We start from the raw sequence: 60948 nt of genomic DNA on the forward strand, positions 1-60948 counted from the left end.
TTAAGTCCTGATTGTTAGTGGTTAGTGGGTTTTATTTTTAATAATGTCATTAATATCTATAAAACTTTTGTTTCATAACATAAACTCTTACACATACAAATTAGCTAATTAAATAAATTAATATCGCCTTCAGAAATTACATAACCTAATAACGTTACATTACAAAAACTATTATACCCAAAATATCCAACCCTTTCACAGTGTAAGGGATAACAGCACACTTAACTTTACCGTCAAATATTACTAGTTAGGCTAACTACAAATGGGAACAGTAAAGTAGGTAACCGGGGGTAATTATTATTATCTGCAGGCGTTATCTCTTAAATGGGGGTATTAGGGGGCATTAGAGGGGAGACGTGTTGGTTTGTGCAAAGATTACAAAAGACAATGTTGTTGTACAACGCCGTGTCTTGCGTGGGCGACGGTCGCGCGACCGTCGCCGTCGCGTCTCATACTTCCATATCGATAAGGTTTGATTTCGTATGCGTCGCATCGCCGTCGCGCGACCGTCGCCCACGCAAGCCACGGCGTAAGTGACAATGCTACGACTACAATGACTCTATGCCCCAAGTCACATCTCGGACACTGGCGATCAAATACATGAAAGAGGCGCGTTCCTAGCACACATTCTAAGGTCGTGTAGGTGAACGCGTACCATGCTTGTATGAGTGAGATATGACAGGTGGACTGTTCGAGTTTTTGACAGGCGGTAACTGTGAGGTAACCGAGAGGGGGTGGGCGGCACTATCAGCGGGGAGCGGGAGTGGCCATACTGTACGACAGCACTTTTTATGCCCATGCTGACCTTTTTTTGACGGACGGGGAATTACGCACGATGTGTGGACGCACGATGTGTTGGATTTGCCGATCCTTTTCCCTCTCCTAGCTTTTGGGGTAGGGGGAGGGGAGGGACATGGCACTGCCCACGAAACCCACTTCGGCTTTTCTCCCTCTTTGCCGTTTTTGGGGGCGCATTGGTATCGGGATCACTTGACGCTCTTCGCTCTAACTTGCGCTCGCTGCTAAGTGCAATTGATTTCTATGCCAATCAGGTATTTTGCGGTTGTAAGTTGCGTATCTACTACAGTATGTGATCTGCGGACCAAATTTCATTTCGGTGCAAAATGGTCATGCAAAATTATGGAAAAGGTTGTTTACCAACGTTTCTGAACGCGGCAGTTATAAAGGACGCCATACGGACATTTAAGCGGTTTCATTGCTATTTATCTAAGCAATGAAAAGGTGTTTGGAATTCTGTAAGTAATAAGGGGATGCTAAAGTGTGACATCAGCGACACCATTAAAAGGAAATAGATGACTGCGCCTCTTTATATATTAATATTAATTTTTCCGTAATAATAGTAATTGAATAATATCAATTGGTGACAATTTTTTAGATTGAATTGGCTTTCTTTTATTTTTTTACTCACTTGCGTAAAAACATATTTACTTATATCTTAATATTAAAATAATCAAAAATTGTAAAAGTTTCTGAAGTGAATTAATGCGACTAACAACTGACAGGTTTTTTACGTTTAACGCTCAGTGTTGCCAACTCGAATTTTGAAATACCCCTTCTTATTTTCATTTCCACATTACGAAGTTTCACTTCTTCCGCTCGGTGGGAGTCCAAGCGCTATTATTTTATATTTTTGAAACACCTACTGTAGTTTATCTCCTTTATAGAATCCTTAAGTCAATGGAGTTTGATTAAGGGCTGGCAACTTATAATTGAAACATTATAAGCTTTTGTGCTTCGACAAGACGGGCTACAGTATCAATAGAACCGTTACTATTGATTAGGCTTGTGATGCCAAGGGTCTTTCATGGTATGATACTAAGATACGGTTAGCTTTGTTTCCAATTAGTGCCCATGTTACACATTGTGAACTATTTAGGCTTTGTTAAGACTTGGTAATAAGATAGGATCATGATTTTTATTATTATTTAAACTTTATTGCACAAACTTACAAAAAAAAGAGTACAAATGGCGGACTTAACGCCTTGAGGCATTCTCTACCAGTCAACCATCGGGCTAAACAGAAACAGAATAATAATTTTGTACCTAGTGTGAGACACAACATAGATACTTAGTCACGAATGTTTTCAAATAAATGCTTACGCAACTTGGTTTTTAAAAATAAGTTTGTTCTGAGATTGTCTGATAGGCAAGGGGATTTATGTTATATTTTTGCATTTCTTTCGAGAATTTTTCTGCTTTAATCGGCACAATCAAATCAAATCCACAATAATGGCCTTATTCCTTTAAAATAGGAGTACATTCTTTATATACATGAACATTTTTACATAATTATATAAGAAACTAAGACTAAACTTAAAAGCTAGCTAACGTCTAAAATAGGCCTTTGGGGCATTCTACCAAGGATACTGGCGACATTTCCTAGCTGTATCGCAATGCTGATACGTTGTGCGATGAAGTCGCCAGCTCTTCGGTCACCTGCAGTTACCTCAACTAGACGCTTCGCGATTTCTGTGAACAACTTGTTCGCGTTGGGACCCCATGGACCTAGAGTTTCTACGCCAAAAGGTACAAAAAGGTATTCTTTGCCAAGACTAATAATAATTAATAACCTTCTTCTTCCCCTTTGCACATTATCCCAGCACTCGCCACGGTTCAAGAAAGCCAGGTGCCGTAGCCGAATGGCATTTCTGCGACGCGAAATGAAAACAAAATGCCGCGAAAGGTAGTCTGGCTCTGTCACGCCAATACGCACGAGCGATAGAGATAGATATCTACGAGCGTTTCGTTTCGTGAGCGTTTCGTGAGCGTTTGTGCCATTCGGCTACGTACTGGAGTCTGCTTTAAAAACGAATCGCAAAATTTGGCATGGGCACTAGTTTTTAAGAAAGCGACTGTGACTTCCAACCGAAGGGTAACTAGGCCTTATTGCAATTAGTCCGATTTCTTCACGATATTTTCCTTCACCTACCAGCGCTTACATCCATGATATTACTGCTAGACGTGTACTTAATTTACTTAGACTTGAACTTAATTTGAAATTACCAAATACCAATTTATTTCCAGACATTAAAATTAAAACATTTCATATTTCACACCAAATATGAGTATACCTACCGCGTTCCAAACAGTCTAAATTAGCATTCCGCCGTCATTTGTCTCGAGTAAAGTTGTAATTATGCGAGCTAAGCCGTTTAGCGCGAGTGATAATCGGCTGTGTCTCAAAGTTATATAATCGGCCGTCAGCGGCACATGTCACTGGAGTTGTCACGTAGCCGAGAACAGATGGCCGCCGAACGACTTGTGCCGCGTGCCCGTTGTTGGACGAGACGGGATTTTACAATACTAAATTTGGATATACGTAGGTATAAACCAGCATAGGATATGTGATTATGTGACTCTCACTGTTTATTACTTAACTTGTGCCTTTCAGCGACTATGTATATGTACCGCTTGTTATATGCGCAATATAAGAGTAGATAAAGATGCCAAGATAAATAATGACAGTGGTAGCGCTTTCCTTCAGAACCATGTGTGTTTATTGCTAGATACTTTTAAAGAATTGCAAAGGTCTAATAATAATTTTATTTTTCATTGATTATGCGAGCTAAGCCGTTTAGCGCGATTGATAATCTTTAATTTGGATAAACGTAGGTATAAACTACAATAATATACATCGATGACCGTAGTGAGTTATGAATGCAGTTATACTCAGATTTTTTTATCTAAACACACGTGCCATATTTTTTATTTTTTTATTTCAAATACGTTACACAGTGTGACAGTAATAACCAAAGCACTGTGTAACTAAAATACATAAATGCATAATAAATAAACACATCAAAGTGAGAAAAAATCAACACATCACAAATTATCTAGATTTGGGTGACAACGTAACGTCGCGGCTTCGTTGCGTCGTCTGTCCGGGCGTAGAATTCGGCAGGTTGCCCCGGAACCGTCGAAAGACTACACCCTTCGGCCAGAAGTCTGCACTCGCGATGGTGTCCTGCAGCGGCCGCGGCACGCGCACAACAAACGAGGTGCACATAGTAACGCGACTGCAGCTGTTGCACCCTCAGCGTGAAGACAGTCTTCTGGCGAACGTACTTCACCACTTCGTCGGCCACGGCGGAGTAATGCAGGCGAGACACGTAGAGCGGCTTACTTGGTCTGGCGACCCGAAGACCAGAATTAACCGGATCCGCAGTGCCACTCAGTCTTACGCCGTGTCTTGCGTGGGCGACCGTCGCCGTCGCGTCTCATACTTCCATATCGATAAGGTTTGATTTCGCATGCGTCGCATCGCCGTCGCGTGACCATCACGCGACCGTCGCCCACGCAAGCCACGGCGTTACGAGGCGCCCTACGCGCCTTGCTTTTCCTTTCCACTACTACTGTGAACTATGACTACTACTGTGGACATATATGGTACTCGGGTTTATGGTTTAAAACGTGGAAAATAATACAATTTTACTACCCCTTATTAAATTAAAAGTTACTCTAAATAATTTATTCTAAAATTTATATCATTTAACCCTTAAATCCATAGTGGTGTATATAATTATGGATCGTGCATCTTTGACTCTATTAACAGCAGGTCAAAATTAAAATTTGAATAAATCTTTGTCAAAGTCATGCATTTAAGGGTTAAGCACTTTGTATTAATTGTATGATTATTGATTATACTTACTTTTGTATATAGGTACTTACTTGGCTAAGTGCTTTAGTATCAAAACACCCATATCCACATGCCTAATGATCTTTAGAAATAAAATGGTACAATGCAAACGCGCCCACTTTGTACGTGTGTTGTGAATATTATTTGCTATAGCGATGGCGCGCGTAAAAATGGCTAGTTTGCTTCAGAAATATTTGGGCTGCGGACGTGATGAAATAAGTCTTCGGGTAAAGTGGCCTCAGGTAAATAATATTCGGGTAAATAATGATGCTCATGTTTATATCTCATTCTTTGTCTATAGGTAAGGGGCAAATCCCGAATGCAACTGATCCATTTTTTCCATTATTACACTATTAAGTTGAGCTCCACATGTATCTGGAATGAATTCCACATAAACTGTGAAATGAATTGTCGCCTGCGGTATTTCCGGACCGATACGACCTTCAAATCTTCAAGAAAAGAGCGTACACCAACTCCAACACCTCTGGTGTTTCGGGTGTCCATGGGCGGCGGTGATCGCTTACCATCAGGCGACACCTGTCTGCTCGTTTGCCTCCTATCCCATAAAAAAAATCCTAATATGATATTTGCCAGTCGCTTTTCGGTGAAGGAAAACATCGTGAGGAAACCGGACTAATTCCAGTAAGGCCTAGTTACCCTTCGGGTTGGAAGGTAGAATGGCAGTCGCTTTCGTAAAAACTAGTGCCTACGCCAAATCTTGGGATTAGTTGTCAAAGCGGACCCCAGGCCCCCATGAGCCGTGGCAAATGCCGGGATAACGCAAGGAGGATGATGATACAAAACTCCTTGCCCATTTCTGCGGTATTGCTGCGTAGTGTTCATAAAAACAGAAAGCGGTAAATAGCAAGTGCAATCTTCGGAACGGATATTTGCTACGAAGTGTAAACGCTACGCTGCTACTACGCCGTAGGGGCAGCTTACTCGTAGCAATACGTAGACTGTGTGCGTAGCCGAATGCAGAGAAGCTCACGAAACGCTCACGATAATATCAATCAATCAATCAAATTTTTATTTGCAGATAAATATAATACAATGCATGCCAGACATATCTCATCCGTAGCTATCTATCTCTATCGCTCTTGCGTATTGGCGCGACAGAGCCATACTACATTTCTGCGGCGTGTCGGTGGCGTGGCATTCGGCTACGCCCCCTGTAGTACTTCTTGCGGAGAGAAAATTCATTATATGAAATAGTTTTATATGCTTTATCGATATGGGTGATTTTTTTCGTTAATCAAAAAAACGCATTCTGATTATCAGAACTAGTAACTTCTGCAATAGGTCTAATTTGGCAAGCAATCCTAGTCAGGTAAAAAATACGCTATTTTAATACAAATAAATCAAGCAGCGTCCGCATAAACGCACTATTTATAACATATGCCCATACGATTAGTTGCTGTCAATCAGGGGACATGTCCGGACATTAGGCTAAGCGCATGCGGTGACGCTATTAAAGCACAAAATGCGTCCACGTAATGAAGTTTATATTCAGCAAATACCCAAATATGGATGTGTGTCACACCGAAATGGCGTCAAACTACTGAATCTTATACACTTCCTAGTATATTGTAATGTGTAAGACGCATTAGGTACTTAAATAACATTTCAACATTTGCATTTAACTTACATGACCCAAAAATGTTACATTAGGTATTCATATAATTTTAAACAGTGAACATTTCATGAGAATCTTGCGACTTATGTTCTTTGTTGCGTAAAACATACAAGATTGTGAGATGAGGAGTAAAACACAATTTATAAAAATCCTTTAATATTATTATGCGAATTTGCAATTTGTGGCGATTTAAATTTAAAACACTCACTTTGGTCGTTTTTTCACGTATTGACAAACTTTAAAAATTCCCACTTTTTGCTCTTGTATCGTGATGTAATAATGAGTTATTTGGACGTACATTTATTTTTTATGTCGGGAAAAAATATTTTCCTCAGAGGTACGCACTCTTTCTAAATTCGGTATACTAAAACATATCCAAAACTTGAGTAGTTCATGTGCCCTGCCTACCCCTTTATGGGATACAGACGTAATTATATGTGAATGTATGAATGTAGCATTTCCAAAAGTAAAAAAAAATGCGAAAGGTTTTTTAATAAATTTTTGAGTAATTCCCGAAAAGTTTGTACATTTGGATCACGTCTCCGATTTTGATAAAAATTGGTAGGCTGACAGAGTCTATGATGCTGAACAAGATCCACAAGGTTTTCCAAAATGTCCTAGGTAGTTGTATGAAACCTTCCCTTTCTTCCTTCTATACATTTTCGATAACAAAAAAAGAAAGTTTCATACAAACTATCTAGGACATTTTGGGAAACCTAGTAGATCTTGCTCAGCATCATGGACTCTATCAGCCTACCAATTTTTATCAAAATCGGGACGTGATCCAAGCCATTTTTCAGGAATTGCTGTATTCTCGAAGTCGGTCTGACAGACGCCCGCCTAAATGCGGGTCACGCATCGACCGCGATGTGCCGCGGAGAATGTTCTCGCTCTCGGAAATTCCTTCTCATGAGAATTTCCGCACTTTCTCGGGAATGTTCTCCTAGACGAGAAAGTGCGAGAAAGTTCAATTTTTTTGTTAACATTAAAAAAAAATACTCATAGCCTACTTTCTCATGAAATAAACAGGTACCATTATTATTTAAGTGCATGGAGAACACTTTTTCTTAAACAAATACCTATTTAAAGTTACAGTCTAGGTATTTTTGATTGTATTGATGCAACGTGCAACTCGTTCAAGATATTTACCATGTTTTCAACAACACTTAAGACAGTAATTAACATTCTTATCTTATCTTGCACGTGCAAAGCTACCTGCACCATCGGGGTGTTTTAGAAATTTTTATAACAATGTAACCCTTTGACCACACGTGTGTTTTTGCGGAATAGATAAGGATAACCACCCACTCCAGCAATTTCCCCACTCTATTTATCTCATAAAAATTGGTTTACTAATTGTTTACTCAGTGTCGTCAAAGCTAATACACCGAGTAGTTGAAGTTTCGCGACAGTGATGTTACAATAATAGTTTTGAATGATTCACGGTTATTTTCATTAGACTTATATTGACCGGGATCTATATCCCGGTCAATATAAGTCTAATGAAAATAACCGTGAATCACCTTTACCGTGATTACCTTTTTGATTTTTGTCGAGCTCCCGATATTTCGACGCAGTTGCATGCATCATGATCACGGAAAACTGACGAAGGCGGGTGTTCTTACATAGGGCAGACCAAGGCTGCAGTCAAAAAGAACGATACTCGCAAGTCTGCTATTGCTCAACATCTCATTGAGTCGGGTGCAAATCATTGGATCGCGCTGCATAGTCCTAAGGTAATTTCGACGGAACGCCACTACATACCGAGATTGGTAAGAGAAGCCATTGAGATTCACAAATATAAAAATTTCAATCGTGAGGATGGCTTCAAACTATCTAATGTATGGAATCCAGTGATTTGTTTGTGTAAAAAACCGGTGAAGTCAGAATTGAACAAACGTAGTGACACTGTGAGTGTAGTGTGTTTGGACAGACCATCGAGTGTGAATGCGACCAGTGGTAACGCTGAAAGTGAACGCAGCCGACGCGCACGAAGGAGGGTAGATCGCGCGCTGTCTATGCAACTTTAACATCCACCCGCCTTCGTCAGTTTTCCGTGATCATGATGCATGCAACTGCGTCGAAATATCGGGAGCTCGACAAAAATCAAAAAGGTAATCACGGTCTATATCCCCGTCAATATAAGTCTAGTGATGTTACATATTCAAAATGAAGAAAAGTAAAGTTTTTGAATATTTCAGAACTATAACGGACGATGGCCGTGTTAAATTTGTGTGTTTGTTTTGCGATGCAATGTATACTTGCAAAAATGCGACGAGATTCGTGCGAACTGTAGCAAATGTCCAGTCGATGTTAAACGAGATTTTGAAAAAAAAAGGAAGATAAAGAAACGTACCAAAACAACCACCCAGGATTCTCAGGAGGTCCCAAAAAATGTATAGAAGAGAACTGTGTTAACAATGACAGTGCTGAAACTATACTTCGTGCTAAAATTATTGTAGTACTATTTATTTGAACTGTTGATTTTGTTAAATATATATGACATTACGTCTACTTACCTACATTATTCCAGATTCTTGTTCCTATAGTTGATTTTTATGTTATATAATTGTATTTTCCTGTGTTTATTCACTTTTTATTTTATTGTTGATTTTTTGAATACTAACTTTGATTGTTTTGTATACCTTCTGTACTTTTTGATGATTAAATTATTAAAAAATATGTATATTGAAAGTTATTTTATTAGTATAAAACACCTTCCCCCACCTTGTTATCGTATAGTATAGTTATAAAAAGTAGGGGAGAATGTTCCCGGGAATATTCTTGTGGACAAGCGGAATTTGATATGGTAACGCTCAGAATTACTTCAAGACAAAGTTACTTTACCGCAACCAATAATACTATATATAGGCGACAATCATTTATGCAAGAAAAGTCACAAAATGTACTTAGTCAATGTGCATTCTAAATAAAACGGATGAAAGAATATGCGAGCAAGTTCTCGAGAACCTTCTCGTGAGAACGTTCGCAAGAACATGCTTGGAAATTTCCCAAGATAGTAGAGAATTTTACCCTTAGAATATGTTGTTCCCTTTTAAATGTGTGTCAATGTATTTTAAAGCCGTATAAGAAGAAATACAAATAAACAAATATCAAAATATGTGCAGAATGTATGTACTTTCTCGGATATTCTCGTTGCGGAGAAAGTTCCCGAGAATGTTCTCGCTATATTCTCCTGTTCGCGAATGTTCTCGAGAACGGCCCATCTCTACGCATCTATCAAGCGCCGCGCGCGTTGTTTCCTTTATTATGGCCATTCATTCGCGTTCACTTTGTCCTTTTATTGAATATCCGTTGCGATAATGTATGGTCGGCCTTTCAAAACAATGGGGTTTGTTGTCGGACAAGGGGATTTGCCGCATTAATCTAACATGAATTAGCCGCTAACACAGGCTTTTTAGAATGAACAAAGAATGAGAGTACTTACTTCCACTCTGAACTACTTACTGAACCGTGATGATCTGAATGGGATCTTGGCTTTCGAACCCACAGATCACCACGCTTTTCTGTCATAAGCAGATTCTATTCAGTTGACAGCGCTAAGTTCGTTAAGACTTACATCACGACGTCTTTTTAGAGGAGCATAATATGATGTCCATCCATACCTTAGATCAAATAATAACAAAATACATAGAAAATAAATACCCCCTATATATAGCCTTTATAGACTACTCGAAAGCCTTCAATAGCATCACACATAGCTCTATCTGGCGAGCTCTGAAAACATGTAAAATCAACAAAACATACATAAACATCCTAATAAAGATCTATAGCCAAAGTGTAAGCCGAGTGAAGATGGAAAGAAAAAGAGAGGAGATATCTATAGGCAAAGGTGTCCGACAAGGAGATCCACTCTCACCGAAACTGTTCATAGCAGTACTAGAGGAAGTTTTCAAGAATATACAGTGGAAGAATAAAGGAATCGCTATACTTGAAAAACGGCTGACCCATCTACGCTTTGCAGATGATATAATCATCTTTGCGGAATCTGCAACCCAACTAGAAGACATGATGAATACTCTTGACAAGGAGAGCAAGAAAGTAGGACTACACATGAACACATCTAAGACAAAAGCCATGACCAACAGTCGAAGAAGATTAATTAATGTGGCAGGGACTGAAATCGATTATGTTAAGGAATACATATACTTGGGAAAACAGATATCCTTTAGCCCATCTAATAACAGACGCATAAACATAGCCTGGAAAAAGTTTTGATCCCAGAAGGAAATCTTGAAAGGCGAATACAGTATTGCCCATAAGAAAATCGTAATGGATACCTGTATCCTACCTAGTCTAACTTACGGAAGTCAAACTTGGACATACACAGATAAAATACGAAAATCTATACGGCCTGTCAACGATCTATGGAGAGGAGTATATTGAATATTAGGAAAATACAGAAAATTAGAAGCGAAATAATACGTCAAAAAACCAAACTTACAGATGCTCTCCAACAATGTCTTCATCTAAAATGGCACTGGGCAGGTCATGTATCCAGATATGGGGACAAAAGATGGACCCTAGAAGCAACAAAATGGACCGGACCCGTAGGACGGAGACGCCCAGGAAAACCACAAAAAAAGCGGATAGACGATATCTCCGCTGTTGCAGGAAAAGATTGGCTCCGGAAAGCCCAAGACAGGGACAAGTGGAGGAAAAACGAGGAGGCTTTTACCCAACAGATGGGATCTACAGTCAGTCTAAAAAGAAAGGAAAAATAACACACAACCAGGCCCCAATTTCATATAGGTGACAGGTGCGACAATTGTCACAAAATATTACATATGTAGAATTATTGGTTTCACCACGCTGACAGGTGCGACAATTGTAGAATACAATTGTCACGACTAACCATAGGGATAAATGTATCAAATTTTTAATAGTAGTTGACTCAAATAGCAATAAGTAAATTTATTTAATGGATATTTTCATGTTTATTGGCTGACTATAAATATAAATGCCTTTGTTAACTTCGATAAAACTTATTTAAAACTATTCATTACCTAAATCCTCTCCCACCATTATATAATTTTCTTCGGTAAAATTATTTATGTGTATCAAGTAGGCATTGGTTGTGTTAGTATTTTGTTTCAAAAACAATATTGCAGTATGGATATAATAAGAAAGATGACTATCTTAAAATTGATTTCCGACCGCAAATTCGTGTTATTTGATAAATTTGATAACAAATTAACATCCGCAATGAAAGTTAATACTTAAATATAAAGGAATAGCTCAACGTTTGATTGAAACGGGTGTATGGCAAAGAAATACAAATATCTAAGATATATACCTAACTTGGCACTATACTAAGTATTTAAAAAAGTTTGAATTATTAATTATTAAGATATATAAAATTTATTTCTTATAAACGTGAATAAAAGAAGAAAAAGTAAAAACATTGACCATTACTGCAATAAAAATATACAAATAACAAATAAAACAAATTAAAGCTATTCTAAACTAATTTAGTTAAAATGCTTAACTAAACTAAAAATTATAAATTTAAATAGATATCATACACGAAAGAAAAAACGACAAGGCCCACTGGTGGCCGAGCCGGGAATCGAACCCGGGTCTTCAGCTTACGCGGCTAACCGCGGCGGCTGAAGACCGGGTTCGATTCCCGGCTCGGCCACCAGTGGGCCTTGTCGTTTTTTCTTTCGTGTATGATATCTATTTAAATTTATAATTTATATATAGTAGTGTGACTACTTGAAAAAAGAACAAATCAAAAAATATTCAATAAAATAATTTGATTTGTTCCCTAGTTGTAAACTAAAAATATTTGAATTTGGAATTCGGTGTACCTAAATACGAAGGTAACTCGTTCATTTAAAAACGCTCAATTTGAGGGTATTTGTATAAAATAATATTAATGATAGCTATTTAGGTACATAGTATGTAGTATTTTTAGGGTTCCGTAGTCAACTAGGAACCCTTATAGTTTCGCCATGTCTGTCTGTCCGTCCGTCCGTCCGTCCGTCCGTCCGTCCGTCCGTCCGTCCGTCCGTCCGTCCGTCCGCGGATAATCTCAGTAACCGTCAGCACTAGAAAGCTGAAATTTGGTACCAATATGTATATCAATCACGCCAACAAAGTGCAAAAATAAAAAATGGAAAAAAATGTTTTATTAGGGTACCCCCTACATGTAAAGTGGGGGCTGATATTTTTTTCATTCCAACCCCAACGTGTGATATATTGTTGGATAGGTATTTAAAAATGAATAAGGGTTTACTAAGATTGTTTTTTGATAATATTAATATTTTCGGAAATAATCGCTCCTAAAGGAAAAAAAAGTGCGTCCCCCCCCTCTAACTTTTGAACCATATGTTTAAAAAATATGAAAAAAATCACAAAAGTAGAACTTTATAAAGACTTTCTAGGAAAATTGTTTTGAACTTGATAGGTTCAGTAGTTTTTGAGAAAAATACGGAAAACTACGGAACCCTACACTGAGCGTGGCCCGACACGCTCTTGGCCGGTTTTTATGATACATAAGTTTAAAAACACAATTTAGTATAATAATACATATAACGTAGAGAAATCTTAAAAATATACCTAAGTAGGTACTAATAATGTCACGAAGGGGCCAATAGCGTTTACTAACAGCAACACTCTTAACTAATAATCGGTAGGCTTTATGCCCTTGTAATAAGGTACTAACATTGCTGCCGATGGTACAATGATAAAAATAAATTGAGATATCCGTGGTTTGCTACAAATTTAATTTCATATTTACGTAGCATTATTGAAACTTATATCGACGGCGAAGTAACAGGAACTCCTAACGAAGTACGAAAACCTAAGTAGGAATTACTGTCACTATCACTAATAGTGTTACTATACTACTCGCAAGGGCAGCCATTTTGAACAACGCGTATGTCAACCACAAATTACTACAATTGTCACACAATTCGACACATCTTAATCCTCCTGTCGAGATTCACCGACAATTCTACAAATATGTCGCCTAGAAATAATAATTATTGTTTCACAACATAATTGTAATACATACAATTGTAGCAAAATGCCTGTCATGTTTGTAAGCAATTCTATAGAAAATATTTTATAAAATTGTAATTTGTCACCTGTCATCGACAATTGTCGCTCGACATATGTCACTGACAATTGTAGCCTTTTTGAAACAGGGGCCAGACTGTAGAAGAAACGAAGCTCAAATAAATAAATATAAATAAATAAATATGATGTCCGGACCGTCTTTGGTAGTTTGTTCCAAAATGCGTCTTTGTCTGAACTTCGAACTACGTGCCAAAACCAGGTATTTTGTAGTATTTGACATAAAAAACTATATTTATAGATTTTGGGTATAAAAAGTGTATTTTGACTACGTATTTTCGATTAAAAATTTGTGTAATTTTTTATTTATTTTGGCCACCGAAAACGATGAAGTGACGTCATCGAATTCGAACCTTATTACTGCATGTCAAAACAATCACTGACAAATTGAACTTTATGTCTTCATACTTAAAAAGTCAGAAAATGTTGTTTTTAAATAGAATGACCTGATGCACAGTTAATCTGTAGATTAATATGACTGTGTTGTTTTCGCCTGATTATGTAAAAGTATACTTTAAAAATATTTTTTTGCTGTTATAGTCATAATAAAATATGGTAAAATATGATAATATTTTATTTCGGTGAATTGGACAGTGCTTAATCGTATAAGACAGACTTCAAAAAAGGGTCAAGTAGCTTATTGAGAATAGACTAAATCAACAGGGCATTAAAACAAAACTTAACTATGAGCTAAACAACAGTGAACCTACTAAGTAAATTATCAAAATATAAAAGTGAACCTATTTTGCTAATCCGCGAATGATATTCTTAACGTGCTAGTCAATCAGTGCTAACCCGTTATACTTATTTTCGTATTTAATACATGCATTAAGTTCTACGCCACGACAACAAAAAAAGCCATAAAAAGACTCCTAATACTTGATTTTGCCCTCCAACTTCACACTTCACAAATAACCCGTGCAACGGCACCGATTCCAAATGCATCCTCATTAATGGGCTCGTCTGCGGGTGACGTTCTAATTTACGCGACATCGCCTCGATCCCGGAGGAATTGGCTGAATTCATTCCACATTTTCGATTAGTTTTAATAAGTCTTATTTTTTTACAACGTATAGGTGTCTACTACTGTTAGTCCGAGATTATTCTGAAATAGATAATAGATTTTATTGCATTTAAACATTCTTATTTAGTTAAGAAACTTTTTTTTAAAAGTTTAAATAGGTAGTCGTTGGACCACGATCACACCTGTAGGGACGTCAGTCTTCCGCGACCACGGCCAGTGCAACCTGGCTGAAACGTTGGGAAAAAAGGTAAAAATAATGTTAATTAATCGCGTTCGACCTGTATGTGACTTTAAATATTGGTTTATACCCGTTCTCACAACTATAACCCTCTTTGTCTGTGTACTTATGCAAATATATTGCCAGCGAAGATTAGATGCGTGCAATTTTTCCATGCTTTCCTTCAATGCCCTATCACATGGTGCCTTAGTATCCTTGCTTGGTTAGAGTATAGAAACATCTACCTGTAAGATTTGATCCTAACTCATTTTGAGTCCTGTCGTCGGTGTATTTTGTTCTTTCAATTTAAAGTAACGTTTAGTTGATTTGTAACTAAAACTAAAGGTGCTTTAAATCAACCAAAAATATATAGAGACTGAAACTAAAGGTGTTCAGATCAACCAAACGTTTCAGCTCGCAGCACTGCATATATCTGTAGAAGCGAACACATATTTGGTGGCGGTGGCGGAGCAATGTTTACCGCAAACGTTATAAATGAGTACACGTAACGGTCACCACAAATACGTGCAAATCAAATTTCACACATTCGATGAATACTGTGCGCTAATACACATTAGTTATTCTGTGGTTTTAGGCAAATTTGAGCAAATAGCACACAAACGTATAGTATGAAACAGTCTGTATAGTATTGGGTTGGTAAGAAAGTAATGAGCGAATCATAACCAATATTGTAATTTTTATTTAATTTATTATTTTAATCATTTATCAAAAATATAACGGCCTTCGTTATCTACTACTTGTCTCCATCGTTCTGGTAAAGAATGAATAGCATCGGCGAAGAAGTTCTTAGGTTTAGATTCAAAAAACTCAGCTATGTACTGTCGTAGATGGGCTTGATCATCGAACTTTTTTTCATTCAAGGCATTGCTTAGCGATCTGAACAATGCGTAATCCGTAGGTGCCAAGTCTGGAGAGTACGGTGGATGAGGTATCACTTTCCAACCTAGCTCCAATAGCTTTAGCCGAGTCACTTTTGCAATGTGTGGGCGAGCATTGTCGTGTAAGAAAAAAACTTTAGCATGCTGTGGACGATTCTGACAGATTTTTTGGTTTAAATTTTCAAGCTGATTATAGTATACTGATGCGGTAACAGTCATTCTACTTGGTAGGAGTTCCCAGTGAATAATACCATGAATATCCCACCAAACGGACAGCATAACTTTTTTCGGGTGAGGCTCTGTTTTTGGTGCCTCTATTCCGATTTCGTTTGGAGCTAGCCACTGACGTTTGCGTGTGTGATTTATATATAAGACCCATTTTTCATCTCCAGTGATAAGATGGTCCAACCAGTTGAATGTGCGGCGAAAAGACAGAAGTTGTATGCAGATATCGGCACGGCGGTTTAGTTGATCTCTATCAAGTTCGTGCGGTACCCAAACACTGTATTTGTACCTTTTTCCCAACTCGTGTAAATGTGTTTCTATGGTGACATGAGAGCAGCCTAACTCGGTAGGAAGAGTACGACTCGTTAGCCTCGGATCTCCTTCAATTAAGGTTTTTGGCGACATCAATCTTCACCGGTCGACCAGACTTAGGTTGATCTGATAATGAAAAGTCGCCACTACGAAACCGCTGGAACCATCGTTTCGCCGTGGCCTCAGACACAACTTCAGGAGCAACACGCTGACATATATTACGCACTGCTTCGGCGGCTGAATGGCCAGACTGAAATTCATATAGTAAGCAATGCCTTACATGCACTTTTAATTCGTCCATTTTCTTCCTTATATTAGCTCGGCGACAGCTAGTGAATGACTGACGAGAAACTGTGCGACTCGCCCTTTATATACTTTCGACCATAGAAGATTCTAGAACTCTCTCAAAAATTTTATGTGGAATTCAATCGATCGCACATTACTTTCTTACCAACCCAATATTATAGTATTTCTTACCTCGTCGTCGCACGTCAAAGTAAGAGAAACTTTTACGAATATAAAAATCGATGTAGGGAACACCACACCCTTCCCCTACATCGATAGATGGCAGCACCATCTCTCTCGCTATATCATAATCCTGCAAAAGGATTCATATAGGAGGTGCAAGCACAAATTGCTCGCCCTTAGAGTAAAGTTGGTCAAAGGCGTCTAGCCTTCAGAGATAACATACACTAGAGAAATTTCGACGGGTACCTCGGCAGGCGGTGTAGCGGTTTATCACGTCAGCCGTGTTAGCTGGAGAACCCGGTGATTCCCGGCTTCGCCACGAGTGGGCTTGATCGCTTATTCTTTAGTGTACGGTATCTATTTCAGTTTAGAATATAAAAATGTTGATAAAATAAAAATGCATCTGTGGCATCATAGCTCCCGAACGGGTGAACCGATTTCGATTAAGTTTTTTTTTGATAGCTGGGTCAGTCGGGAGTGATCTTAGCCATGTTTCATAAAAATCGGTCCACTATGTCGCTGTCGAAGTTTTTATCAAAATTTTAATTTTGTGGTTAGGTTACTATTTATAGGGTTTTATTTTACATGTTTTGTTGTTTTTCTGTTAATATGTATTATAAATACGTAAAATAAACTTCTCAACTATTTACTGCATAGTATACGTAAAAGATTAACATACCTAAAGGTAGGTAAATGTACCTTGCAATCAAAAGTAATTTATCACGGCAACCGAAGACAATATACCTGTATGTTAGAGTTAGACTGTATCCCAGACGTCTGTACCTATTAATATACAATTAAGTATTTCGAAGTAAGCAAGGACTCGAACATATGCAGCCGAATCCGCACGTGCATGGTTAATTCAGAATTGATAGCGCAGACGACGGGAAACTTCGCAAATAAGGCGAGAGCCTGACCGGTGGCGGCAGAGGCGAGTTGCTCAAAACGAGCCAACTGATATAGTATTTTATTATCATTAGCAACTGGCGTTTAAGTGAGGTCAAAAAATAAGTAACAATTTGAGGTCAAGTAACAATTTGAGGCAAAGCCGAAAATTGTTAATAAAGACGCCACGAGTATTTTTTGACTCAGTTAAACACCGTTGTACCTATACAATACTTTTTTTACGACCATGCACTTAGTTTTTAATAGTTCTTTAGGATAACTTTCGTGAAATTCACACCGTTTCCTCCTGTATTTTGACACAAACGTTTGCACTGTCAGCGCAACTGTCCAAAGCCATCCCGCGCATGCGCGCAGTATCGTTTTAACAATGCGTTGCCATGGTTACAGAGCCAAACAATGCGTTTTCAGTTTTTTCGTTACTGCGCGCATGCGCGGAAAGCTGTCGGACGCTGGCTTTGGTCAATAGACTTTTATGTAGGTTAAAAATCTATTCACTACCCTGTAAATGGCGAATAACAGTTCGGGAGTAGAAAAATTACTTTTTCTACTACCATGCACTTACTTTTGAATAGTTTTCTAGAATAACTTTCGTGAAATTCGCACTGTGTCCTGTATTTTGACGCATCGGCCTCCCCTCTGTTCCTGCACTCACCCTGTCGCACTGTTATATGCAGCGCCAGCAATTAGAATTTAAGTAGGTAACACGCGTGAACTACTTACGCCGCACAGATTACGTCATTGCATTATTTTATAAAAGCATGTATCTAAGAAAATTAGTCTAGTCTAGTGAGTAACGTCTAGCTGTTTAATTAGCTCTTAAAATCTTTGTAATATTTAGTGGTGTTGTACGGTATAATAAATAAGTGGTGTAAATTGAATTTTGAGTTTTGTTTGGAAGAGACTCCCCCGGAAGCTGCCCTATAACAAATTGGTGGCAGCGGTGGGATAACGCAAAGAGACAACTCGTAGAGTCGCGTCGCGTTATTCCGAATCCAAGGCCAGCTTCCAGATCGACGGTTAGTCTCAGCCTCTCGCTGAGCCCGCATCATAACGAGATCGACGGTCAGCCTTAGCATCTCCGCCAAGCCCGCATCTCAGCCCCGGATCGACGGTCAGCCTCAGCATCCTTGCTGAGCCCGCATTCGGAACACCCCCGTTCAGCCCACACCAGGTCGACGATCAGCCTCGTACACAGACGAGCCCGCACCACACCTAACGCAACGCTTCACGGCAAAACCTCAAAGCATCCAGTTACTGACATCGCCAAGGATGTTCCTGCGCCTAATCATCTTCCTGTGAGTCAATTTCATTATTATCAGTGAAAGTACTTAAGTTTCAAAAGAAAACCAAGTTCAAGTGAATAAGTGCTCAACGTATACTCGCCGTTAAACTTAATTTTACATAATTTAATTAGTACTTACCTATATCTATAATTTAAGACTACACCTGTTGTCCTGTACGCATAACTAACTTTAATGTCATTAGTGAAAGAAGAACAATCTGAGGACAAATTCAAGTCTGAAAAATCGAGTTCGTTTTCCACAGATAGTTCATCTGACACCGAAAACGAAATTAAACAAGTTCCAGAAATTTCCAAAATCAAAATGAGTGACAAAGTAACTCTATCTGTTTTGACCAAATTCATCAAACCCTATAACGGGGATCGCGAATCACTTCCGGCGTTTTTAACAAATTGCGAAAACGCCATAAGCCTAGCCAGTACAGAACAACAGAATGTATTATGTAAATATATTGTGTCACAATTAGAAGGCAAAGCTCAACTAGCGTGTTGCCTAAAAACCTTCACATCATGGGCCGAAATAAAATCCTTTCTTAAAACTACATTTGGTGAAAAGAAACATTCCATACATTTACTTTTAGAACTTCAAAAATGTAAGCAACTTATTACTGAATCAGTCACAGATTATTCGCTGCGCGTCGAGTCATGTTTAACTAGAATTTTAGCCGATATTCAATACTCTTGTCAAGATGCAAAACAACTGCCGGGTCGCATAGCCGCCATGGAAGATCTTGCCCTTAATACCTTCCTTCTCGGTCTAAACCCCGATTTCTCACACATTGTCCGAAGTCAAAACCCTTCTACCCTTAATGAAGGAATCAGTTACGCGATTGAGGAAGAAAAGATATTTAATCTTAACCGTAGCACTCTTAAAACACCTAAAACATGCAACGTCTGTCGCAAACCGGGCCATACCTCATCTGAATGTTTCCATTCTAAAAAGGAACGTTATTCCTACTACATAAAACCTCGTCAGCATCCCGATTCTTTCAACAGGCCCCCTACAAACTCAGATTATCCTCCAAATCAATTCCCAAATAAACCAAAGGTCTGTGCCTATTGTAAAAATGTAGGACATACAATAAATGAGTGTCGCAAGAGACAATACATTAATAATATGCGCCTTAACGGCGGCGGCGCTTCAAATTTCGCGTCAGCAGCTAATGCCGGTGCTCAAAGTTCAAACACACCGGGTAACCAGGTCAATACGCATTATTGCGAAGTGCAATTAGAAACTAATTATGATGATCATTTAAACTAAATAAGATCCCGGTCGCGTGTCTGCCGAGATCACCTTCATTAAAGGACACGACCACTGTCTCTCGCTGTTTCCCAAATTTGTATACCAATCTCACATCTCCTGAAAATCGGAGTCTTACTATTCCTTATTCATCTCAACCACATAGAATGCAGTTGAGTCTTACTAAACCCAATACCAAGCCTACATCTCCACAAACTCGGAGTCCTACTATTCCTTATTCATCTCAACCACATAGAATGCAGTTGAGTCATACTAAATCTAATACCAAGCCTACATCTCCACAAATTCGGAGTCCTACTATTCCTTATTCATCTCAACCACATAGAATGCAGTTGAGTCTTACTAAATCCAATACCAAGCCTACATCTCCACAAATTCGGAGTCCTACTATTCCTTATTCATCTCAACCACATAGAATGCAGTTGAGTCTTACTAAATCCAATGCTAAGCTTACATCACCACAAATTCGGAGTCCTACTATTCCTTGTTCATCTCAACCACACAGACTGCAGTTGAGTCGTTCTAAATCTCATGACAATCTCACACCTCCTTCCAAAGGGAGTCCTACTTCCCAGTCTCTATTGAACCTTAACGTAAACAAACTAAGCCTTTCCTCATCTTTAGAATCAATACCTAAATTATCTCTCACTGAATCAAGCACAAAAATGCCCACCAAGTCTAAGAAAGAACCTGCCCCTGCTCTTCACAATACCGTATCTGAAATACCATGTTACGAAATTCATTCATTGAAAAAGGGGATATCTTTGCCTTACACATACTTGACGATGTCTGATTCTGAACAACCTCTCTGTTTCCTTATCGACACAGGCGCTAGTGTCAGTATTATAAAATACTCCAGTTTCAAAGAAAAACCATGCCTTTCCTCTGAGATTATTAAACTTAAAGGAATAAACGACACAGACTCTTATTGTGAAACACTAGGGTCCTCACAATTACAATTCCCTCTCCTAGATGATACTATTTCATACAAGTTTCACGGCATTAAAGACGAAGTCAATCTCAAATATGACGGCATTATAGGTAACGATTTCCTAAAATTCTTCACATGCAACATAGATTATAGAACTAACACTCTGTCCCTCAGTACAGGGCCACACTTTACAAATCCATTTTAATCAACAATCTTACATAATCCCATCTCGATCCGAAGGCGTAATTGAATGTGTTATTTCCAATCCAGATTCTGAACTCGCGGGTATCAAAGAGGGCCTCATTTTAGATCACAAGCTCAAAGACGGTGTTTACTTAGCCAATTGTATAGTTACTATAAAATGCAACAAACGCGCCAACGTATCTATTTTAAATACTACCGACTCTTCAATCGAAATTAAAGAATGTAATGTCACTATTACTCCTATAGATTACTCCGCTCTTATGAGTGACTCATCAGAACACACTACTTGTGTAAACAATGTAACCTCAGGTCAGTCCAATCGTATTCAGCGCGTGTTAGACCTCATACGTCACGAACATTTGAACCCAGAAGAGAGAAAGTCACTACTACAATGTTGCAGTAAATACGCAGATATATTTTACCTCGAAGGGGATTCCTTGACTCATACCCCAGCTCTGAAACATTCCATTAACACAGGCAACGCTGCGCCTATCAATGCTAAGTCCTACAGGTTCCCAGAATGTCATCGACAAGAAGTTGATAAGCAAATTAAGAAAATGCTAGACCAAAACATTATCAAACCCTCTATATCTCCCTGGAGTGCACCAGTCTGGATCGTCCCTAAAAAAATCGACGCCTCAGGTCAAAGAAAATGGCGCATCGTAATCGATTACAGGCGCCTGAATGACGTCACGGTAACCGAAGTTTATCCAATTACCTAGATTCTGTCTTGAATGCAATTTTACTTTCCAAAATGAATATTTTACACCCCTCAGTCCTCTCACCCGTTAACTTATATAAAGAATTATTAAAAAATAATATCAATTTTAATCATAACTTAGATTTTCCTGTTCCAATAACTTTAGAAAACATACCCACTATAATTAACATTTCTAAATTAACTACTTACTATTTTAACCGAAAGCTAGTTTCTGTTTTAAGTATCCCATTGATTTATCCCGAAAAATACACCATTTATAAAGCTCTCCCTTTGCCTATACCTCACGAAGTAGAAAATCCTAACAATTTCTCTCTCATACACCCTTCTAGCTCTTTCATGGCGATAACCGATGATAAGTTACATTACGCACTATTTGAAAATCTAGATACATGTACCACAGTCAGTAGCGAATATTCCATTTGCCCGTTAATAACTATTTACTCTAGCATAAACAACCCATGTTGTGAAATACGACTTTTTACTGAAGTATCGAAATCTTTACCCAAAGAATGTGATTCTAAATTGATTGAATTGTTATTAAATTGACTTGGCATGTCCTAAATAACAATAAATGTATTTATATAACCAAAACCTCACCTTAATGTAAAATGTAATGATAAATGATAATATAAAAAAAAAAGCTATATTTGGCACTGGTATTTTAAAATTAAGATACGATTTGTATTGGATACTCCAAAGCTATCAGTACCTCTAAAAATGTATTGATCCCAATAATATGCGATCAGATTTCAATGTCATAGAAGATGACTGCTGTAAGGTAAGAAAGGAAAGTTCAATAATACAGTACCCGTACTAACACCCGTCACCCTCAGTAATATAAATCTCGACTCTTTAAAATCCGCATCTCATGAACTAGACAGTTTAGAAAATGACATAGATAACTTACAGCAGCAATCTCACCTTACGAAATATGGTAGATACATACTATTCAGTGTTACCTTATCTTTAGTTGGTTTTATGATGCTAAGCTTTATATTTAAGTGTTTCAAGTGTTATTATATTAATGGTAATTATAAGCGTTCAGCATCTAACTATTGTATTCAAATATTTAACCAGCGTAATAATGAAAGCAAAAGTAAACCTCATAATAATGTTAACTCCATCGAAACGACAGAAATTTCCTTTGTACTCAGCTTCATCTATTTGAGATAAAGCTTCGTCTTATCGGGGGGGCTGTTATATGCAGCGCCAGCAATTAGAATTTAAGTAGGTAACACGCGTGAACTACTTACGCCGCACAGATTACGTCATTGCATTATTTTATAAAAGCATGTATCTAAGAAAATTAGTCTAGTCTAGTGAGTAACGTCTAGCTGTTTAATTAGCTCTTAAAATCCTTGTAATATTTAGTGGTGTTGTACGGTATAATAAATAAGTGGTGTAAATTGAATTTTGAGTTTTGTTTGGAAGAGACTCCCCCGGAAGCTGCCCTACTATAACAGCACGCACTCCCCCGGCGCCCCGCACACCTGCGCTATATCCATTAAAGGCTTCCTAACAATACTTTGAGAGCTATATCGTATGCGTGGGTGCGCGAGGCGCCGGTCCCCGGCTGGTATCTTTTATGTAGGGTTTTAAATATGTATGCACAACACTGTAAATGACGAATAACACTACGGGAGTAGAGAAAGGTAAGGTTTGTGTGGGATCCCAAATAAGATATAAGAGATTGTGAAGCCTTGGCTGTGAGCCCTTGAGTAATGTGAATGTGTATTGTTAATTGGCAGCGAGCCCTCGATGTAATATTGAGAAATAAACATTGTAACTACCTTTTAGCCTGTGCATTATTTACGAGGTATATAACAGTATAATAGTTTCCATCATTACTTAACCTGTTACTAACCCCCTTTCTTACATTATGTATCACGCCTAATCTTCATTATACGTGCATGTATTGGACTACGAGTGTCATTTAACTCACCTCATCCACGACCCCAAGATATTCTGTCCACCCTTACATGCGTGGACAAGTAGTATGATATGAAAGTTACAATAAAATCAAACCTTAAGGAATAATATGTGGAAAAATAACAAGATTTGGTTAAATCAGTTTTAATTTGTTGTATTTTCTTACCTCAAAATGGAAAAACAGAACCCTTATAGGATCACTGTCCGTCTGTCACATTGTTGCTTAGTATCAATCAATAAGTTAACTTCTCGCCGATCGCTGCCGGTAAGGCCACTACCCTTTTCTAAAGAGATTCTATCAGTGTGCGCCAGTTGAAATCAATTTATTTTGAGGGATACTAAGGTCACAGACACCAATCTGTGTTGCTGACACATAACCTTACCCTTTTGTAAGGACATAAGGTTAAGACGAAAAGGGATGGCTGCTCTTTGGAGAAATTATGAATGAATTTATTGATAAATTCGCCATGCACTTTGCAGCTGATAGTGTAGGAGGATATAAATGAAAATATTTGCCTTAGTCTTAAGGAAATGCCAAGACTTGTTTAGTTCTTACTTACCCATCACATGTCCGAAGTGCCGTTACCTGAACCTTGTGCATCAATATTATCTTTCAGCATTAGAGGAATTAATTAAACTGTATAAACAACTGTCAGGGTCAAAGTTACGACGATACATTTGGCATTCCAAGCCTAACCGGTCCTTAAAGCTCGGCCACACACGCGCGTTTTGATAGCGCAGGCGGAGCGTCAGCGGAGCGCAACGATAGCGGTGCGCCGGACGAACGCTGGCGTTGCGCCCAGCGGACGCCGGCGGGAACTAACGAGCGCGGATTGCGAGCGGAATGCGAGCGGAACGCCAGCGTTCCGCCGGCGCACCGCTATCATTGCGCTCCGCTGACGCTACTGTTAGAGTAAAAACACCAGGATACCACTATTAATTATACAGTTTATTAAACGGAATCTCAAAATACAAGTTCAATGACAAGCTATCTTCAAGTGACGCCCTGAGCACAGTATAAAGCAGTAATAACTCTTCTAACAAACTTCACTCCGCGCGGTGTGTCGAAAACTAGTCTCCATATGCACCGAATACATGCGAAACTGGTAAGTATTGGGCTGGACAGTCGGGGCCGCGTTCGCGCGCTGTGTTGACGTGTTGAGTTCGGGAGAAAATGACGTCAGCACCGAAGACATATTTTCGTTACTGTAGTGTTTATGGGTGTATGGAGAACAGTTCTCAAAATGCGGAAATGTCAGAATGTTCTTTAGAATTCCTAGACACCCAGAAAAGTAAGTGGTTGTTATATTTTTTGCAATGTTAGGTACATTATTGCTTACGTAAATGGCGTAAAAGTGAGATTTAAAGCTAGAATGACACATTAAAATCAATAAGGATTTATCTGTAACGACATTTAGGTAGATGCTGCGATCTATCTAGCTCGAAAGTTTGGTACCTACTTAAATATTGTGCAAACATCTATTCAAACATTTTATGTAAATACGATTTCGTCAGAATTTAAGAAACAAACACGTACTTGAATCTTTATTAGATAAAAAGGTAGAAAGAGCGTTGGTACTAGCATAGCGCCATACACAGTTACTACGAGTAGGACAGTAGCACAGGTACAACCCTGCGTGACCTTGCGCAGTAGTAACGACCGCGTCGCCGCTGCCGGAGATTAACTACTGATTTATCCTTATACTGTGCCCTGAGTCCGTCTGACGCCATTTTTGACAGCGATGCTAGTGAAGGGGACGTTCGACTAGTGATGTCCTTATACTCGACCATTCTGACCTTGACCTTTCGTCCCGAAAGTCTCTGCTATCCATGCTGCTACTGATGACTGCCGCAGTCAACGCAGCCGAAGCAGGCTGCGCCTCCAACTGGTGGCGGTAGACTTCATCTGTTCATTTGTTCTTTTCTTTTCTGCGGAGTGAACAAGAACTTTGTATACTCCAGCTATACACTCAGGCCCTGGTAAAGTGACAAAACTTATAGTCACAAAAGAGTTGTCAAAGTTTTCTTATGCTTATTTACTCATCCATTATACTAACCTGTAGTGAATTTAAAATGTATTTACTGTCAGCATACTTACATAAGATGCAATGGCACAATATTATTGAGTAGGATAAATACCTTATTCCATGTCATTCCGGACAAACTTATTTTTAATATGACAAATAGGGCAAGATAATGATCATCTCTCTTTGTAGATCATAAAACTCATAAAGTCACCTGTTATAAGGAATCATTTAGGTGCCATTTAGATTGAAACTTATCTTATATTTTGTTTCACTGTGACACCGTGACAATTGTCAATATATCACAAGTAGGTACAATATGTATTATGTATTCTGAAACATATCTGGAAGCACAAAAACACAACACACAAGGTGAGCTAATGATTATTCACTACAGCAGCCTCTCTATACATTTATACTCTGCCCGGAGCATTGTTGTGAATGACAACTTGGATGTGTTTTTAACGTCTCACCGTCCATGACTTACTGTGGTACTTATTGTGATACATTTTGTGAGCACATCCAAGTATTAGTATCTTCAACATATACATAATTAAGTTGATCTGAAATAAAGAAACACAACACAGTATTCTGGATGTTGATCACTTCTGCCCCAGAGCACTGTGTTTGGATCACATTTACTTCCTGTTACACACTCATTATGATCAAATACTACTCCAAAGTGTGAATATCTCTTAAACTGCAATGAATCTGAAAGAAAACACAAGACACGCCAGCACACTAGGCATGTTCTATCTCTTTGTTGGCACAATTACGGACAGGTATTTGATCACAGCCTTTGCCTTTTACACTTTTAACTGTAGTATATGGTGCTAGTGTCTTTACTCGTCGAATCAGATCGACTGGTGTTAATTAAATACTGTTGGATGACAATGAATGGTTACGAGCGCGGCGCGAGAATGATGACATTGTCAATTTCGGACAAATTTCATAGTACGGGCGTATATGGGTAACTTAATATCTCGCTTCTGAAACTGTTAGAGTAAAAACACCAGGATACCACTATTAATTATACAGTTTATTAAACGGAATCTCAAAATACAAGTTCAATGACAAGCTATCTTCAAGTGACGCCCTGAGTCCGTCTGACGCCATTTTTGACAGCGATGCTAGTGAAGGGGACGTTCGACTAGTGATGTCCTTATACTACGCTATCAAAACGCTTTATGTGTGGCGGAGGCTTTATACTTCAAGCACAACAAGGACGACCTTGTTAAAATCAGACTTATGCGTACACAGGCTTCTGAGTAACTACCGGCCACAAAGAACTTGGGTCAATTTGGAAGTCCTTAAACAGGCTCGGGACTCAAGTTGGCCGCTGTAAGCAAGGGATGGCCAAATGGGGATTGCGTATTAGCCCCTCGACTCAATGTACCTTTAAATACAAATATGGAGTGCCCTACGTGCCCACTTCACTACTCGAAACTAGATCTGAAGGACACGACAGCCAAATATCGGATGTCGGCAAGATTTCAATAGAAAAAATCCAAGATGGCGCCTGTATGTATGGGATATCGGTCCGATGTCCGATATCGGATCGGATAATGTGAAAAGGCACTAATTGTGCATCCATTTAATGAAGAAAGGAATCTCAGCACGAAAAGAAGAAGAAGCATTATCAGATAGGTTTTTTCAGATAGGCCCTGGTCTGGTGTTTCGGGTGTCCATGGGGGCAGTGATCGCTTACCATCAGGCGACCTATCTGCTCGTCATAAAAAAAAGACTATTAAGATTATAAATGGGAATGTGTGTGTGTCTGTTTGTTTGTCCGTCTTTCACGGCAAAATGGAGCGACGAAATGACGTCATTTTTTAAGTATAGAGGTAGATAGTTGAAGGGATGGAGAGTGACATAGGCTACTTTTTGTCTCTTTCTAACGCGAGCGAAGCTGCGGGCAAAATCTAGTAATATATATGTACAATTGATGACCCTTTTTAACACACAGTGTCCCATAACTACGACAGCTAAAAGGGTGTGACCGCAATTAATGGCCGATGTTAGCCGACCGCAATGGACCTAGGTTCGAATGGTACAAATATCCTATTGTGGGTAGGACATTTTATTTACTAACCAACTAGGCAGGTCTATGAATGAAATAAAACTATGGAAACGGATTAAGGGCCAGTTGCATCAACCACATTTGACAGACACATCATCGTCACGCAGCAGACGACTATGGAACTTCCCATACAATAAAATATAACGACCGCTTTAACGGTGACAGACGGTTTGATGCAACCGGTCCTAAATCGCGTATAATGAATTTACAATTTCATCCCGACGTTTCGAACACTTTACAGCATTCGTGGTCAACGGGTGACTGAGGAAAAATTACAATGTGCAAAAGCTACCCATATTAACGAACCATGACCATAAATAATATAGATTTCTAATACAGGTTCACACACTATAAATAAAGCTAGTTATACAATATTAAAAAAACCGGCCAAGAGCGTGTCGGGCCACGCTCAGTGTAGGGTTCCGTAGTTTTCCGTATTTTTCTCAAAAACTAATGAACCTATTAAGTTCAAAACAATTTTCCTAGAAAGTCTTTATAAAGTTCTACTTTTGTAATTTTTTTCATATTTTTTAAACATATGGTTCAAAAGTTAGAGGGGGGGGGGACGCACTTTTTTTTCCTTTAGGAGCGATTATTTCCGAAAATATTAATATTATCAAAAAACGATTTTAGTAAACCCTTATTCATTTTTGAATACCTATCCAACAATATATCACACGTTGGGGTTGGAATGAAAAAAAAATATCAGCCCCCACTTTACATGTAGGGGGGGTACCCTAATAATTTTTTTTTTTTCCATTTTTTATTTTTGCACTTTATTGGCGTGATTGATATACATATTGGTACCAAATTTCAGCTTTCTACTTCTAACGGTCACTGAGATTATCCGCGGACGGACGGACGGACGGACGGACGGACGGACGGACGGACGGACGGACGGACAGACGGACGGACAGACAGACATGGCGAAACTATAAGGGTTCCTAGTTGACTACGGAACCCTAAAAATTACCATTACTACGTTAAAAAAACAATTAATCAATTAATTTACAGAAAATTGACAAAAACAAACTGCAAATTTCCAACACCATACAACACAAATGCCTCACAGTATTCGTCGTGCTTGTTCCATTATCAGATGTACTACTAGATCCCAAGCCGGTGGCATATCATAATGCCACCACATGGCATAGTCAGGTCATGGTGGTACATCTGATAATGCTGATCAAAATCTAATTTAAATAAAAGTGTTCTTAGACCATGTTTAAAAAATCATTAAAAAATAAGAATGATCTTTTTCAAAATATAGCCCTTACGAATAGATGTAAAAGATTGAAAAACCGATGGCCGTTGGTCTTATAATTCTATCTGTAGTACAAATTAAGGAATTTCAACTCAAAACTTGTCAAAAATCGATGAAAACCGTGTGGACTTGTGAAGCCCCTTAATACAACGTACAAGGCACAAACAACAATATGCCAATAGTATTGATCTATATATTCCTCATTAATAATATACTTAACCGACATGACAAAGGCGGGATAACATGTTTACACGCATTGATTAGCTCGCGGGCAATATACACACATTGACCGCATGAGTTCAAATAATTAAATAAGGTATATTAGGTATGTGCATTTGACAGTTAATATACAATTATACATACCTACACAAAGGGTACATTAGAAAGACGTAAACCACAGACTAGCCAAATGCAAAGACGTGGCCGATGGAGTGAGCTCGCCCAGAAGATGCCTGTTCACCCTTGATTTGAAGGTGCCCAAATTCATGTGATTTGTTTTGTTTGTTTTGTATTAAATTCACACAAATACCAGTTTGGTCCTAACTGTGCCATTATAGTAGCCTTCCAGTCAAATATGTACAGAACCATAGCTATTCTTACTGGATGTAATGTAAATGTGGCCGGTGATTACAATGAATGTGCCGCGCCCAAACCAAACATTGCTACCTACATTAAAAACAATGGCACAGACATTAGCAGGGAGCCTCTCACACCGTCGTCTTAGCTATTACCATAGATTAAATATAAAAAGATCATACCATCCCATACATTAAAATGCGACCGACTAAGAACGCGCATACACTACACCACACATAGATGGCGCCACAAAGAAGATGTCTTGTAGCTTTCAATTATACTTGTAGATGACGTCAAAAGTGACACCTAACGCCAATCTACAAATAATCGATGGCAAAAAGGCATTTTTGTGGCGCCATCTATGTGTGGTGTAGTGTATGCGCGTTCATAAGCGGTCGCATTTTAATGTATAGGATGGTATGATCTCCTTATATTTAATCTATGCTATTACTTTCATTCTTACTTGGCACGTTTACATTGTCCAATGTCCTCACTTAGCTTTATTAGGTAAGTCCTTTAATACCTAGGGTAAACTATCGACGTCGAATTAGCTCTCGTCGCCAAAAAAATCAATCATTAGTATGAACATGCGTTAGGATGCGTTCAGTGACGACGACGCGTAAGGTTTTCCCTAAACCTATCGACGCGGAATCAGCTTTAGCAAGAAGACTTGTCGTGGGTTACCCTCATCTGGCAGAATAATTTTAGTCCGAAACACACTTCGCATAACATGTTTCGCAGAAACACTTTCAGTCGAAAACGTTTTGCAGAAAACTTAGTTGGCATTATTACTACCATGCATAAGACACATTTGGCAGAATATTGTTTTACAGAATATTACTTTGGTCGACTTTGATTTAGTATAATTGTATGTACCATAATAATCTTATAGCTATAATATTACATTAGCAGAATTATTACACGCTATCAAAAAAGAAAAACTACCCCAGAGTTACCGTCAGGTACGACGACGAGCGAAGCGAGGAGGAGTGTTAGGTATCTTGCATCCCCAACACATCCAACTCGTTATCAAATAGCAAATTGCAACTTTATGCCGCCTAAATATTATGCAGAAATATTATCTGCAAAGGTATTGTTCGACTAGGAGACTATTATGCTCATCAGCATTATGACAACAGACGATTCGGTATTACAAAAATCTGCGAAATGATTTATGCCAAAGCATATTCTTCGTAAGGTGTTTCTGCCAAACGTGACTTCTGCCAAGAACTATTATACGAATCAAATATATGCGTAAAAAGTTTCTGCCAGATAATAATAGTTCCCTTGTCGTCGCTTGACGCGTCGTCGAAGCTAAACGCATCCGTACGCATGTTCATACTAAAGAACGATTTCTGGTCGGCAAAAGCCGCTTTCGCGTCGACATGTTTAGGGAAACCCTAATAGCACACTCAATGAAGCCTATCTCGCGGGAAATAATTCGTGTATAGGCGAATTTTGGCCTAGTTGTAGGGAATGGTGTTCTAATCCACATACTCAAAGTACTGATGGGTAGGGGAGGAGCTAACGGGTGGAGGGGGGTGTAAAGGTCCTTTTTTTTAGTTTTTCGCGAATAACTCTTAAATTGTGGCACACAGCAAAAAATGTTCTAAAACACAAGTAATCTTCATAAAATTCTCTACAAAAAAGTCTTATACACTTTTTATCTGGGACCAATCGTTCATGAGATATGGAAGGGAAAAGATGGACAATAAAGGAATAAACTCATTTGTTTATAAACAATACGTTTATTCTTATAGAGACGCGGTAGCGTGCCAAGCCAGGTTCAAGTAACAAAAGTAGCAAGCAGCACCGTCTTCATGCTAACGAGCGATTTTTCCGTGTCGATAGGTTTTAGAAAAGCGTCTTATTAAAAAGCCTTACCAAAGTGGGACATGTTAAATTCCATCTCTTAGGTACTGCCGTAGCGCTACGCCGTAGCCGATAATCCATACTAATATTATAAATGGGAAAGTGTGTCTGTTTGTTTGTCCGTCTTTCACGGCCAAACGGAGCGATGAATTGGCGTAATTTTTTAAGTGGAGATAGTTTAAGGGATGAAGAGTGACATAGGCTATACTTTTCTCTTCCTACCGCGTGCGAAGCCGCGGGCAAAAGCTAGTATATTATAAATATCCCGGGTACGTAGCCAAATGCACAAACGCTCACGATAATATCGGTTTCGCCAGACTGCATTTCTGTCAGCGTCTGGCGTCGACAATTGCCATTCGGCTACATCGGTATGTAGCGAACATCCTTTAAGCCTCCGCCACACGGGCGCGTTTCGAGAGCGTCGGCGTCGCGTCAGCGGAGCGACACGCCGGCGTGACGCCCGCAGGCGGCCGGCGTGACGCCGGCAGGCGGCCGGCGTGTCGCCCGCCGGACGCTGGCGGGAAGCGCGCGATGCGCGCGCAATCCGCTCATGATCTGAGCGATAGCGATAGCGATAGCGATAGCGATAGCGATAGCGATAGCGATAGCGATAGCGATAGCGATAGCGATAGCGATAGCGATAGCGATTGCGATTGCGATTGCGATAGCGATAGCGATTGCGATTGCGATAGCGATTGCGATAGCGATAGCGATTGCGATTGCGATAGCGATATCGATTGCGATAGCGATAGCGATAGTGATTGCGATAGTGATATATCGCAATCGCTATCGCTATCGCTATCGCTATCGCTATCGCAATCGCTATCGCAATCGCTATCACTATCGCTATCGCAATCGCAATCGCTATCGCAATCGCTATCGCTATCGCAATCGCAATCGCTATCGCTATCGCAATCGCTATCGCTATCGCAATCGCAATCGCTATCGCTATCCCTATCCCTATCGCTATCCCTATCGCTATCCCTCTCTTTTTCAACCCCTTCATCCCTTTTTTTCGAAATAAAAATTAGCCTATGTTCTGTCTCAGGGTCTAAAGATTGTCTGTTCCAAATTTCATCAAAATCGGTTGCGTGGTTTAAGCGGGAAAGTGTAACAGACAGACAGACAGACAGACAGAGTTACTTTCGCATTCATCTTTCTACGTTCGAATTCATGATGCCGCAAATCCGTCCGATCGCAACGCGCGCTGTGTTATGTGTGACTGCACAAGCGTTCCGAGGGCGGACCGCTCGCGATGCGCCGGCGCGACGCCGGCGGAGCGCTCTGCCAACGCGCAGAAACAGCGCGCGTTCAGCTCGCGTGCCGCTAAGCTGACGCAACGCTCTCGAAACGCGCCCGTGTGGCGGAGGCTTTATAGAGGCATAACCTAACCACAAAATAAAAATTTTGAAAAAAACCCCGTCATAGTGAACTAAGGACACTCTCGTCTAATTCAGCTGTTAAAGAAAAAAAACTAAATCTAAATCGGTTCATCCGTTCGGGAGCTACGATGCCACAGACAAACACACACAGAGACAGACAGACAGACACGTCAAACTTATAACACCCCGTCGTTTTTACGTCGGGGGTTAAAAATTGTATACAGAAAAATAACATTACATTAGGTAGTTTCATTCTATGTTAGCAGAGCCAAGATTGAAAAAGAGTACCTACTAAAGTCATCCTTGTTCAGTTTTCTTGCTTGAATTATGTCGGTCTCTGAGACATATACTTATACAAGTATATCCTTTAACAATGTATGATTGCGTGTGATTTCTAACTAAAAACTGATTTATATGGTGCACGGTGTGTAGATATCTACATATTGAGCCACAGGCCATCAAATATGTGATGCATATATACATCACCATGCATTTAAGGGTTAATCTAGATGTGTTTATTTTTATTCTTCATAAGATTGACACAAGTCAGTTAACACTGTAAGCAGTTTGTAGTTCACCGTTAACGAGTTCGCAAGTTAATTTAATGCAAGTTAACCCAAGATTAGGAGCAGTTGTTTAGGCGGGCTAATAAGTGCCACATATCACAGCCTGTTCGCTAACTGTACTGGGGCTAGCGAGGAATCGTGCAGTGTGTGGTACAGTCAGCAGACGATACAGGAGCGAAAATGATAAAAAAGAAAGGAGCCCCCCTTTTAATTTGGGAATTTTAGTTAAATATACTACTAGTGTTATTAACTAGTTTTATCGAAAAAAAATGTCCATTCAGAACAACTCAGTTAAAAGATATTGCGAAAAAATCTTTAAAATCTCCTTCAAAACTTAATCAATCTTAACGAAACTTGAGAATCTGAATAACAATGAAATAATCTGTGTCGGATCGTTTCTTTTTTTGGCTAATTTTGAATACCACACATTTTTTGCGCCATAATCAATAAGGCCGTTTTTGGATATTTTTGATGCGTCTTTAAAAATAAGAATATCAGATAAAAATAATAATAATCTGTATTGAAAAAATCATTGCCCTGCTCTGCTCTAAAACCAGGGCGTTTGTATGAAGAATTGACCCCCCCCCCCTGTGTCGTCATAACCCCTCGCGAGTGCCATGACTGATTTTTGAGTCATTGGAATTTGGATTTTATTCTAATTAATCAGATTTCAAAGATTGACGTAATCGGCCGGGAGTCGACCGGCCAAACTCCAAGGGTTGATACACGTGTATTCACGCGGTATATTTCTGGAGAACGGTTTGACCTTCAAACATTATGAAAAGAGCATAGGTACTTACATTTTTTTATATTACGTCGGTGGCAAAAAAGCATAAGGTCCGCTTGATGGAAAGCGTTCACCGTAACCTATGGACGTCTGCAACTCAAGGAGTGTCACATGTGCATTGCCAACCCATTAGAAACTTGTACACTCCCTTTTACGCGGCAAAAAGGAGTGTACAAGTTCCAAGGAGGGTTCGGGTTGCCGACGACTCAAAGGACAATAGACGGAACAAATTAGTTCCGTAAGTCCTTCCGTCACCAGCACATCGCACTCTCGTTGAGCTCTGCCAGCCTTACTCACCATCAGGAACACAACACTATGAGTAGGGTAATTCTCCTGAAGGTGATTGCTGAGAGGGTGGACACTGTGGACAGCCCTATCCTCACGCACTGGATGTCCTTGCATCTTCAGTCCAATTGTAGCTATACTTTCTACTAACGTATATTTAGTTTAGTTTTTAAGTTATTACTAACATAATATGGATGTATTGTTGTCCGAAATAAAGGCTTTCATTTCAATTTAATTAGAAAGGTCGAAAACGCACCTTCAACCCTTCTGGTGTGTCAGTTTTAGTCGTTTGTACGACTGTTCGACTGTAGAAGATGCAGCTTCGATTCTTGCCTGCCTTTGCTTACTGTGTCTTTCATATATGTGTCGTCGTTCACGTCATTGAGTCTTTTTTTTTGCTCCCGAGTGTATGTTTACAAGATTCTCTTCCTGGATTCATGTCTTAATTGTACTCTTGTCCAATAATCCCGTTTTATTCGTGATTTTGTGAAAACTATCGTGATCTAGGAATTATTCTGGCAGGTATTTCATCTTTATACGCTAGAATCGAATGCGAAGCGCTGGTGGCCTAGCGGTAAGAGCGTGCGACTTTCAATAGGTCGCGGGTCCGAACCCCGGCTCACACTAATGAGTTTTCGAAGCTTATATGCGAAATGTCATTTGATATTTGCCAGTCGCTTTCCGGTGAAGGAAAACATCGTGAGGAAACCGGACTAATCCCAATAAGCCCTAGTTACCCTTCGGGTTGGAAGGTCAGATGGCAGTCGCTTTCGTAGAACTAGTGCCTTCGTCAAATTTTGGGGTAAGTTGTCGAAGCGGACCCCAGGCTCCCGAGCCGTGGCAAATGCCGGGATAACGCAAGGAGGACGATGACGCTAGAATCGAATGTGGGCCATAATGCTGAACAAAATCCCCAATCCCTTTATCCACGTGTAAGGCGAAATAATTTTGATATAACTTCTATCTCAAGGACGCAAGGCTGTGGAACTGACATGTCTTAAAATAGGCGAGCCTTAGAATTCGAGTTCAATGAACGCTCTGGGTAAGGATATAATGGGGTAGAGGTAAACCAATATACTTGTGCGTCTTTGAAATCCTACACCGTTCTTATTGTGTACCTATTTAGATTATTTGAATTCGTGCCTGAAATTTTGGCTCATCATTGTGTACCGTTGTAATAAAGAGGGAAATATTTGTTGGGTATCAGTTAGCTCTAATTGAACGCACACATTTTTAGAGAAAATTCAGATGTTTGTACTTGGAAAGGTCGAATATTATCAAAAGTCATCATACCGAAGGTGTCGTTAAAACGGTAAACTACGTTAAAAGTACAGAAAATAGGAACATTTTGTAATTGTATAATGTTTAACAGTATACATAATAGACCTTTGAATTATCATCGTGGTTTTTTCTTTAACTAAACATGCCAATTTTGATATATTACATACACTCGCGGCCAATAAAACCGGGTCAGTAACGAAAACCTCAATATTTTTCAAATCGTTGGTCGTATTCTGCATGAGATTATCTATGTTTAAAGAGAATATAAAATCCTACTAAATTCAACCTTCAATGATCGTCATTTGGCATTTTTTTATGTACCTTAATAAACTTAAACAAATAAAATATACGAGCAGATAAAAAAGGCAGAAATAATACTAATAAGTTCTGAAAATACGGCCGAGTGTACCGTACACAGCACAGCGTATTTCGACACAGGACACAGTTAATTAAGGGTAGTCACAGCTCTCGCACTTAAGGCGGAATGAGCAAAAGGCGGGCCCGGCCGGCGCGAGTGACAACCCTACACGGCGCAATTAGATGGTAAGGTATTAGGATATCCATTTAAGGTGGTGCGATGTTGTTGTTTTTGCATTAACTTTGCAATTTTATAACATCGCATACGTAAGTATGTGTCAGTGTAAACTGAACTGACAAATTTATCGTCATCCTCCTTGCTTTATCCCGGCATTTGTCACGGCTCATGGGAGCCTGGGGACCGCTTTGACAACTAATGCCAAAATGTGGCGTAGGCACTAGTTTTACGAAAGCGTGTGTTCTACTAAAGGGAATGGAAAACAAAGGCGCTGACGTCTACGGGGAACTCTTAAATTAATTTGCTATAGTAGTTGGGGACATCTAACACATCGTTATTATTATTATTTAGAGGCCACTGTGTTCCACTGCTGGGCAAAGGCCTCAACCCTCTGCAATCTCTGGTTAAAGAAATATCTGGCTAGTCTTTCAAAAATGAGTCCAAGTTATACCGCCATCGCCGACGTCGTCTGCCGTATCCCCGGTTTGACTCGTGGGGCTCCTTCGTTTGTTATCTTGGCACACAAGCCGTCCGGCATTCGGCAGACATGGCGATACTCTCACAGGCAAATTCAAATGTAAACCGACATCAGAACGATATCTGACAGATGTCATTCAGTCATGACATCCATTTTCTAAAGATTTCATTGGAGTTATTGGTTAGAATTGGAAACCAGCACATCGGGCGCTCAGGGGCCCATTTCTCAAAAGTAAAAGTTACAAATTACAAGCGCAATTCTCTTTCCAATTTGTCATACTAGACATTGACTACCACTTGTAAATTGTAACTAGCTTCAAGAAATGGGCCCCTGTTCGTAAACTTCGTAAGTTGTTGCTTTCCACTAACATACTGGAAATGCGCTAGAATCAGCCACGCATGTACCTACTCGTAGCACTGCCAAAACGTTGGCATGAAATTTTTGCTAGCGTGTAACGTATTCTGAACTAGTGATACCCTTAACCACGAAGACCATACCACAATACAACAAAACATGACTCATTTATCTTCTCAAGCATTTTTGAAGGTCTGGATCAAGATTTCAGCCGAACTCCTATTACATAATTTATCCTTGTCAATATTTATTATTGGAGCCTGCTGTGTCACACTGGTGGGCAAAGGCCTCCCCCCTCTTTTTCCATTAAGCGCTAGCTAGCGATCTGTCTGGCCAACCACTCAAAAATGAGTCGAGGTTATCCCGCCATCGACGATAGTTTGACTCGTGGGGCTCCCACTTCGTGGTTTTAGTCATGTCAATAAAAAGTTGTTTTTTAAAAACAGGCACGACGAAAACTGTGAGGCATTTGTGTTGTATGGTGTTGGACATTGAAAATGAAATGAAAATGAAAATGAAATGAAAATGAAATATTTATTTTTCAAGTAGGCATATTACAATGCGCATATGAACGTCAAATAAAGCTACGCCGGCTCTAACCCTACGCCTCAGCCTCGAGAAGATTTCAGTCCCCCCTCAGTTGGGAGGGGGGTATCCACTATGGGACCGGCAAGAAACTCGGCGGGCAACTTCTTTTCAAAACATTACATCTTATAATTAACATGCATTAAATAACAACATACAATTTCGCAGTTTGGTTTTGTCAATTTTGTGTAGATTAATTAATTGTTTTTTAACATAGTAATTTTTTTTTATATTGTATAACTAGCTTTATTAACAGTGTGTGAACCAAAATCTATATTATTTATGGTTCATAAATATTTCTTGTATGTTGCACATTTTTTTTTTCTCAGTCACCCGTTGGCCACGAATGCTGTAAAGTGTTCGAAACGTCGGGATGAATTGTAAATTCATTATACGCGATATAATCCGTTTCCATAGTTTTATTTCATAAACTACCTATACTCTAACTTTTTTAATGAATGTAGTATTTTCTCTAGAAGACCTTATTACAATTACAACATGGTGCTGCATTGATTAGATCCAGTTCACCAATACTAAAATACCAACATACAAACACTTAACGCATACACCGTACGCAAAATGCCATATAACTCTTCGAAACTCAGTACAAATATTTAAATAAAAAGATTCGAACCCGGGACCAGGGAGAGAACAAAACGACGGTGATTACAGATATCGTTTTAAAACCCTGTACAATGGGCCACTGGAACAGCTACGCGCTTTTGAAGTTTATTTTACTTTGCTTGTAAATACTTGTTTGCGATAGGTACACGTGTTGAAATGATTTTATTCACAAATAACAATGGGTTAAATGTATTGACTTATGTATTATTTTCTAAGGACGTGGCATAATGTTGTTTTTACCGCCACTGGTCCTTCAAACAAAGTGTGTGATAAGACCAATGCTGAACACTCTAGTAAAATGCTTTTTTGCTGTAAATATATGGCCCGCCTGCATATTTTGGCCCCCAATGAAAAATGTTTGCCCACCACTGGACGGTACTAGACCTAGACCAAAAACTGTGCCAGTAATATCGCTGTGCACGAATGAGACCCAAACGTATGCGACCAAACGCTTGCGTGATGCGAACTCATTAAGCAAACGATAATAATGTTCAGTAGAAATTATATTAATTGCTTTATCCTTACTTTAGAAATCTACCAATACCAGTATTTTCTACTGTGGGAGAAGTTCGCCTTCACCGATTTGTAATTATTACTACTTATATTTAGAAATGATATACCATTTTACAAACATTTCGAGTAGTCTATAGTGGTTTTCTATTTGTTACCTAATTTTAGAAGATACCTTCTCATTGATTATTCAGCTTTACTACCTGTTGTGGGTAGTACTAAGTCCGAATTAATGATGCGTAAGCGTAGTTAGATCTTGTACGTGAGGTTTCCTTTAATATTAAATGTTTGTAAATTATAATTGACTTCATAAATCATATTTGTATGTTTCACAAACTCCTACCGCTACACGTTCGTCTGGGTATTTTTGCAAATATAACTTTCTACCTATTGGGTCAATGCGAAGCAAGAGTAACATGAGTCACGATTTTAAAGGATGTTCGATTTATTCACGACGCAAGTTCAAGTGTCAACACAAACCTGATAGGGTTTCATGGCACTCTGGTGTATGAACAAATGTAAGATTTTTAATATAGAATAAAAAAAAAAAAAAAAAAAGTGATAATCTTTCCCTAAAAAGTGTTACTTTCCAGACACTTATATAGATGAAGCCGTGACTCACGTTATTTTCACCCTGTTGTATTTGGTAAAACTAACTAATAAACTATGATGCCAGATTAGTACCTACTTACTACCAACTATAAGGAAAACTTTGGACGAAAGATGCGTAACGCGTGCGCGGATAGGATATAAAAGGCAGAGCAAAATGGGAGGGTGGAGCAGTATTAGTTGTACGGGCTTAGTAAGAGGAAGTCAGTTACTGTGATTTTGATTGAAGCATTTAATTAGAAATAATTAGAGTGAGAAGGAGTTTATATTGGTAAAGTATAGTGAAGGAGAGCAAGTAAGTGATAAAATTTAATTATTTAATTGTGTGTTAAAATTGATTATGGTACTTATTCATTTCATTTAAACGGGATATTCATGAATGTTATATTTATGTGGTGATTATTTTAAGTTGTTCAAATTTCAATTTATTTATTGCATACAATTATCACTAACGGTTAATTTGGAATATTATTAATTAAAATTAGGATCTGAGTATTTCTAATATGACTACTACATGTAACAAAATAGATACATAAAATATTACACATATTTACTTTATGTACATACACATTCTATTAGCTAGAATCTCTTTGGGTGATTGTAACAAAATAGATACATAAAATATTACACATATTTACTTTATGTACATACACATTCTATTAGCTAGAATCTCTTTGGGTGATTAGAAGGATTTTCCCACTATTATCTCATCCTTAAGTAAGATAATTTTGCTATTTCAATGAAAGTAGGATTAATAACTTTATTTATTGTTCATAACATGTAAACTTTATTAGAGTTAAAGGATAACTTGTGGGAATTAATACTAATACTAAATACTAGGGAGGCATAGGACATCTATGGATGTTAGGATCCTGTCGCTATCAAGGAGAATCATTGATATAAAAATAAGATTGTTCACAAAAGTTGAATCATTGACACTGGCCTCGAGATTGGCAGACTTTGGAATCATCATTCCAATTTCATAATATGGTTAGCGATAATGTTGTCTGGGAAATCAAACAATTCTAGCATTGACTAGTGAAACACGATGTCAAGCAATGGACCACTATACTCGGAACGTGGGAAATTGCACGCATATAGAATTTATACTTAGGGATCTTGGATAACTTTCGATGGCTAAGGCCGAACCAAAATATATATATGGGATGGCGTGTGAGTCTAGGGATTTGTCGTTCGAAAGGCTAGTTCAATGAAGTATTTGTCTTAGTATCAAAAGAAGGTCAATGAATAGGCCCAATAAAGGGTATCAAAATAGATATTCTGTTTCCTTGATAGACCAGGAGTAGGCAGAGCAGCTTCCATCCTGACGGTAGAGGACTTGGTTGCAGAAACATCCCAAAACATATAAAATTATACCGGGATTAAAGGGTCCTTGACTAATTATTTGGTATCTACTACTATGGTAGTACATTTTAAAATAGTGCAAAGACACTTTACATCAGTTTACTTTTGTTCTAAGGAACCCATTTGTTCAATGTTTGATAAAACATAAATTGAACCGGCAACCTGGTTTGTCCATATGCTCGAGCGAGGTCTTTATAATAGGCTATATTATATTATACACCTATTATTCCTACGTATAAGGGACTCGTGGGTCGGAAGCAATTAACCCCATTTTAAATAATGTCTTGTATATATTTTTAATATATTTCCTGTATTTATATTCCTTACACAATTTTACTTATCTCACACACTCTTATCTCAACGCACTAAATTCTTTCACAAATGTTGTTCACTCTGCTATTATACCTCAAGTGAATATATTACTGCCTTAGTTTTATCAACTTAAATTTAACCCTAATAGCAAGTTCCTAAAGGTAAAAAGAATTTGGATTGCTACGCACAACTACGGGGTCCTACCACTTACTAGACGATCACAGTATTTGTTTAATGGCCAATTTTTAATAGTGTACTGTTTTAATTAGGGCTAACAATTTGGACTTAAGTTAGGTAGTGTTAGGTTAATAAAGAGGGTAATTAATTAAGGGGTAGCGGGGTGTTACAAAGTGGAGACCGTGACTGTAGGATGTAATAGACCCTAAATATGTCCAATTGTTAGCATATTCAAGTGACATTTTGTCACAAAGTGTTGCTGTGAATGAGATATCCTTTTTAGGAACTTGCTATCCTTCATGCTGAAACTTTATTTTATTTTTGTATCATTCGTCTATCTTTATTAACCACTGCGTAATAGTCTAAGGGGCAATCAAGCTATTGATAGTTTTCTAAGATACGTTTCATTTTGAAGTATGTTTTGTAAGTTTAAGGTCACTAACCTGGATTTTCAAACAAAGTCACAATCCGATATTGAAACAGAAACTTTGCACTTTAGCACACAGTTCACTCACTTTAGACATAGCTGTGTAATTTTAAAACCATTGTAGGCTTATCACTTATCTAATTAGATTTTTATTTCACTTTTAAGTCACTATCGAAAGAATCAATGACAGGTTGTACTTCTAGCATAAACTTATAAACGTTACCCGTTACGAACTTAGGACGCGGCTTTATACGATAATTGGAATCGCGTGTGCACATGGTATTGTATGTAAACAATAACATAATTATCGATCAACAACGTGCGTACAGACTGATAAGAGATAACACGTGCAGAAAACTGTCATCGACTAGGGACACCGGGGATAGAAGAAAGTATTTGAGGCTATTGTAAAAATGTCAAACCAGCTGTCAATGAAACAATTCAATTGGAATGGCAAATTTAGAAAAGTTATTCGTTTTCTAGCTAATATTTATTCTGTTGCGATAATGAAGAGATTATAGCAAAAATAAAACCTCAATGGTATCGGTTATATTTATCTACTGGGAAAGTTTTGTACTAAAACAAATTAGTCGTTACTGAAAGCAATTACGCACAGATCGACTGTCTTGTGGTAATTTTGTGTCGAGGGTTCTTTAAAACGATATCATGGAAGATTATAAATACTGAGATACGTATAAATAAATTAAAAGGTTCTACATGTTTTATGATAAAGGAAACTTTTACTGTTTAGTGAATCAAGATTTTCCGTTCTGTTGGTTATAATATATCTGCCAGTCTCACTAAATTAAGTAGAAGTAAGCAAGGAAATACTGCTAGTATTTTAGGTACTTTGCTCTGTGGGCCTCTGTAGGAATTGATTTCTAACTAGATTTGGCATGTAGTATGTATGTATGTCATGTACAAGTTGCTAGTATTGGCATGTTCTTTTAAGAAACAGAATAAGCTAAATTAATGACAGTATGCGATACACAGACTTGATTAAGTACATTTTGTCAAAATCTATTCTTCATGTGTCAGTGTCGCATATCATGGTAAGAAATGTCACTTTGACAGCAAGAACACCATCATGTTCACTCTTACCTCACTATCTTCTCGCCCCTTTTTCGTGTTATCAACTGATTAGTGATAAGCTGTTATCAGCTACAGAAGAACTAGGAAATAAAATGATGATTGATCTAGACAAGCGTTAAGCTGTGAAATATTTATTTTAGCTGTGATTATACTGACAATAATCTTATGTTGTCAACAGGGCGACTCATTGATTTGATTTTGATTTATTTTTAAATAAAATTAACAATAGAATAAGTAATGGTATTCATAATCATAGGGAAACGAGTAGCAATTAGCACGTTTCATACTTACTAACAACTAAGGATTAGTTGTCTTCCACTGAAGTGTGAACAAATTATAATTACTTGAAAGAGACAAACATTCAAGTAGCTTATTGACAAAAATGTCAAGAACATACAATCTAGAATTTAAGCATAGTTCTTAAGTACTCAAGTAAGGAGTTAGGCACACCATTCATTAACCTCAGGCAAGCTTATAGCTAGGAATATTTTTATTGACAGTCAGTCTGAGTCATTATTTAAGATAGTATTCAAAGCTGTGTTAACATGAAATGATTCCCATCAGTGAACAGATTGCAGTAGCTATTGCATTTAATAATTAGGAATATGGTGAATCACACACTAGCAAAATTATGAAGGAAGGTGGTAAATGAAACACCCACAAAATGCTTTATTAGTAATATTGAAAAGGTGCACAAAAACAAAAAAAAACCCAGAGCATATTTGTTCATTTCGTTTCCATTAGACGGAAAAGCGCCACTCCATGCAGGAAAAATAGAATAGAGAAGTAACTTTTAGTTAGGATTATTCAGGCAACAATGGGAAAAAAGATATTATGTTCCTCTTCTCGATGACTTTTGAAATGTATCTTGATGTGAGACACGTTGAGTGATGATCATATTTGGTGTAGTCAGTATAGGTGTTAGAAGTGATTGTACAGGGAGAAGAATTTTCACTCTTTCATTGAAACCTGGAACAAAAATGAAGGGTAAATACATTTCAGTTAAAACATTTAGAATGCAATTCCACTATTGGATGTGCATTCCTTTTTTTATACATACAGGTCAACAAGTCATATAATGAATTGCATTGTTTGTCAGACATCTTCATGAAGTCGGCTTTTAATGATATTGTAATATTGTATTGTCATCCCACTTAATGAGCTTATAAAATTTCAGTTCAATAGGTAACTTGTAGCCTGTTATTATCTCTGAAGTAGTCTACAATATAACCCAAGGTTACAATAGGAAAGCATAATTGCCAAGAGCAAGCTTTTTAAAATATTTATCAGTAGATTGTGATTACACTAATTCTAGTATACTATAAAATAGAGTGAGGAAGTTGATCATAGGTTTCCTATATTTATGACTTAATTTGTCAGATTATCCGTCTGTCTGTGTTTTGATTTTTTGAATCAGTTATCAGTGGATGCAGCAGGTTAGCATAGATCAATTTGACTGGTTAGGTAGATAAGCTAGACTCAAGATTTTAGACTTAGTAGTAGTGTTTGTGCCAAATATAGTGCACAGTATAATAGTTTGAATGAACAAATGGAGTCAGTCTGTAATAGACTTACTATTATTAGAATCAGGAATAAGGGCAAACAATATTATTTACCCTAGAGTAAACCAAAGAATAATAAATAAATAAATAAAACATTTTACCATTGTGGATGTAGATCAGACATACAGGAACTGAGCCAGGTCAGCCTGGGAGTCATTCTGTTGCAAGTGAATGTGTTTCGAGCACACACACATACACAAGTTGCTCAGTCAAAGGGGCATGCCAATGGAGTTCCAATTTGTACACAGCCGGGGAAGGGGCAGGACGTTGATCCTAGTATAATGGCAGCATTGTTCAGCATGCTCTGGAAAATTTAAGAAAATATTTATTAATTAAGTAGGAAATAAGTCCTAGTTATAAGCATAAGTTATAAGAATAAGATTGGTAGAGATTTTATAACTAAATAGGTATTTGATCATTTTATTAATTAGGGTTTATTTTAATTACGGGATAAATTTCAATTTTATCATACAATACATTATCGAAATAAAGTTTAGTCAAACCAAAGTGAAATAATTGACTTAACAACATAAAAGGTAAATAAATAATAAAAATTGAAGGGGCATTTTTGTACAGGCCTACTTGATTACAAACTAAGCATGATTCTTATTATTGACATTCGGTAATGCTTACATTCTTCATTTATACAATTTTGGCTTAAAACCAACATTGCTTGGTCATACTTTATTATTCCGGCTCATGGAAGCATGGAGTCTGTTTGACAGCTAATTCCAGGATTTGGCGTAGGCACTAATTTTCAATAGGTCTTATTGAAATTAGTCTGGTTTCCTCACGATGATTTCCTTCACTCAAAAGCAACTGGCAAATATCAGATGACAGTTCTCAAGTATTTATCGGTATGATTTGCGGTTCGAACCCGTATCTTATAATTCAAAGCATACAAATAATTATCACTAGGTGAGATTAGTTAACAGATTACAGAATCATTAGACATTAAAGTGTAACTTACATATTACATAGCAGTACAGGTGATGCAAGCCGTGATCGTCGGTGCCTTGTCTACTCATGGAAGCGGTCCGTCGAAAATGAGCTGCGAGTTCCCAGGTTTGAGCTGCTGGAGTGAGGTCACGAGGGTTGCTGAAGATAGGAAGGCGTGGCGTGAGTTTGTGAAGGCCCTTTGCATCTCTGGGGTGCCTTAAGACACCCACACATAACTGGTAAGGTAGTACAGTGGCATTGGGGTTTAACTCCAAGGGGCATCTAGCACCCAATACCTGAAACATGTCAATAGGCAGACATTAGAAATAGGAAGTTGTAGGCTTACTAATACTCCTCATCTCTAAGACCAGAATTAGGATGTTATTTTAGTGCGCCATAGGAATTAGATAACCTCTCTATTGAAAATCATTTCGTTATTTTAGTATGTCAAGATTTTAAACTAAACTATAAACTGCTTTGTGATGGACAAGTTAAATTTCGAATAATTAAATAGGTTATTACTTACGGCGAAAACTTGGCTCAATTCCATTGAGGTATCATCAAATCATCATGAAAGAAAACCACGTAGTTCCACTGGCGTCATGGGGTCATTTTATTATTGTAGCTAAAGGTTCGGTTTGTTTCATTATTGTTCATGATGTTTTCCATAATCTAAAACCAAACAAGCATTTATTTATTACATTCGTTATACACATTTTGTGTTGTATTTACCACATTACTAACAACATATATCATTACTTAGTTAATGTATTACTCACTTTTTTATGATTTATAACAAATACAAGCCAGCAGGTAGATAAATTACGTAATTTTCAGTTCCAAATAATGCATGTACGTCTGAACGGCATCCATTTTTCTTTTATTTCTGTCTGACTGACAGTAATGACGTGGCAATGACGTCAGCATAGCAAATGTTGCCATAGAAAAATCAATAAAACCGGCCAAGTGCGAGTCGGGCTCGCGCACAAAGGGTTCCGTAGCAGCAAATATAATAAACCAATAACTTAACCAAAATTACAGTTAAATCAACCTATCTCAAAAACTATAAGAGATACTTTGATCAAACCAAAAATCGTTGAAAGAGTTAATTAGCATGCATCACCTCTATTTTTTTTAGAATTTTATACCCCGTAGTTATAAAAATAGAGGGGGGGGGACATACTTTTTACGACTTTGAGAGCTGATATCTCAAAAACCGTTCACTTTAAGAAAAATGTTTTTTAGAAAACTTTATATCATTTTAAAAGACCTTTCCATTGATACCCCACACGGGTATGTACATCGAAAAAAAATTTTCATCCCTCAGTTACATGTATGGGGGCCCCACCCCCAATTCTTTTTTTTTACTATTTAGTGTCATAATTTTGTAGCGGTTCATACAACACATATTCCCATCAAATTTCATCACTGTAGTACTTATAGTTTCCGAGTAAATCGGCTGTGACAGACGGACAGACGGACAGACGGACAGACGGACAGACGGACATGACGAAACTATAAGGGTTCCGTTTTTGCCATTTTGGCTACGGAACCCTAAAAAGGGCTCTATAGATCATAAGACATTTGACGGACCGGATGCGACTAAAATTTATCCAGTATGAATGGGGCTCTGCAGACTATGTGGAACGAATTGTAGAATAATAAAATAGAGACAGTGATTTGACGTTTACATTCAATCTTAATGCTTTTTTTTTATATAAATATGAAATAAATAAATAAATATTGGGGACATCTACACAGTTCAACTGAACCCCAAACTAAGCAAATTTTGTGCTGTGGGTGCTAAGCGACGATATACCTACTTAAATAGATAAATACTTATGTACATGGAAAACATCTATGACTCATATACATATATTCTGTGGAATTTTATTAAGGAGAAAAATATTATTAACGTCAAACTTTGTTTAGACATTTAGTATACTCCGACAAATCTAAAGGTCAGTTGAAAAACACCAAATTTCAAACTTTCTATGTTTGCTAAATAACGGATCGTAGAACCATATACTAGTTAAAAAATAAGATGAATAGGTAGTGCATAATAGTGTAGTAATTACTAGCTTTTGCCCGCGGCTTCGCTCGTATCCTGTTCGAAACGCCATTCTTTTTCTTAGGTCAGTATGTAGGTATGTGTGTATGTTAGTACTTAACGATATTATTAGAAGATAGGTTACCTATATTACAGTGTTAGTAGACGTTATCAAAGCAGTTAGGCGTAAGTGCATTTTCGCATTGTCCGGTCCGATGTCGGATGTCGGACCGATGTCCCATGCATTGCAGGCGCCATCTTGGATTTTTAATAACACGCTTTTAGGTCGTTGTGTATGTGACTATGTATGTAATGGAATCTAGGGGAGCTAATTTAACCATCTTCCAGGAGTCGTAGCGTAATGAAAATTGGCAGCTGTATGTAGTTCCAATGACATTGCAAAAATATGGTACTGTTGAGTTGGTCTGATGATGGAGCCAGAAGATACGAACTGGAACTACAGGATGGAACGTCGTATCATAGCTGTTTTTGGGTTTCTTAGAAAAGTCTTGTAATAAACTTTGACTACGATTAGGTTTCAAGGTCTGATGAAGGAGCCGGAAGATACGAACTGGAACTACATGATGGAACATCGTATCATAGCTGTTTTTGGGTTTCTTAGAAAAGTATTGTAATAAACTTTGACTATGATTAGGTTTCATGGTCTGATGATGAAGCTCGGAAATAGGGATGGCTTGAGCGATCCAAAATTTGTTTTGGCTGTTACATGCACTTATGTAAAAGTGTGTTTTTCTAGTGTTTTTTTAAACTATAAATTTGTTTCCATTGAAATCTTTTCGGTTTCCGATGTCGGATCGGATAGTGTGAAAACGGACTAACAAGTTATTTGTATTATTTTTCCTACTTACAAAAGTAGAATTCATAGCGGTATTGCGTATCTTATTCCATAATTTAACTTTGCGTCTTGAATTATAGGTTAACAAAATGTATGTACATATAATATTTTGTAGTTTTGCCTACAATTTTGCGTGCTTACGGTTGTATAGGGTCAATACGAAAGTTAAATGTAAGTCGTGTTTACGTAGGCTGATTCGTAAAGTAAAGGAATAACATAGATAAGTACTTATGACATAAGTATATATTTTAACGTTTGATTAATTAAAAAGTTGAAATAGAAAAAAAAGAGAGCTATTAAATTATAACATCATACATTTTTGTACTGTCATTATCTAAGTGGGCTTGCAGGTATGACAGAAACAGTAAAAATGAGCGTATGAGGAAGGATGAAATTTGAATGAGTAGTATGAGAGTCACATAAAAGAAAGAAGAGAGGTTTAGCTATATGAATGGGTGGAGTTCAATTGAAGGGTTTCCTCATGTTTGCAAGTCTGAATAGTGACGGCAGTTATTGGAATTTTAAAATGGGGAAAGGGTTACACAAACTTGTTACCACGAGAGTTAGGTGTTAGGATAAATAATTTATACCTTTTACAGGTACATTCTTTTGGTAACAACATACTCTACATGCCGCTAATAAACGAACTAAACACACACCCTGTGTCTTTATGGGATAAATCAGATAATTTTGTTTGTCACAAAAGGTGACTTAACATTATCAATAAGATTGAAATATTGATCGTCTGATTACTCTTATAAATATACATAGGACATATGCCGAGAAAGGAGGAAAATTATTGACTAGTATTGAGTTGTGGACTGGTTTTTCGAACTATGGGGAGAACAATTGTCGGTGGTTACCTGTTTTAATAAATATTTCCTATGATTTGAACCGAGGACTGTGTGGTCCGTTACAATAGTTGGTAGTAAGTAGGTACTAATCTGGCATCATAGTTTATTAATTAGTTTTACCAAATACAACAGGGTGAAAATAACGTGAGTCACGGCTTCATCTATATAAGTGTCTGGAAAGTAACACTTTTTTAGGGAAAGATTATCACTTTTTTTATTTTTTTTTTTATTTATTCTATATTAAAAATCTTACATTTGTTCATACACCAGAGTGCCATGAAACCCTATCAGGTTTGTGTTGACACTTGAACTTGCGTCGTGAATAAATCGAACATCCTTTAAAATCGTGACTCATGTTACTCTTGCTTCGCATTGACCCAATAGGTAGAAAGTTATATTTGCAAAAATACCCAGACGAACGTGTAGCGGTAGGAGTTTGTGAAACATACAAATATGATTTATGAAGTCAATTATAATTTACAAACATTTAATATTAAAGGAAACCTACTCACGTACAAGATCTAACTACGCTTCTGTCGGTGGTTACCTGAGAAATTGAAAGGCTTTTTCATTCTAGTAAAGAGATTTTTGTAGGTTCATAATATCTGGGCAATGTAGATAGCGGGTTACCTAATCGTGCAATGTGATTAAACTACCCATATGAGGATGCAAAGATTTTACCATTAGGGTACATTTGATTCACAACCAAATGCTTTATTGGAATGGGAATTCTGGCTGGTGGCAATTTGACTCATGTGTCTGGATAACCAATAAGTTCATAATTCGTGCTGGATCAGTGAGGTTCTTTTGAGTATTGGTCACTTTTACTCACCACATTGACGAAAGGGGAAATTGAAAATTTCAATAACTGAATTATTTTGTTGGTTATTTTCGTTTGACACAAAGATGTTATCTTGAATCAAACGAAAATAAAAGGGGCAGTTGTAACGGACCACACAGTCCTCGGTTCAAATCATAGGAAATATTTATTAAAACACCCTTATTTAGGTATAATTATAGTAAACAATTTTAATAACTTATATTAGAAGTAAACGTCTAATAGTATGAAAAAATAATAATTATTCTCGGAATTCAAACGTACATAATTTACAAAGATCAACATTCCTAAAACTGTTGCCAAAAGCGTTATTATCGAGGAAAGCAGTAAATCGGGATAAAAATATTAAAGTTAGCGTAATTTACAAAATCAAACATTCTTTAAACTATTGCCGTAAGCGTTGTTATCGAGGAAAGCGGTCAGCCTTGACGAAAATAACAAAGATGGCGTCCCTCACTATTGACTTATTGAGAGGAATAGGAGAAAGGAAAACTTTGGACGAAAGATGCGTAACGCGTGCGCGGATAGGATATAAAAGGCAGAGCAAAATGGGAGGGTGGAGCAGTATTAGTTGTACGGGCTTAGTAAGAGGAAGTCAGTTACTGTGATTTTGATTGAAGCATTTAATTAGAAATAATTAGAGTGAGAAGGAGTTTATATTGGTAAAGTATAGTGAAGGAGAGCAAGTAAGTGATAAAATTTAATTATTTAATTGTGTGTTAAAATTGATTATGGTACTTATTCATTTCATTTAAACGGGATATTCATGAATGTTATATTTATGTGGTGATTATTTTAAGTTGTTCAAATTTCAATTTATTTATTGCATACAATTATCACTAACGGTTAATTTGGAATATTATTAATTAAAATTAGGATCTGAGTATTTCTAATATGACTACTACATGTAACAAAATAGATACATAAAATATTACACATATTTACTTTATGTACATACACATTCTATTAGCTAGAATCTCTTTGGGTGATTGTAACAAAATAGATACATAAAATATTACACATATTTACTTTATGTACATACACATTCTATTAGCTAGAATCTCTTTGGGTGATTAGAAGGATTTTCCCACTATTATCTCATCCTTAAGTAAGATAATTTTGCTATTTCAATGAAAGTAGGATTAATAACTTTATTTATTGTTCATAACATGTAAACTTTATTAGAGTTAAAGGATAACTTGTGGGAATTAATACTAATACTAAATACTAGGGAGGCATAGGACATCTATGGATGTTAGGATCCTGTCGCTATCAAGGAGAATCATTGATATAAAAATAAGATTGTTCACAAAAGTTGAATCATTGACACTGGCCTCGAGATTGGCAGACTTTGGAATCATCATTCCAATTTCATAATATGGTTAGCGATAATGTTGTCTGGGAAATCAAACAATTCTAGCATTGACTAGTGAAACACGATGTCAAGCAATGGACCACTATACTCGGAACGTGGGAAATTGCACGCATATAGAATTTATACTTAGGGATCTTGGACAACTTTCGATGGCTAAGGCCGAACCAAAATATATATATGGGATGGCGTGTGAGTCTAGGGATTTGTCGTTCGAAAGGCTAGTTCAATGAAGTATTTGTCTTAGTATCAAAAGAAGGTCAATGAATAGGCCCAATAAAGGGTATCAAAATAGATATTCTCGTCCCCTTACTGCAAATACCGACTATGTGCAAAAAAGTGATTTTGAGATAATGCGATTTTAATGTTTGAAGGTACGATTTCATATGAAAACATGAAAAAAATTACTATTTGTATACAGCATTCTACAGCCCGTATTGTGTTGTTTAATACTTAATCGTAAACAATATCCAGGCTTGATTTGATTGCCGATAAAACTACGATTTAAAAAAAATAGTAGCAAACTTAGTTGGTTTTTCCTGTAGAAATAAAAATTTGTATATTTCTCTTATTAATACATATAAAGCAGTGTTTCCCTTTGATTAAGCTTTGCTTTTAATACACTTTACTTATGATTTGCAAAAAAAGAAAAAATATACAAAAGTTTTGAACTTATTTCAAAATATATTAAATATTCTCAATGACATAGGCGGTTTTAGTTGCAGGAAATATAGCTGCTCTAATTTTATGTTACAAAACTTCACTTATCATTGTTAATTTAACTGGTACATTTGTAATTAAAAGTTTTTTAACATTACTAACCATTAATAATACTTTATTTATGGTTTTGAAGAGTTATTCTCAAAAAAAAAATTTTGAAAAAAATCCTCTTCAACCGGTTTTAGGAGATTTTTCACAAAATACTTTAACCGATTTCAGTAAAATTTAACAAGAAGTAACGCAATAGCATTCCCTTGAAATCACAAAAAGAATTTTACAAATCGGTTAATGCGTTTTTGGGTAATAGCATAATATGCATAGGTACTTACTACATACTAGTTCACTGTCTCAGCAATCCGAAGTCCGCCATAATTTATGTTCGAAATTTCACTATCTACACTGTTACATTTAGTATAGGTAAATAGTTTTTGTACGCTCAATAACCTGAAGTAATAGTTTATTTAAAGTTTTGTAGTATTTACGCCAAAGTCACTAAAATGTAGGCGTAGATGAGGTAATAAGTAAGAAAAAGTAATGTGTAACGGTAATTACATAGGTTTCTGGGGCGATTTAAAGCAATCATGTTTGCAATATTCTTACGCCCCCAGTTACATGCAGTGTTTTTCATCACACTTGCAATAAAAAGATAAAAAAGTATTTATGGTAGTCCAAAATACAAATTTAAACACTCTTTTGGGAAAAAGTTTTTCTTTTACTCCTGATACGCCTTCGTGCGATTGCACACTTACTGCGCAAGAGTGATAAAAAGTTATTAAACAACATCTTCATCGCTGGTGGAATTGGATACAAACACGTCCGTAACACGGCTGACAATGCTAGACTAACTAGGTATTAAGTGATTGGAAGCACTCATGGTACTATTTAGTTACGATACCTTTGTCAAAAAGTCTGCGTAAGTCCATTTTCTTGAACGCAGAGATAGCTAGTTGTTTATCGAGCTTTAGACCGAGATAGAAATATGATATGATACATTAAGAGGTTTGAGGTGGTTCTACTGAACTGGAGTTTAATTTGTGGCGTTGATTTTCTTGCCTTGTGCTACGTCCAGATCTCGACATGAACTTAAGCCTAGTGCCCACTAAGCTCGCCGAGTCGAATCTCATTAATTCGCCTTCTGCATTTCTTATGAAACTACGTCCATTAGCGACGCGTCGAATCGGATTCATCGTTCATTGTAAATGTATGCAGGGCTCGATTCGACGTGCCTCGACTCCACCTAAGTGTCCTCAAGACTTTATTTAGCCTTTGTGACAGAGATTTAATACCTAAAGGGTACCATGAGTGGTTTCAACCACTTAATACTGCAGTTGGTGAAGTGGTACACAGTTGTGACATCTGAAGTCTACTCGTACCGTAGGTATGCTAGTAAGTAAAGTAAAGTAAAGTTTATTCATTGTTAACTGTGTACATAAGATGGTATGATATACAGGAAATACAGTATCAACAGTGCCCATTTCGAGCGTACAATATTCTTAAAAACTACTGACTATATTAGCTTACTGGCTAACTTATAATTATTACCCGGTATATTTCAGAAAAAACTCATTTAGTTTGTAGAACATCGTATGAAAAACGAAGCTTTATTTAAGACAAACAATGGGTTATAATTATGTATAAAGAAGAGAAATATGCAAACATTTATTTCTACAGGAAAAACCAACTAAGTAGGTATTCGACTGTTTCATTAAATCGTATTTGATCGTCAACTAAATACATTCTGAATATATATACGACAAAGTAGTAAACAAAAAAATATAGGGTTTAAAATGCCATACACATAACGTAAATTTCTTCATGTTTTCATATAAAACGTGCCTTCAAACTTTCAAACCGCATTATCTCAAAATCGCCTATTTACACATAGTCGGTATTTGCAGTAATAGACCGTTATCCTTTCCTTCGTCACACCACATGCAAAACTAATTATAGTCCCTATACAACTTTTTGGTAGAATGAAATTGCTGATGTTTGTAAACAAACATCTTCTGGAAAAACATCTTAAAGACATTTGGTGTATTTAGCCTGGCTTAAAATAAAGAATTTTGTTGATAGTTTTATTTGCAAAAATCAAATATGTACACATTAAACTTTTTTGTAGAACATAAGATGGCTACTTTAACAAAATGTTTAAATGCAAAAAAACACTATACACCATTAAAAGGTTCTACTTGGCGGATAAAGCATAAAAGTTTATATTAAATATTCATATTACATTCTGGCAGTTTATAATGCAACAAATTGACCATTAAGTAACTTTATGCGGAAGCTATCTTTTGAATGCAGCGTCGTATCAATACATGGGTTTTAACATATTGTAGCCCTTGAAAACCTTATTCTATAGGTGCTAAAAACTCGATTTCGTCAAAAAGTCACTTAGTCGGTATTTGCATTAATGGGACGTTCTGTTTCCTTGATAGACCAGGAGTAGGCAGAGCAGCTTCCATCCTGACGGTAGAGGACTTGGTTGCAGAAACATCCCAAAACATATAAAATTATACCGGGATTAAAGGGTCCTTGACTAATTATTTGGTATCTACTACTATGGTAGTACATTTTAAAATAGTGCAAAGACACTTTACATCAGTTTACTTTTGTTCTAAGGAACCCATTTGTTCAATGTTTGATAAAACATAAATTGAACCGGCAACCTGGTTTGTCCATATGCTCGAGCGAGGTCTTTATAATAGGCTATATTATATTATACACCTATTATTCCTACGTATAAGGGACTCGTGGGTCGGAAGCAATTAACCCCATTTTAAATAATGTCTTGTATATATTTTTAATATATTTCCTGTATTTATATTCCTTACACAATTTTACTTATCTCACACACTCTTATCTCAACGCACTAAATTCTTTCACAAATGTTGTTCACTCTGCTATTATACCTCAAGTGAATATATTACTGCCTTAGTTTTATCAACTTAAATTTAACCCTAATAGCAAGTTCCTAAAGGTAAAAAGAATTTGGATTGCTACGCACAACTACGGGGTCCTACCACTTACTAGACGATCACAGTATTTGTTTAATGGCCAATTTTTAATAGTGTACTGTTTTAATTAGGGCTAACAATTTGGACTTAAGTTAGGTAGTGTTAGGTTAATAAAGAGGGTAATTAATTAAGGGGTAGCGGGGTGTTACACTATGCAGGCAAGTATAGTCGCGCGATAAATGATAAAACATCTGGCTGGGACTATTTGTAAGTGCGATAGGGACGGCCAGATGTTTTATCGTTTATCGTTTATCGCGTGACCATAATTGCCTGCCAGGGTACGTAGCCGAATGGCAGAAACGCTCACGAAACGAACGGTCGTAGATCTCTATCGCTCGTGCGTATTGGCGCGACAGAGCCAGACTACCTTTCGCGGCGTTTCGTTTTTGTTTCGTGTCGCAGAAATGCCATTCGGCTGGTGCCGTAGGTTTTCGACTTTATTCCAATCGCCATTGAAACGGTGATTTCTGTACGAATTAATGATTATATTGACGAAATAAAATAATGTATTGTTATTTTTATTATCAATAGGACTTTTTTGGGATACCCCCATTTGCCAGAATTTCATTTGCCATAATTTTATTTGCCATCCTATTCAACAATCATAATTTTGTTTCTCATAACATCTTATGCCATAATCATTGTTTACTATATTAATCTAGTGCCAGAAACTTTGTTTCCCATAAAGTCAGTTTCCATAATTTCATTTGTCAGAATCATCGAAATCCGTAATTACCACATTCCATACCATCATTTGTCATACAAATTAGCGTCCAGAAAAGTCAATTTCCATAATGTACTTTGGCAGAATCGAAAACTACTATAATAGGTACTAGAAGGACTAGAGAATGAAACTGGTATCAGAAAGTAGGTTAGGTTAGGTTAGAACTGACCCCTGGAAAATGAAACTGCTATCAGAAAGTAGGTTAGGTTAGGTTAGAACTGTGAACCTCTGGAAAAGGAAACTGCTTGAAAAGTAGGTTAGGTTAGGTTAGAACTGTGACCCCCGGAAAATGAAAATACTATCAGACAGTAGGTTAGGTTAGGTTAGAACTGCGACCCCTGGAAAATGAAACTGCTATCAGAAAGTAGGTTAGGTTAGCTTAGAACTGTGACCCCTGGAAAATGAAACTGCTATCAGAGACTTTTTTTCACCAATCGACAAGGCTTTTAGTACAATTGGATGCAAACGGTCATTATTTTCGTTTAGCTAACAAGGGTTCCGTAATTAATTCAAGGGTTCAATTAGAAAGCTTATAAAAGAGAATCGGATCGACTCTAATGTAAAGGAATTAATGAGTTTTAGAAAAAAATACGGACCTCGAGAACAACTGTTGCATTACAAACAGTAAAGAAAATTATTACAAATACAAATTGTAAAATTTGAATGGGAAATTGTAATGGCTTTCTTTTTCAATTCGGACTTTAATATACTTCAAATATTAGATCAAGATATACTTTGAACCGGATATCACGATTAAGGTACAGCGAGGCAATTTCGACTGGGGGACAAATGCAACTGATCCATTATTCCCATGTTTTACAATATTTGCATTATTATTTAGAGTGTCCACTGGTTGGATATATATATATATCAAATCACAATGTAAACAATGTGTGTGATAAGTATGTAAAGTGTAAGGTACAGCAGGGCAAATCTCGACTGGGGGGCAATTGTAACCAATCCATATTTTCCATTATTATATATATATATATATACTAGCTTTTCCCCGCGGCTTCGCACGCGTTAGAAAGAGACAAAAATAGGTAGCCTATGTCATTCTCTATCCCTTCAACTACCTCCACTTAAAAATCACGTCAATTCGTCGCTCCGTTTTGCCGTGAAAGACGGACAAACAAACAGACACACACACTTTCCCATTTATAATATTAGTATGGATATAGCACGTGTTTTCAGTGGGTACATGTGGAACTCAACTTAATAGTGTAATAATGGAAAATATGGATTGGTTACAATTGCCCCCCAGTCGAGATTTGCCCTGCTGTACCTTACACTTTACATACTTATCACACGCATTGTTTACATTGTGTTTAACTTTCTCTCCTTTGTAGAATTTGGACGGCTGTATTTTTAAGTTACGCACTATTATATGACGACCGGTCTGGCGCAGTCGGTAGTGACCCTGCCTGCTGCGCCGCGGTCCCGGGTTCGAATCCCGGTAAGGGCATTTATTTGTGTGATGAGCACAGATATTTGTTCCTGAGTCATGGATGTTTTCTACGTATATAAGTATTTATAAATATTATATATTATATATATCGTTGTCTGAGTACCCACAACACAAGCCTTCTTGAGCTTACCGTGGGCCTCAGTCAATCTGTGTAAGAATGTCCTATAATATTTATTTATTATTTATTTATTTATTTATATGTATTATGTGGTTAGGCGGGTCAATTTATAATGGCGGGTAATATAAAGTTTGATTTGCTCAATGCCCCAGTCAAAGAATATCATAGAATTTTTCCTATACAAATGGCACTTATAAAATCGACCTAAAATATTAAGGGTCCTATTACAACTTTAACTTGAAAATAATGAGCCTACAATACCTACTTACAATAAAAAAGAACAAATGCCAAAGCGATAAAAAACCAAAACAATAAAAAAGAGTCATGAAAACGATCATAAAGTTGATGTAAGAAGTCTTTCAATTTGCCTTTTATTGATACTAACAATTGTGAAGTTTGATTAAATTCGAAAATAAAAGTTTATTTACTTCGGTAACTTTTATTTTCTTAAAAGAGGTTATTTTAAGTAAAGTTAGTCTAGTCATACATAAATCATTTTATGTTCTTTTTATAATATACATTATAATGTATAAATCGTGTACCTATATCAAACTATCCTGTAATAAAAACTTTCACAGTAATGTTTAATTCATTTTGCTTTGATTTCATAATAATATTGCACGAAACTTCTATTTTTTTTTCGGGCACCTATACACAAGCACGGCTGTCCAAAATCAAAACCTAGCAAGGGACATTTTTTGTCAAAATACGTTTTTTTAATCAATCAGCCTCAAATTTTGAGCTGCGTCTAATGCAAAAACACCAGTATTTCTATCTCAATTAGAATCAAAGTTACTAAACCCTCTAAACCTAGCAAGTGCATATCTTACATGCAAATATCAAAACCAAATAAATACAAACCTTATCAAAATCAAAATCCTAGTAAGTAACATTTTCAAGTCCAAAAACCTAGTAAGTGCATGCTATACTAGGTTTCTGAGTTTGTAAACGGAACATACTAGGTTTTTGAATATGGAATTGTCCCATACTAGGTTTTAAATTTAAAAAATTGCCGAAGGGTTGAACAAGGAATTCAAATATAACAATAAATAAAACATAGCAAGTCAGTAATGAGTGAAGTTTGAATTCAAACGGTCGCCGTTCCCGCGCCCCCGCCCGCGTTTGTTCCGTTCGGGATCCGAATTTAGGGAACGAGTTTCAATTTAACCAGGGTGCGTAGCCGAATGGCACTAACGCTCACGAAACGCTCACGAAACGAAACGCTAGTAGATATCTATCTCTATCGCTCGTGCGTATTGGCGCGACAGAGCCGGACAAACTGGCGCGGCGTTTCGTTTTCGTTTGGCGTCGGAGAAATGCCATTCGGCTACGCACGCTGGCCCCGTAGCCGAATGGCATTCCTCCGACGCCAAACGAAACCGATACGCCGCTGGCTCTGTCGCGCCAATACGCAAGCGCGATAGAGATAGATATCTACTAGCGCTTCGTTTCGTGAGCGTTTCGTGAGCGATTGTGCCATTCGGCTAGCCACCCTGAAGTTTCTAGTTTGTCGTACTTTGCGCTGCTGCGCGGACGCATGATGAATAAAAGTGATCGATGGAGACAAATTTTAGCAGCTGCTTTTAGATAGTCATTCTCATTATGTTCGTTGTTTTAGCCCGTGATATTATACTTATTTAATATTGTGTGTGGCGATCGCAAAAGTGTTTGTGGTGCTGAATTGTGGTTTTTTTTTGTGATGTTTTAATGGGGCTTGGATCGAGGTATTAACATTCGGAATGCTTTTTAACATTATTTTTGCGATCTATTTTACGTAGGTACCTACTTAACCTACTTATATATATCTGACGATGGGAGCAACTTAAAATAGTTCTAACAATTATGCCTTTCCAATCTACCTAAAGGAATGCCAGTAAGTAGTACCTAGTGCTTGTAACAGGTTGTTGATGTGCAGTATATGGCGTGTGTTACATATGAAACTATCGTATTATAAAAAGAACACTCTAGTTGCAAAATTAGTGCCTTTAATGCCAGAAACAAGGCGTGATTTTTGGAGTCGATTGCCAATTAATGACCTTTCGGATGATCTTTAAACTGGAGGCGAATAGGCTACTAGACTCATATCTAATTTGGCGCAATAAATAATTGTCTTCTGTAATATTTTGGGTACCTATTAAATGTGTACGATGTCTACGTATTTTTAATTCAAAAATTTGAATAAATTTTTTTGGCCACCGAAAACTCTGTCGGCCGTGTAGTGACCTCATAGAATTCATGTCAAATCAATCGCTGACATTACATAATACCTTTATGCCTCGTACTTAAATTGTCAGAAAGTGTTGTTTTCGCACTGAATTACTTCATTTACAGAAAATTTATAGATGACATGGCTGATGTTGTTTTTGCCTGAAATATTACGTAAACGTATTCTTTAAAAATATTTTTTTGCGGTTTATAAGCCATAATAAAATATAGTGATATTTTTTTCCGTTAATTGGATAGTAAGTAATGCTATAAGACAAACTATAAAAAGGGTCAAGTAGCCTATTGTTTACCCGATGACTGATTTTTGTTTTATGCATAAAATTTAATTAATTGTCTAATAATGTTAGATAGATAGATAGATAGATAGATCTTTATTGTTCAACCGTGTTACACAGGTGTTAATTCATTACATTAGTAGGTTACAACGGTGACCCAATTCGGGTATACAATTATCACTTAAAGCTAAAAAACTATACTAGGTATACATTATTAGCAATCATGTCATGGCGAATCATAATTATCAGTCATATCTTTCAAAGAAGTCTTTTAAGGTATAAAATTCATTGTTAATTAACCATTTCTTTAAACTAGGGATAAATTTGGAGTCCTCTAACATTTTTAATTCATCTGGCAGCTGATTAAAAACTCGAATGGCAGAGATGTATGTGCTTTTGTCAAAGATTTTATTATTGACTTGAGGCAGTTTTAAATCATACTTATATTGAGAGCGGAGGTTGTCACGGAGGGAAGCTAATGTTATGAAATAATTCTTGTTGCTCTTCAGAAATTTACAAAGCTCGTATATATATATGCCAGTTAGGGTTAGAAAACCTTTCTCCTTGAAAACATTTCTTAATGAGTGTCTATAATGAATGTTGCCTTTTGTTATTATGATCCCATCAAACGAATATTATAATGTGATCAGACACAAAACGACATTTTGATATTTGCTAGTCCCTTTTCGGTGAAGGAAAAAACGTGAGGAAACCGGACTAAGTCCAATAAGGCCTACTTACCCTTCGGGTTGGAAAGTAAGATGGCAGCCGCATTTGTAAAAACTAGTTCCTACGCCAAATCTTGCGATTATTTGTCAAAGTGGACCTCAGGCTCTTATGAGCCGTGGCAAATGCTGGGATAATGCGAAAATTAACCATTTAAAATACTTAGTAAGACCACTTGCTAGCTTTTTGTTTTGTAATTGACGAAACAATACTATTATTTTTTT

At 37.4% G+C, this 60948-nt stretch overlaps 1 long non-coding RNA gene across 2 annotated transcripts; it reads right to left on the bottom strand.

Moving 5' to 3' along the window:
* Nucleotides 1-42696: 42696 nt before the first annotated feature.
* On the bottom strand, nt 42697-46358 carry LOC125232541. 2 transcript variants are annotated; one of them, XR_007177757.1, is made up of 5 exons: nt 46260-46358; nt 46007-46152; nt 45512-45776; nt 44643-44845; nt 42697-43948 (listed from the first exon to the last, which is right to left on the bottom strand). It is a non-coding gene; the product is annotated as an uncharacterized LOC125232541 (long non-coding RNA). The 2 variants fall into 2 exon arrangements; XR_007177758.1 differs by lacking the exon at nt 46260-46358 and having other exon boundaries at nt 45512-45639; nt 46007-46249.
* Between the last annotated feature and the right edge of the window lie 14590 nt (nt 46359-60948).

The sequence above is a fragment of the Leguminivora glycinivorella genome, chromosome 13 (assembly GCF_023078275.1).
Source record: "Leguminivora glycinivorella isolate SPB_JAAS2020 chromosome 13, LegGlyc_1.1, whole genome shotgun sequence".
Classification (NCBI taxonomy): Eukaryota; Metazoa; Arthropoda; class Insecta; order Lepidoptera; family Tortricidae; genus Leguminivora; species Leguminivora glycinivorella.